Source organism: Melospiza georgiana, chromosome 1, assembly GCF_028018845.1.
Source record: "Melospiza georgiana isolate bMelGeo1 chromosome 1, bMelGeo1.pri, whole genome shotgun sequence".
In the NCBI taxonomy this organism is placed as follows: Eukaryota; Metazoa; Chordata; class Aves; order Passeriformes; family Passerellidae; genus Melospiza; species Melospiza georgiana.
The window spans coordinates 111294836-111366924 of record NC_080430.1 but is presented as its reverse complement, the minus strand read 5'-3'; the positions used below and the strand labels follow the sequence as shown (position 1 = coordinate 111366924).

Sequence of the window (72089 nt, the reverse complement as noted above, 5' to 3'; positions counted from 1 at the left end):
ATGGATAAGTTTTGGTGAATTTTCTTGCAGAGATGTAGAAAAAACATTGCTGCTATGTGCACTATTGAAAACTCCTGATGCTAATGGGAGAGGAAAAGGCCTTCCTTTACACTTGCTTACTGCTTTCTATCATGTCGAGATAGGGATCTGAAGCTCAAAATAACAGCCTGGGGCTGCATGGAAGGACAAAAGAAAGGATGCACATTGACTGACTCACTGGCAGCCCCTCTGGCTTTGGAGGAGCTAGAAGAAGCTGTTGTACCACACTGTAACCTTCAGTGTATCACAGACTTTTCCTCAGATACTTCTACTCAGTTGGCCATTTTAGAGCGAATCCACCTGTTTTCCCCGTTGCTAAAATGCTAATCTTTGCACCAGAGCTACTAAGGCAAGAGTCCACCTTGCTCCCACCAGCTCTGCAATGTAGAAGGCAGCTCCGGCAGCTCCGGCAGGGAGTGGGGTTGGATAATGATAATGTAAACCACTGTCAAACAACCTGCCAAGCTTGCCAGAGCACTCTGCAACAGCATTTCTAACATACTTAACAGCCTGAGATCGATCTACAGGAGCATTTCAGATGTAATCTCTTCTTTGGAAGCCACCATCATCCATAGCTCCACGGAGCCATATAAAATACAATCAAAGTCCAAGTCAGACAAAAGGTGGTATTTTGCAGTTATTTCACAGAAGTATAAATGATTGCACAAGGTGCAAATAGGGTACAGCAGAGACCCGACATGCTCCCTGTCCAAGGATAAACTCTGAATTGTTACACACTGTTTGCCCGCAGGCAGGTTTTAACTTAGATCATTCCTGTACTTTAGACAGGGTTGAAAAGGTTTCTTTGTTTCCCTGAGGAACAGATGAATCTTCTATAAATAACCCTGTACAAGGTTCACAAATGCTGTCTGAGAGCTTTCCCCTTTTAATGTAACAGAATATAAAATCAGATTACCCTTTGCCAGTTCGTTCACCCTCCCTCTAAAACTGTCAGTAGTAGGAAAAAAAGTTGATATAAAGGATTGGTGAAGAACAACTGCACTCGTGCATTATATGCAAATGGTCTTATGCTGTTAGCCAGTGATTTCTTACCTTGACTATAAAAGCAATTTGCAAAAAGTTCAGGTTCAGCCACAAAAACCCCTCCACCCTTAACTCAATTTATCACTTTGTTTTCTCAGACTGCACCTAAACACATAAAACAAACAAACAAAACTTAACCCGGTGCAGATAGATTAAATAACACCTAAGTATCTCAGGATATTGATTCTGAACACTGCTAAAGCCCTAACATTTTTCCCTTCCTGCCTGGCCTCCAAACAATTGCCATGAATCTCTAGCCAGGGGCTGCCTCACACCTCCCAAATCCCACAAAAGCTAATACATTACTTCATCTAGGAGATATTGAGGCTGCTCTAAACAGTTGTACTTTTAGACATGCATGCATATATTTGTGTATCTCAGCTCAGGAGCACCTGATTTTCCATAATCTGTCACCTGGCATAAACAGTGAAAACAAGCCCTGCCAGATTAATAGCGGAAAAGACTCAACTGCTTAGCTGGATCACTGTGGGGAAGGAACGCTGCAAAGCCGACTTAGCTTCTGAGGCCAACGAGTGATCCTGGAAACAAGGGAGCTCAGAAACATGCAAGGAAACCTTTCATCCTTTTTTCTCATTTTTCTCCCCCTGGAATAACTCCTGAACACTTGCTTAAGTGACACTTCTGCCTGCCATGAGCAGCAGAAGGAGGCCTGTGCCAAGTGCCAGGCTGGGAAAGGGAGCAACTGTTGAGCACAGATGTAACTGCCAAGGCATTTGAATAGTGGTAGGCAGAGGTGGGTTATCTCAAAGCTGATGATTCACTCATCGATTACTTTTAAAAATACATTTCCATTAGCACCGGAGAAGGTGTTTCCTCGGGTGTGGGCAGCTGTGGCCCACATTCCTTGTGCCAGCATGATGGACCATCAACTACCTCTGTCAAAGAAAATAGGGAAAGGCTTAATGGCTAAATGTTACAAACAATGACCACAGATATTTCAGAGAAATTTATTTTGCTCTATTTATAAAGGTTATGAAGGATTCTAATTTCTGTTTTCAGCCTGTTATTTCTTTACCCAGTACACTTATGATAGCTGTGATGGGGATGTCTGTGGCAAATGACAAGATAGGGCAACAAAACATATGAGACATGTCCTTGTGTTGGCTAACAAATGTAGGTTAATTTTAGCAGGAAGTTAAGGTGCTCAAGGAGCTGGGCTGTGGAAACAAAGCTGTGATTTTTCTTGTCATATTCTCTCACATCATTCATCCCTGTGCATGAAGCTTCTCTGCCAACAGTGGAAATGAGTGCTGAAGCCAAGCGAAAATCATGGAAGGAGTTGAACATGTACAAACATCACACAGTGACCTTAATGCAGCTGTCAAAGCAATCTACCAAAGCAAGTGTTGGGTTGGTTTTACCTGTAATGAAGCAAAAAAAGAGGCAGATTCCTTCTAGGTGTCCTCAGGCATGTGAACACTCAAAGAACAAAGTAGTGTTCTACTTATTTCGGCAGGCACTGGGATATATATGATACATTCAGTAATGCATTTAAGTCTTTAGGAATCTGTCTAGGTTCTTCTCATTTGGCTAAAAGTTGCATGTGCCCTATTAAATACAGTTGGAAAAGGTTGCAATATCTTTTGGGCAGTGTTTTTTGTCATGACAGAATATTATTTTTTCTTTGTTATTGGGAAAATTTGAATATAGAATCATAAAAAATAATATCTGGCAATTTATTATTATATTTTCCAGTATCCAATGTATTTTCCACAGTTTGATATTTTTACAGAAGCAAAGTCAAGTATGACCCACTTTTGAGTAAGAAATAAAAGGGGAAATGCAGTAGACTTGGCACCTCCAAGATGAAAGCATCAACACATTCAGTTATCTTTCAGTTTGCATCTGGCCTGCAGTAAAACTAGTAATCTCCTGTCAAAGTGATTTTCTTGGAAATTTCCATCACAGATTTGGTTTTGGAGAAGTTATCAGCATTTTCTGGACCCAAACTCTGCAGTGATTATTATCTCATATAAACAGCCTTTACAGTCATGTTATTAACTTGCTAAATCAAACATGTAATGACAGCAGAAAAACAGGAAATCCTGTCCTTGCTATTTACTCCTATGCTATCCCCCAATGAATAATAAAAGCAGATCTAAGAATTGTATGTCATCTTAGGTAAAACCCACAAAAACCAGGATAGCAGCATGCATTGTTATAGAAACTGCAACAAAGTATGTTCCAGCACATGTGCAATCTTGTCAGTCAGAATCAAGTTAATGAATTTCCTCTGACAGCTACTGGTTTCTTTTAGTATCCAATAAATCAGGAGGAAAGCAGTAATACCATGCCACTGGCTGAACTCTAATTTTGTCTATTAGTGCATTACATTTGGTGTCACTTGGTTAAGATTTAGATCTGAATTGCACCCAAATTCAATTTCTTTGCATATGACTGCATTAATAATCTAATGTGATAAAAGGTCATTAGCCACTCTAAGATAATTAAGTGCTAGGATTATTTAAAAAATCAATCAGGGACTAAATCTGTAGGGTTTTTCTTCTGGTAAATCACACACACATTTAAAATCTGACTTAATGTGAGAATGAATAATATATGGAAAGCATTAAATCAGGGAGGTTAAAAGTAAAGAGGTTAAAAAAAAAAAAGCAGAGTAACAAACCAACATTAAAATACCCAGCAAATAAGCCCTTAAGTGCCTGTCAATAATATGTGAAAACAGAAATGGCATTGTCATTGCTGATATGAAGAATGGAAGTCTCATGCAGACAGTGGTAAAACTGCATTTGAGATTTCAGGGATTACTGATGATATTTTTCCAGTTCTCAGTAGATGGCACACACGGAAACCTGACTGTGGTGAGAAGGGCTGAAATGAGCATCAGGCTGGAAGGCTGTGGTGGTCTGAAGAGAGACACAATGCTCACAACCAATTACATCAAGTGAGGTCACAGGGAGAACAGGCTCAGCCAAGCTCTGTTACATGTGCACGTGTTTATGGCTGAGTAGGCATTTACGGAGTGTTTGCATTTAATGTGGGGACACACACACAAAGAAATTCTACATATGCCTGGTTTTAAGTTTCCTAGAAAAAAATTAGTTATGAAAAAAGGAAAACAGAGAAGGTATTAGATGAGAAAATTAACAGTATTAATGAAAATTAGGATGTATGTCAGAAGACTTCATTACATGCTGTTAAGCAGTATTTGAAATATTAAAATGAACAATTTTATTTAAAACCTTTTCTGGAAAAGGAAAGAAAGATAATAGTTAGAAGTAGATAGCAAACATAAATATGTCAATAAAAATTACCACACAAATCCAAAGAAAATTCAAGCCTAGTAAAATGAGGGACAACAGAAGGAAATCTACAGTAGAAACAAGAGAAAGTAAAGCTGCAGGTAAGATCTGGTGCTAAATTAATAGGGGAGTGCTAATGTTAGCTACAGTATTTGGTAAGGTTTGAAAGGATGTATTTACATCTGATCAGGATTGTGGATAATTTGCTAGGCCAAAATGCAAATGTAAGTTTTAAACTGCATTAATAAAAATTCTTTAAAAAAATAAATATTCTAAAAGGAAGGGAGAGAAATAACCTCAGATAAACTAGCTGAAGAGTCTTCTATCTCGCTGTTAATCATTGTTAATAATTCTGAGCATGCAATGGAAGTCCTCCAGTGCTGGACTCAAACCACATGTTTGACCCCATCAGATATAAAATGTAAAATATGAAGCACCATCAATAGAAAAGAAATATATTGATGCTCACTAATTTGGTTTTAGAAACAGGACTTGGCAACCTCAATTCAGGCTGTACTCTGATGAACTTCAATTATAATTGGGTTTTGTAACTGTGCTGATGTAATACACTTCTATAAGGTATTTAAATTAGTCTTTCATGGCCTTCCAACTAATATAAAATAACATTACATAATATAAATGTGGTACTTGGGAAAGAATAAATGCTGTATGGCAGATCTTACAAAGAAGCATCAGAAACATACATACTTGACCTTACCATAGGTAATATTTTTATGGGCATTGTGGAAACAAATACACAACCACCCAGTGACTGTATTTGCAGATGCTGGAAGCAGAGATGAAGAGATAAATCATGATGGCAATGTAGATTGCACAGCACAATCTGCATTCCAGGATAAATTGGACCCATTCAGAGAAAGCAGATCCTGAAATGTCAAGTGCAATCTCTTATATCCAGGGGAAGAAAAAATGTGTGCTATATTTCTGGAAGATTAACTAGTGGCTGAACACAACCTGGCAGCAGGTTGGAGAAGCATCTTGCACTTCCCTGGTAGCTCTGCTATCAAAGAAGCCAAATTACTTCTGATGAGAAAAACAACAGTATAAACTGAAAAATAGGATATTTATTGCATTGGATTCACTGCTCTTAAATGGAGAGCAAGTGAAAGAAACTCCGCTAGTGCAACTTGACTAATTTATTTTTCTTATCCAAGGCATAACATATATCAAATAACCTGTGCCCACAAATAATCTGCACAAGGACAAGGGGATAATGGAAGGGGATGAGAAACAGGGCAATGTTTCCCAAGCACAGGATCAGGGATACATTCTTCTGGTGTAACCTGGGCATGCATATAATGAGCACTGCTGTTAAACCACAGGGCATTTTCCCACCCACACAGAAGCTGTGGTTTTACAGTTGAGGACACACGTTGAAGCACAGCAAGGGATGTTGACCCTGAAAAGAGCACACCAAGTTGCCTTTCCTCTTTGTTCCCTTGTCCTAGTTGAAAATGCTAAGATTGTAGAGGATTTCCTCATATGAGTTTCCTGTCATTTATGGAAGTCAGAAAGAGGCAAGGATTTCCTACTCCCAAAAAGGAGACATTACACCATGCACGTGTGTCAGGCAGCAGTGCTGTTGCCTTCAAATGTGAATTTTAATTTCAGCAAGCTTATTTACATCATGACCCTTCATCTATTTACCTGATTTTAATGACACTATTATATGAGAAAGTAATCTGTGACAAGTATGTTATTTGGTGTAACTTTCTAAAACCTTAATGTCTTAAACTTTGTTAGAGTGAGTCATACAATTAATTAATTGGGTAAGGTCAATTGAAGTAGACACACGGTGCCTGATGAAAGCATGCATTGATGTGAAGCTGGTTTTATAAAATCATGGTATAATCTCTAGCTTCTGCTTGTACCTTGAGAAACTATAGTTCCCCCAGGGAAAACCCTTGTGAATAAGAAAAGATGGCTGAAAAGATAAGCCATGTAAGTACTGATATCTTTAATGGCTAGGATTTTAAGAGAAGTGATTTCATAAATTAACAAAATCCTTTTGTTGATTTATGAAATCACTTTTCACAGCAATGTGGCAATACATTGCCCAAAATTTACTTTTTGGTATCAACATTTAGGAAAACTTCTGAAACTTCTTCGGTATTTTGATTTCCCCATTGCTCATATTTGCCTCAAGCTCTGATCCTATCTGTTGCTGTGGCTTCCACACAGATTCACTGACCACCCTCAAGAGGACCTTCCCTCCTGCCTGTCCTTCACTTACCTGCAGAGTATTGCCCTGTCATCCTCATCTAACTGTGATTTGAGTCCAATGCTTTTTCCTTGCACTATTGTCCTTCCAAATCCAGCTTTCTTCATCTGTGTGGTTTTTTCTCCATCCTGTGTTTCCTTACAAGTTAGTGACCCATGTCTGCTGGCTTAGCTTTCTAGATTTGTCTATTGTTTTGCCATGCAGCATTTATTGCCTGACTGGGGAGTGAAAGCACTCACTGCTTTCCTGATCTATTTGAAGTAGAAATTATTTGCAACGAGTAAATTATTTTCCTCCATGCGAGAATGCATGCTTGTCCAAATGTTCAATTTTTCTGTGTATCTTCCCTGCAATTTCCTCTGAAGAAACTTTTCCTGGGAAAGAACCAGCAGGCCTGAGCTGGTGCCTGGCTGAGGAATCTGGACAGTTTGATTGATTCACCAGGCTGGGCTTTTGGAAAGTGAACCAAGTGAGTGAAAAGAGGCCCTGGGGAATCATGAATAGGAGGGAAAGGGGAAGCAAGCTATTCCAAAACTTCAAATTGCCTTAGAAGGGCATGGTCACAGCAACCACACTCAGATTAGTGACATTACACCTCTTTGCCAGGCTCAGCTCAGGAGCATAAGATGACTTTGATGAAGTATAGTAGGTGTAGAACTAACAGTTAATTCCTGCTCCTTAAGAAATGACCTCATTAATTTTTTTTCCCCTCAAACTGGGACAAGAGTTGAAATTTTGAAATCTCCTACCAGCTGGGGTAGAAAAAGTCAGGAATGTGAAATACCTTTCTGAATTAAACAGAATTAATAAATGCAAAAAAATTAAGCAGGCTGTTTAGAAGTGATTGGAAAGTTTGGATTTTACCTTGCCATGTCTGGTATAGGACACAAGACATGGAAGAAAAAGTGATTATATCCTCATTCAGGGCTTTCTAATTTGGGAACCAGTATTGTCATGCTGAATCTATTGCACTCCTTTCCTTCCTCCATTACCCTTCCTTTCCAAACAGTAAAATAATAATTATGCATTCGATTCTACTTCTTAGGAGCGAGGATGGTTCTCTCATGCGTCTGCATTATGCATTGCTGGAAGTTGCTGGAGTGGAGTGCTCTGATTTTTTTTATCCAATTTGAGCCCATCTCTTCCCAAGCTGAAGCCTATATCCTTACAAAAATATAGGAGCAATCATGTCTTGCACACTAAATCCAGTGGCTTCTGATATAATTCAGATCAGAATTCATTCCTTTGTGCTTCAAATTATAATGCAGCAATTAAGATGTTGAATAATATCATAGACTAAAATATGCATGATGGCTCCTAAGATAAATAGTATTTATTTTTAATGCTGATCTTATTCAACAAGCACTATGGTTGAAATATATTAAAATGAGAAAACCTTATAGATTTTACAGGCTATTTGGACAGTTTCATATTTCACTAAACTTTCTAGGCACAGAGAATAAGAGGAATATGTAACTATAATGTTTCCCAAGAGCATTTTTGATAATGTCATTAGTAAAAAAATTATAACTCTCTTGAGTAGCATTTCTCATTTGCTTTTCTCTTCCACTTCAATCACTTTTTTTTTTGCAAAAAAAAAAAATTTATAGTGACAGAGAGTCTAAACAAGGCACTTTCTAGGAATACAGCAAATTCTATTAACTCGAACCCCAATAAAAATTACTTGTTTGGAAACACTACTTCTCACATCTTTAAGCATACAATTAAGACAGTTTAAAAAATTTCTGTCAATTCATTTCCCTTGTGATGGGACAGATGAATCACATCTACTTGACTATTGCAACTGGTAAACTCTGTCAAGCTCAAAATGGCCCTTCTATGCCTACCTGTTGTTTCCAATGTATTGAAATATATTTTGCAGTGAAAACCTGAACTGCTGATTCAAAGATGAAATTTTTTTAAATGACAAGGAAAAGTTTGTTTAGACTTTTTTATTTGTTGATCTCTTAAATGTAGTAAAAGAAGTATGTTTGTGGAAGGATAGAGAGGTGATTCTAATCATAGGAAAGACAGGAAATCTCAAATTGATTGTATTCCCTGGAGTAATATCTGGTGAACAATGGAAAACTGATATTATCATCTCACAGCATTTTATTATTATTTTATGACTTTGCTCTACATAGCACTGTATTTATGTATCGAAAATCCTCAGAAAAAATACTCTTTGTGAACCAGGAAAATACTGATTTCTAGGTGAGAATCTACTGTTTGGTTAATTTTCATCTTCTGTGTCCAAGAGTAATTACTTAAATATGTTGAACCTAGAAGGGAAAATCTGGTTGGATACAACAATAATGTGGTACAACTCTCTTTTAAGGAAAAAAGATGAGAAAAAAATGTAGTATTAAGATGCCTTGGTCAATTCCTCTCCATAAAGCACATTGCCATTTGACTTAAAAAAAAAAAAAAAAAAGAAAAAGAAAAAAAAAAGGATTCACCTCAGGTGAACAGATATAGTTTATTCATGAAATCACATATCCACTTGCATTTCCACATTCCCAGCTGTCATTTCTCTAATTATTGCTCCAGTGACGGTTTTTGCCTTTATCTTTCTACTGCTTAAATTTAACGTCACTCTGATAGCTAAGCTCAGTGAAAGCAGAGTGGAATCTGAGGAACCAGATTTAATTAATCAGTTTTAATTCATACTTTCAGTTATTTGTTTACATTTATCTATGCACACTGTAACCAGTGCTTGCCTCCCATCTAGTAAAACACACCTGCTTGCTTTGGATCACCTAAAATCAAAGCTGCACACTACACACATACACTAAGTCATAAATACTGCAGCAGACACCTTGTTCTAGGGACACATTACATGTAGGGCTTTTGCATGTGACTAGGACTGCAAAGATGGAACAGCTTTGGAGAAAGCAGTACAAATGTTGCCTACAAATGAAGAACCAGTTTGTTAGTCCTTTGTTAGTTTAGCGACTCAGTTTCAGGAAGTGGCCGGCAACAACCCCAGGAGTTTCCCTGAAAAAGGGACCCCCAGAAGACCATCTGACTACAGTATAAAAGAAATGAGCAGCTAGGATGACAGACTTTAGGTGGAAATATCTGAGATAATTAGGAAAAAAGAAGTATGAGAGTGTGTGAGAGAGTGCGCGTGAGAACTTCACTTTTTCTTACAAGGATAGTGGTAATATTTATAAATGTCCAAAGTTTTGTGGTGAATGGATCCAAAGACTGTGTTGCTGAGTTTCGATACACTTGTTTTACTTAATTTCTTCTTCTTTTCTACTTGTCTCTGTCTTTTGTTACCAGCAAAGAATAGAAGATTACTGCTAATCCTGGGCGGATTGGTGGGGGGGTGGTACATGGCTGGTTCTGGGGAACAAAAGAGAGGTTATATAGAACGATTACTTTGGAATTCCCAGCCAGAACAGGATCACCAGGAGCTACTCCTAGCTCTCTCTGAATACCCGGAGCTGTTCACTGTATTATCAAGAGCTGTATTATCATGCCTGGAAGGAGAACTGCATGATCACCGACTCCCATCCCGTGCCCATCAAGGGCATTGGGATCCCCAGTAGTCAGGGACAGTGTCCCATTGATGAAGGAGAGCAGGAGATTGATCCCTGCTACCACCTTGAAGCATGGCTGGGCAAACCTTTCCCATTAATCCTCGTAGATTCAGATCTGACCTTCTGCTTCAGCCAACAGACTGTCCAGAGGATCACCTGGACCGTGTCCCAGCCACCCTGGCCTTGATACACACTTGAGGCCCCTGGAGCAGTTCTTGCTGCTTTGCTGTCTAAAATCTTCCTTCAGAACTGGGTTTTGTCCTTGTCTTTTGGGAAAGGACAAGCTGTGTTGATTCAGCTTAGGAGGAGTTCCTCTTTCTTCTGTGCATGTGTTGTTTTTCCTTTGTCTTGCAAGCTGCAGAAGGGCATTTCATGAGCTTTTCCTCATTTGTGGAAGGCAGTGAAACTTAGAGGGCAGATGCAGGAACCACACTTCCCTCTGGCAGCAATTCGTCTTCCATACCAGTGTCTGCTGACACAGATGACCACATTGCTCACATTTGTGACGGTCATGACCAAATCCAAAAGTTGAAAAATCAGGGTCCCAGATTAACCTTGAGGAGTTACCACACAACAGCTAACTGGTTGTAAATCCATGTTGGTATCAAACTTGAAATTATTTGTATTGCTATGGTTTATTAAAGAAAAAAAAAACCTCAACCGACCAATTCCACCCCTCCAACAGATAGCTTCTTGTGTGATCTTAGCTAAATTTTAAAATTTTCATTTCAAGTTATGCTGCAGAGGATTGCTGTGAAAAACATTAATTCTGTAACTCAGAAATTTGAACTGAGCGTAAATTCAAATGTGCAGTTGAAGTTTGCAAGGAGCTGGGAATCCATGTTGTAAACTTTCAAGGACCTAGTTTAACCTGTAACTACCACAGGGAAACAGCTACATCCCATATTTAAATGACTACAAATGAAAGTATTGGATTCAGCCTGAGATCGCAGCTCTTGCAATTCTATATTCTTTTTCCTCTGTTTAAAATCTACATGGTAATACAAATATGCTATTAACAGATGCAAAAACCCTTTCAAATGAACTTCCTCAGCAGTAGCTGAGTTCAGCAGAAAGATCTAGCTGCATACAAGAATTGCAAAACTTACAAGTTCAGTAAGCTTCCAGCCCAAAGGAGTACAAGAGCACAACTGGCAGCAGGAAAGAAACAGCAAAGGGTAGAGGCTAAGCAGTTTCAGCTCCAAATTTTACAGTCATGTTCTGGTTATTCTTACAATTGAAGCAGTGGACATGCTCTCATCTATTATTGACTTGCTTACTATTTGTTCTTTTTTCTATTCCCTGATTAGGCCTCCCCTGTCACTTTCCATCCTATAATCTCTGACTTCTGTTCAGATACCATTTCCTTTCATCCACTGCTTTCTCTGCAATAACCAGAGAAACTGGTTTTCAGTTAAATAATTCAGATGGTTAAAGCATGTATTTGTGACATTGTATTATCCCTTTGTATTTCTGTCCACTGTCTTTCCTATCTATTTGTACATTGTCAGAATCTGGCAGCAAAATGTTGTGCACACATTGCCAGACTTAGGGTGCTACAAGTCACCTATTACATTCCTTCTAATGAATCTTCTGCCTTGTTAATAAAGGTATTTGAATCCTAATTGACGGCCCCAATTTTTAGTAACACATCTGGGATACAACACCCTGAGCTGCTGTGTTTATTGGAGATGGAGTTGTTCATCCCTCTGCAGTACTCCAGGCAAGTCCCAGGCTGCATCAAAAGGTTCTCAGTCACCACCCCTGGAGGTGTTCAAGAAGTGGCTGGCCATGGCTCTTGGTGCTGTGCTTTAATTGACAAGGTGTTGTTCTGTCAAAGACTGATGATCTCAGGGGTCTTTTCCAACCTAATTGATTCTGTGATTCTGTTACCTTGTCTTAGGAGAGCAGTCCATGAGATGTAGAGCAGCATTAAACTAGCGTGACAAAACTGGTCCTGTAGACAGTGTGCTACTGGGAGAGATCATCCAAAGACAGAGACATTCTGAGCACCACATTTTTAATACTGGGTAAAAAGAAAATGTGTACAACATGTCTGCATTCACAGAGAATAAATTCTGAGCACAAAAATATAAGTTTAGAGCTGCCATAATAAAAAATTCCTCCAACACAATTACAATTAAATGAATGATTTGTCGTTCTGTAGTGGCTACTGAAGATTGGTAATAGCCACATGAAATCTGAATCTCTGCCAGAAATTTAAATAAAAATTTGAATCTTTGACAGAGGGATGTGATGATGGTCAGAATTTTAAAATAATTTTTAACCTCAAGTCATGTGTGCATAAGATCAGGAGTTCTGACCCACTTCACTCTACTGGATATAACTCTAGTGTTCAGAAGTAATAAATCAAGAGGAATGGGAGACAAGCACCATTTTCACAAATTGTCTGGGTGGAGGTCCTAGTTTTAAGTATCTGTGAAAATATGATTTTTGAATAGCTCTGGGGAATTTCCAAATGTGGATAAGCCATAAATATTGTGGAAGTCTGCTTTCCTCTTGTTCTAATAACCTATGAAAGCAAAAAAACCCCTTTTTTCCTGCAATATTTAGTAGCTTTTAGATAACATTCCCAGGACCCAATCGTGAACAACAGCAACTTGTATGGACTATAACATTTTTTTTCCTTACTGCCTACATGAAAAACTACTTTTTCATTCACAGAGGATGGGTTATGGGTTTTTTTGTAATGTTTACAAGCCCTGTCCCTGGCAGGGTGTTAAAAATCAGCCCTACTACAATACTACTTGTTTGTAAACAACATGTTCAAAATCAATTATTTCGCCATGGATTATCACTGTTGTCTTCCAAACGACTTCCTTCCTCAGGTGACAAATGCAAAAGGACTTTGGGTGATAATCCTGCTTTAACATGCGAATCTCAAAAAAAAGGAAAAGGAGCTATTTAATCCCATTTGAATTTCATGCAAACAACTGAGCGGTGACAGGTCTGCCAGAGAACACCCCAAAACTCCTGAATTTTTAGCAGAGTCACCGAGTGGCTCAGGTTGGAAGGGACCACAGTGACCATCTGGTCCAACATCCCGGCTCAAGCAGGGTCAGCCTGGAGCACATGGCACAGGATTGCATCCACACAGTTCTCGAGTATCTCCCGTGAAGGAGACTGCAAACTTCTCTAGAAAATCAAAGCAGATTCACTCACACAGTAAAGAAGCTCTTCCTCATGTTCTAGTGGAGCCTCCTGTGCATAAGTTAACTATTCTGGGGGGGGGTTGTGTGGTTTTTTGGTCATTTTATTTGGGATAGTTTTTCTGTTTTTATTATTGTTGCTTTTTTGGGGTGGTTGCTGTTGTGGGGGTTTTGTTTCTTTCCTTTTTTTTTTTTTTTTTTTTTTTTTTTTTTTTTTTTTTTTAATAAAACTGACAGAACTGCTTTCCTTTGAAGGAGATTTTTGGGGCCAAATCCCAGCTCTTGTCCCACCACAAACCAGCGTTCTGGTGCCAGGAAATCCCCCAGGACAGCTGCCCACCACTCTGTGCACAAGGATTTTGTTTAATACCATGCTTTAATGGGCAAAGCTTTAAAAATGAAGCTATTTTGCCCAGTTTGAATGTCTTGCATACACTGACAGATCTGCCAGAGAACACCCCAGCAACTCTTTGCTTTTCAACAGAGCCTCAGAATTGTTAGGGTTGGAAGGGACCTCTGGAGATCATGTAATCCATCCCCCCTGCCAGTGCCAGGTTACCTGGAGCAGGTGACACTGGAATGTGTCCAGGTGGGTTTTCAATGTCCCCAGAAAGGGAAACTCCATGTCCTGCCTGGGCACCTGTTCCAGTGCTCTGCCACCCTCAATGGAAAGCACTTCCTCATGTTGAAGCAGAACTTGTGTTTTAGTTTATGGCTAACCATTCATGGGTTGGATGTGTGTAGTTTTAGTCATGTGTGGGGTTTTTGTTTTGGGGTTATTTTGGTGGGCTTCTTTCCCCTTTTTGGTGATTGTTTTTTATTTCTGTCTCTCGCCCCCCCATTTTTTTGGCGGGGGGGGGGAGGGTATAATTGTTTTGCTTTTTTGTTGCTATTTTGGATATTTTTCTTGTTTTGATTTGGGGTTATTTTGGTGGTTTTATGGTTGTTGCTTTGGGGTTTTCTTTGTTGTTTTGGTTTGGATTTTTGTTCTTGGTTTTCTTTTTAATTCCCCCCCCCCCCCCCCTTTATTTTTTGTTTTGGAGTCATTTTGGCAATTTTTTATTTTTTTTTTTTTAGTTTTTTTTTTTTGGTTTTTTTTCCCCAATTTCATTGTTTTGATTTGTTCCGTCGTTATTTTGACGCTTTTTTGTTGTTGCTTCGGGGCGCTTTTTCCCCTCTATTTTTCTTGTTTTGGAGTAATTTTGGCACTTTTTGTTGTTATTTTTGGGCTTTTTGTTTGTTGTTTTTTTGGGGTATTTTTTTTTTTTTTAATAAATCCTTCAGCGCTGTTTTTCCCGTTCCTTGGCCAAAGCCCCCTGGAGCATCCCATAGCCCCGCGCCGCCCGGACCGCACCAACTGCCCGCTCCGAGGGGGGGAGGACTTTGTTGTGCGTTCCCGGTCCCCCCCTCCGGCCGGCCACCGTCGCCTCCCCCTCCCGGCCCGGCGCCGCCCCTTTGGCCAATCACATGAGCGGGCGCGGGGGCCGCCGGGAGCGGGCGCTCCCCGAGGGGCTCGGCTGAGGCGCAACATGGCGGCGCTCGGCGGGCGCTGAGCGGGGCCCGGGCGGGAGCCGTGCACAGGCAGCGGCCAGGGAAGGAAGGAGAGAAAGAATAATCCGGAGAATTGCGGAGAAAGGTGGCGGGGCCGTCTCGGGCGGCCCCGAGCGGCGGCCATGGCCCAGTGCGTGCAGTCGGTGCAGGAGTTCATCCAGGACTCGTTCGTGCCCTTGGTGGCCGCGCTGTGCAGCGAGGAGGCGGAGCGGCTCACCCGCAGGAACAACCTCAGCTTCGCCGAGCTCGTCAGGCCCTTCTGCCGCCTCACCTCGGAAGGTCGGTGCCGGCAGCGGAGCGCGTTGTTTACACGGGGCGGGGGAGGCGGCGCCGCCGCTCCCTTCCGCCCGCGGCCTCCGGGGGTCCCGCACGGCTGTACCTGCCGGGGCTGTGCCCGCCGGGGCTGCGCCCGCCGGGGCTGTGCCCGCCGGGGCTGTGCCTGCCGGGGCTGCGCCCGACGCCCCTTCCCCTTCCCGGCCGCCCGGGCGGGTGTCACCGGGAGGGAGCCCTGACGGGCTTTGAGGAGACTCGCGTTTGCCGGGGTTGGCGCAGGTGACAGCTGTTAAGTCAGCTTAGTTTGATTCGGTCTGCGGAACCGGGGAAGTTTGGTTTCTCCTGGAGACATCCCACGGCTGAAGAGGAAAGTATCTGTAAATTCAGCTCTTCCAGACGGATTTTTGTGTTCCATTAAAAGCACTGTGCTGTTACCTCCCTAGTGCTCGTACCTGACTCTTGCTGTAGACTCTGCTGGGTTTCACACTTGCCGTAGCCAGGCGTTGAAAGTACGGCCAGTCTTTCAGAAACATTAATCGTGATTTTAGTTGCCGGGCTTTCGTTTCTCTTGCCTGTAGCTTTATCCTTTATGCTTTTTTTTTTTTTCTGTTTTTTTTTGTTGACGTTTCTGTAAGACCTGTGCAGAGAAGGAGTGGGAATCGAGCTGCTTATGTGGCAAAATGACCACGTGAAGCAGCAGGAAAACTGGAGCTTGACCACTTAAGAGAAACAACAGGGTTTTTTAGCTGTGATGCTTTAACTTACTATCCGGAATTTGTTTGTTTTTAATTTAGATAAGCTATGCATTTCAAGCTGCTGCTCATAACAGTAGTTTGGTGAGAACTGCTTGTCAGAATAGTTGCTGCAATGACATTTGTCAGATTTGGTTTCTGACAGACATGTAGCTCAGACTGCAGCCTCTATATGTCATATGTTGAGGAAAGAGTGCAAGAAAATGAAGCCTGTACTGTCATTCTTGTTGTATTTTTGCATTTCTCTCTTAAAAATGGCAGCAGCTTAAAAGCTACTTTGTGTTAAAAATCTGCCTTAGTTTTCAGGTGAGTCTTAGTAACTTATCAAGTGTAACTTGTTCATAAATGTTTTCATTTTGTTTAACAGTGCTTATGAATTATGTGAGAATGCAGCAGAGATAAAAACAATAAATTCAGATGCTCGCATCTTTAGAGTTCTGAAGTTAATTAGCCTTTTAGTGAAAGGCTCTCAAAATGCATCTAGCAAGCAAAACCAGGCAGAGTATTCTAAATGAAGCATTCACTTGGAAGGTTAATTAATTCACTTAGTTGCAACTATTTTGGTCCAATTATTGTGACAGTTAAGAAACTTGCAAACCTGAATTATCCTCAGTGTTCCCTGAGTGAAAGTTGGCACAGTGGGTTTTGTTGCACACTACTTTGTGTGTATTCTGATCCAGCAGGCCACAAGCCTGACTCCAGTTCCTCACTCCAGGAGTGACTTCCTCTTCCTACTGCCTGGAAAAAATGTTAGTGCATGCTGACTGTCAGTTCTTGTGTTAGAAGCAGCATGTGTGAGGGTAAGGGCAGAGAGGAAGAAAGGCATGGGTAAATGTTCTGATTGTGGTACAGCAGAATGTGTGTACATGACATGCTCTGTGTTTTACTGCTTCTTATAATGTTACTATTATTATTCTCATATTATTTATGGTTATGACATTGTGGTGATAACTATTCTGGGATTCTGTGAGGAGCAGTGGCCATAAGCTAAAATACAAGAAATTCTGCTTCAACATGAGGCAAAACTTCTTTCCATTGTGGGTGGCAGAGCACTGGAACAGGCTGCCTAGGGAGGCTGTGGAGTTTCCCTCTCTGGAGACATTCCAAACCACCCAGGCAGTTCCTGTTACCTGCTCCAGGTGATCCTGGCTGCCAGGGAGGTTGGGTTAGATGATGTCCAGTGGTTCCTTCCAACTCTAACACTTCTGTGATTCTTTAATTCTGTTTTGATGTCTTCATTTCTAAGTACAACGTTTCTTAAGGGGGTGTGAAATGCTGTCGATTTTAAACTAATTGGTCTCTCTTTACTTCATTGAATTTGTAACAGAAGATTGGATTGATTAGTATTTCATCCCTTCAGAAATAAGCTGTCCCTTGCTTATGCAGATGTTTAAAGTACATTAATAGCTTCTTGAGTTATTCTGTAATTTGAAAAGCTCAGTCATGGATTTGCTACTGCATTTTTAGAGTCCTGTTACAATACATGTTTTTGTCTGAAGTTAGGCATTATGTAGCTTATGAACCAGCTGAAGGCTGTGTGTTTGTCAGCCTTCTTGCTTAAGAAGCAGTGCAGGTAGGAAATTAATCTACTGATGTATGTGCAAAGCAATTCTGATAAACAGGAACTGAGCTGAGCTCTCTGCTGTGCATGTGTCAGTCATCCTTCACGTGCTAACAGAGATGAGAAGGACCAGAACACAGTGTAATCCTTCAGGTAGAGTGAAACCACACACTGTTGAGGTTGCTCAATTTAAGGAGGCCAGATTCTATCTAATTCCAAGTAGAACCCCACAAAGATATGTAACGTAGACACAACGGGAGCACCCTTTGCACAAGTCAGTATTTAATCTACTCATCAACTTTGGCCTATCAGTGACTTGCTAATATTGGTGTAGCCAAAAATACCCTTGCAATACTCAGCAAACTGTGATGGTAGAGTGTCCCAAGCACAGATTCAGGGTGCTCTGTCCTTTAAATTTCAGCCTCTTGACTTCTGTAAGAAAGTCACCTCCAGTTAGTGAAGGAGAAATGTTTAAAAAAGTAAAAGGACAGCTTCCCCAAATTTTCAAGTTCTTTTAGTAAGGAAACCAAATGTATACTGAGGATTTTATACCTTCATATTTATTCTCTAAGTGGCTGTCTTTCTTAACTGTTTTGTTAGTAACAACTGATGCCTGATTTAACAAGTGTTTGCACTGTATAGATTGTGTATATAGGAAGGTTTTCTTTAAAATAGGATCCTGTTTTTAAGACTCTAAAAATGCTTGTGAACTAATACTGTCTTGGTGGGAGGAGGATTGCAGTACACATGTCAATTAGCAAGTATCACTTTAAGATAGCATTGGTTACTCTTAAATCAAAGTGTTTGACCTTAACACACAGAAAAAGAGAGCTTCTGATAACTTTATCTGATTCTAAACCTTAAATATGTGCAAGATGTAAGGAGGTATAATGGGAACACTGTGCTTATTCAAGCTTAGTGTGGTGTTAGGAGTTCCTTGTCATGTGTATCTGAGCATCTTCAGCTTTTGATGAGAAAGATACTGTTCTAATACATGATACTGCTACCAGTTTTGGCAAAGTTCCTTTCGAAATTATCTTATAAACATTTGAAGAAAATGTATAACACAAGACACAAGACATGTCTTTTTTTTTTCTTTTGTATTAAAACTTTTTGGGGTTCTAAGTATGTCTGTTATTTCAGTCCTTGTCATTAAACATATGCCAGAGATGTCATGGAAGTGTGCTTGCTCTTCATTATTATGGCTGTTATGTTTAGGGCAGACAGCAAGGATGAGTTGTAGTGTTGCAGCTGTGCTGGTGAAGGCAAACTAGTTTCCTTGTTGTTTGTTCCTGCCACTTCCTTTACATCTGATAATTTCAAAATAGGGTTGATAATTTACCCATGTGATAAGATGAAAGAAGCCCCATCCAAAACAACTGCTTCAGCTTTCTGATAGAAATGCTGAACTAAGTAAAGTTTAGCCAGCGCAACTGCCTTTTCTGGTGTTGGTAAAGCCTTATGGTATGTGAGTTCAATCTGAAACTTATAGCTGAAAAAACCCATACAATTTTAGGTTGTTTTTGGCAGGATGAGTTTTCTAACCTGCTTTACTGTGTTTTCCCATGAGCTTGAGTGCTGGTAAAGCTTGGGAGTGAATATGTGCTTGAGGAAGGTAGAACTATGTGAGTCAAGATTTGAGCAACATTAGAAATCTGTTTTAACATTCAAAATGGATTGTGAACACATCTAATGTGATCTGACTTTAGCTATGTACTTGGTACTTCTGAAGAGGCTTGTGGAGAAGGTGTGGGGTGCTTTCCAGGCTGGAGCAGATTGAATACTCAGTTTTAGACCTTTATGGTGTGAATCCTGTAGTTAGTTGAAAGATGAAGAAAACACTAAGAAATTTCCTTTGTGCTACCTTTTCTATGCTCTACAGGAATTTGTGAAAAAGCATGCAGAGGAGTTGGGCTGTGCTGCGTGGCACATGGTGGCACCAGGTGGCTTAGGCAGCTGTAGTCAGTGTGTCCTGCCTGCACTCAGTCTGGCTTGCTTGGGGGGGTTGTAGTTTGAAATAGGGTGAAATTACATGAAAAATCACAGCAGGCCCAGAATTGTAATGAGTGTTGAAAATGTTGTGAACAGTTTTTTAAAACCAGATGGCTTTAGGAAGCAATTTTCACAAAGATTCTACAAAGGAAGCTATAGCTAAAAATCATAGAATGGTTTAGGTTTAAAGGGCCCTTCAAGAACATCTAGTTCTAAGTTTACCCTGCTGTGGTTAGAGTTACTTTCCATTAGAACAGGTTGCTCACATCCCTGTCCAGCCAGGCCTTGAACTGTTCCAGTGTTAGGGTATCACAGCTTTTTTGGGCAACCTGTTCCAATGCCTCACCATCCTCATGGGAAAGAATTTCTTCCCAATATCTGATCTAAATGTGCTTTCTTCTTTCAGTTTTAAACCATTCCCCCTTGTCTTGTCACTACATGCCCTTGTACCTCTCCAGCTCTCTTGGAAGCCCCCTGCGGGTACTGCTCTAAGGTCTCCCCTCTTCTCCAGGATGAGCAACCCCAACTTTCTCAGATTGTCTTTTAGGATATGTTAATTTTGGATGAATGAATACCATGTTTTCCCTGTCAAGTTACTTAAATGCTATTTATTTGTGTGTGTGAGATTTCTTGGATTGCTGATTCCTTGAAACATGATGTGTTGGGTGAAATCCATACATGTTTCCTATGGCTTTTCCATGAAAGTTGATATGTTCTACACAGGAGGGAGTGAGTGTATCAGTGTAGGATGTGCATGTACTATGTTGGATGGAGTGGATATTCTTACCAGCTAAGATCCTATGCTATTCATTAATCAGTCTGCCTAGATGAGCCTAATGTTGAACATCAAGTGATTTTTTGCTACCACCTTCCCCCCCTCCATTTTTGGTAGTCAAGCATTATGGACTGTGATCTAAAATTGATGATGGAGAAGTTTAATGGAGCAATCTTTAAAGAGAAAATGTGTTGGAAAAAGACTAATTTATGACAACTATTTTAACTGTCTGTCATACTCCTCAACAAATCATCTTCTTTTTCCTTTTTAGTTCACATGAGAGATCCTAATAATCAGCTTCACATCATTAAAAATTTGAAGATCGCTGTCAACAACATCATTACTCACCCACCTCAGCCCGGTGCTATTCGGAAACTTTTGCACGATGTTGTGTCTGTCAGTCAGCCTGCTGAAGGACTGGTGGCTAATGTGATCACAGCTGGAGATTATGATCTCAACATCAGTGGTATGTAATGCTATTGTGCTTTTCATAATGTAAACTGGAATTGGCTGAGAGGTTTCTAGCCTTCATTTCAGCTTTGTGGCATGTACTAAAATTATTCAGAGTTGCAGTTTTGAGACATTGCTTTTACTGAAACCTTGGATTTATCGAGTAGTTTTGGCTTTCTGTAATGCTGAAAGAGTGGTTGAACTGAATTAATAATTTTAATTTTCCTGGTATTTTAGTTCTTCTCAACTTCTGTGAAGTCATTATCTTAATGTAGCCATTAGCGATGCTTTCATTGTGTAATTTTCTTGTTACAAAACTGATACAGTGACTTGTTGCACTTGGCTGAATAAATGTCAGAACTTGATGTTGGTATTAATGTATGGCTTTATCTTGAAGTTAGTTATCCTAGCTTCTTTTATTTTTGATGATAAAGTCATAAAAAGTTTAAGGAAAAAGGACTGTGAGGAAAGGTGTGTGACTCCTTTGATTCTTCGTCTTTTTTTTTTTCTTCTGTGGAACTTGTGCTTCATATTTCACTGTCAGAATTACTAGGGTATGCTAAAAATGTTTTTCCTCAGATTTCCAAGTGATGAGGTATTGTGAATAATGCTAAATGACACCTGATCTTAGGAGCTGAGAAGATTGAACTCCTCCCAATTAAGACCCTAATCCATTAAAGCCTCTGAGCATGTACTTAATTCAAAGTATGTATGCACTGCCCTATTTAAACATGCGTAATTTATTGTATTTAAAGTTCATCCTGCAGTGAAGAGTTTAGCTCTGCTATAGCAATAGACTGATAAAACTTTGTGGGAATTAGTGACTGATTTTGCTGTAGTAAATTTTTTTTTAATGTTGATAATGGAAAAATGGCATAATCTCATGTCTTGGATACCTAATTTACAAGGTACGTCTTCAACTTGACGTCCCGTGTTGGTTATAAAGCAAAAGAACGTGAGCCTGGAATTTTCTTGTTTTTGAGATGTGTTGAAAATCCCACATTTTGTAAAATTTCTGTGTCCTTCTTTATAGATCACATTGGTGAATTGCTGTTTTGCTATGAATTTTTTTTTTTTGGATGGAAAGTTTGCTTCAATTTTAGAGATGGAAAGACCCTAAGAAAGCAGAATGATATCAGTGAGGAGACTTTTTCATGAGGTTTTTTCTGACCTTAGTTTAGAAGTGAAGTTTGTAGTTACAGAAGCAAATATCTCTCCTTTTGTTTTCCATATTTGCTGCTGGATCCTCAGATGTACAAATTACTGTGTTTGACTATCTTTTATCTCTCAGTGATTAGGTTCCTATTTCCATTCACACTGGCTATATGCTTATTTGACAGGAGGAGAGGTGTCCAAGCTGTTTAAGATCACAAAGAAGGACAAATTCATGTAGTAGCTTTGTCATTCAGTGGAGCTCTGTGTCACAAAATACTGACAGTGCTGTTGATGGAGGAGTTTGTATCCCATTACAGCGTAAGAGAATATGAAGAAGAACCAAGTAGGGTTTCTTTATGCTTAGATGGATATGAGTATTTACTAAGACATGTAGGGTATTTTTTTTCAACTTTCTTAGAGCATCTTATTCAAACCAAGGGATGCATTCATTCCTGACAGCAGAACATAATCATTTGGCATGGCAAATGGGAAATGTTCCCATCAGTTCTTAATTTGTTCTTTTTTGGGAGTGAATTAGTTTTCTAGGATAATGATATTAAAAGATATTTCCTTAATTTTAATGGTGATCAAGTGCAGTCTGTTTTGAAGAAAGATAAACACTGTTTAAGAAGCTGAGTTATGTTTCTGGCGCTGGGGTCATAATCCTGCTCTTTTTTTGATAAAAGTTTTGGAACTGGTGTGTTGTATTGATTTAATTGTTTGTAATCCTTCTTTGTTACAGTTTTGTTTAATATTCTTATAGTTCCATAATCTGGTGCTGGGAGACTCATTTGGTTGCTGTAAAGTTGCTTGTGTTCAGCCATGCCTGCTTCTCCCATGTACTGGTACATGTAGAAAGTGAAGAAAAATGATCCCATTAAAGAACTAAATTATTTGAAAGAAGGAAAGACTTTTTTTTTCCTACTAAATCAGTTCCCTGGCTGTGTTTGTTCAAGGCTGCATGCCATAAATGCTGGCATGAGGCATTGGAGGAATATGTTGAGTTGAGAGTGTTGGGGCAACCACTTTCAGCAGCTAATGTATTCAGGTACTTTTAACTAGTACTGAGGCTTGGAAATCTCACAAGTTAGTGCCCTAGATTTAGAGTGTCTTCCATCTGGTAAAATAGAAATAAAGTGTAGATACAACTTAAGTCTTTGCTACTTGATAGAATTTCCATTTTTGTTTGAGCCTAGAATTGGGCCTGAACTAGAAATTAATATTGATTTCCATTAAAGTACTCTGTCAAACGTTGAGAAGCTTGAAATATTCATGATTAAGGTTAGCTGGAGTCAAATCTCCTCCTTGCCTCTCATGGACGTGCATGGTGTAGATTTTTTTCTACTTCACGCTACCAGAGTGTAAAAGCCAAGAGTGTGTTTGCATCTGACCCTTTTTAGTATAATAATATCATGTTTTTTCTATCAGATCGCTCAGTTAAGGCTAGTGTTCCTTGGTACAGTAATTGGAAAGAGACACTGATGGAACTGAACACATCCACATTTTATTCAGGTATTTTTTTGTGGTTGGTGCTGATTTGCCAAATTGCCCTTTACTCCTTTTCCATGTGCCCCATCCACCTTTCCTTACCATCTGCTACAACTGTTCAGCACTTTTCCGGACGTAGATGTGTGTGTTCCTCCATTTTTTCCCCCTAACTGAAAAATCATTGGTGGTGGTTGTTTTAATTTGTCTTTTAATCACATTTCTACTCCTGTTAATCAAAATCATTTGGTCTTTCCATACAATCAATAAGGGTGGTGGTGCTAAATTACCTGATGCTGTTAAGAACACTGGATTGTTTGATCCTATGGAGCTGTATACTGTCACTGCTGTATTTCAAGTGTACTTTCTGCTTCTCTGGGGAACGCCTTTCTCAGGGGACAGTAACACTTTTTAAGTTGGAACTCAACTGCTGACTGTACTTAGAGCACGTATGTCTCTGCTATATTGACATCCTTTCTGGAGTATGATCCTTAAAAAAAGAAAAAGCTCTCTAATACATTTTTATGTAGTTTATGAGACTTATTGCTACCAAACCACATTGGTTATTGACCTCTCAAGGCTCTGCATTGTGGTCTATAAGAGCCAGGTTTTGATGTTTTTCATTTTTATATATTTATATAGTTTATGCCTTTGGTGAATAATATCCATTCATCCTTTCAGTAGTATCTGTTCAGATCCTGGTAAATGCCTAAAGGGTACAAAACTTCATTAAGTAGATTTTCCATTATTATGCTGTTATGTAGAAATACTACTTTTTTTTATTCTTAATAAATTCTCAATGTGTTAACAAGTTTGCCAAAACTTCAGTTCTGTTCCAGCATACTGGAAAAATGCAAAGTGTATAGATCTGGGTACCTGAATGGCAGTGCTGGTTTACACTGCTGTAACGTGTTATGAGGTGTCACAGTTGTGAAATTTTTTTCAAATATTGCTTTTGTTTTGAGTATGGTGTGTGTTTATCAGGTATCTACAATAAGTGATTACAGCCCTGTAAAAGGCTCAAGTGAATCCTGTTGATATTGCTGTGTAGAGGAAGTCCCAGTTTCCTTTGAGGCTGCTTCCAAGGTTTTTAAATAGGCCTAATGAAAAAAGAGGGCAAGGGAGCCAATCCACAAAACAAAGTAGTACTTCCCTGTTTGTAACTGTCAGATTTTAAAAAACATGTGATTTTTTTATTTTGCTGTGATTCAGCTGTAAAACAGAAGTGAAAATTTTTTGCCTTAGGTTGTTTAACAGTGTTTACTTTGAACCAGAGTTACAGCATGGCTTGTTATACTTGTGAAAAATGCGTATGAGTCACTTTCTTATGGCTTACTTTTAATAATAACAAGCTGTGTTTTCCTTAATTTAAATAGTTGGCATGTTTGTATGTAGGACTCAGTAAAGCCAAGAGCTTTTTATATCCTAGTTGAGTACTCAGAGAACAGTTTCTGGAAGGGCTGTAGCCAAAAGCTGGAAGTTTGTCTCCTATTATGCTTTTTTTAATGTAACGTGTGCTCACTGCTAGACTGAATTCAAGTGTGGCTGTGTCCGACTTCTGTGTGTCTGAAGCCAATCTAAGATGGCTTGACAATGTAGGATTAAAGAAAATGCATTAAATGAATGCCATACAAGATAATTCCAACATAAAAGTGAACCTGCCTCCAAAATTAGCTTAAGAAATCAAAGTGGTGGTTTTGCTTGGTTTTTATGAGGAGGTGCATGACAGCTTTACAAAGCATTAGATATTTTTATCTACTTTTATTTTATTTTTATTTACTAAAGTCTAGCAATGTGCATTTTTTAGGGTCATATAAAGAAAATACTTTCAGAATTTCTTAACAGATTTTTTTCTCTGATAGCTACTGTCTTCTAGTTTGCAGGTGAGATGACAGTGGATTCCAGTTACTTCAGTGTGAAATCAGATTATTGGAAGTGGATTGATTTTGCCCTGGAATCTGTTTCCCACTCAAGGGAAGAGTTGGAGAATAAAGATATAATAGAACAGGCTTAAAAGAAGAAATAATAGTTCATTGTTTGACCTATAGCTGGAGTGGAAAGAAATGGACAATATTAGGTTCACATTTTTTTGATGTCCCAGACATCCTTACTCTTAGGAAAATGAAATCCCTATTGTGAAAGGGCATTGAACTTGGCAGGTTAAAATTATTCAGCATTAATGGCACAACTTAGATCTGAGGTTTTATCTTCTTGGATCTTTGTCAGCTGAACTGTTTGTTTTAGCAAGGCATGGGAAGGGGACTGCTGTCAAGTCAAGTCAGCACTTGCAGAAAACAGGCAGTATAGGGTTTTGGTAATCCTTAGCTGCTCTATATACTCAAAAATGAATTTTGTTTCTTGGTCAATTCTTACATCCCTAGCCCAGAAATTCAATAACTGTTAGAAGAATTTATTTCTTTCTTTGCCAAGTGTTTGAGTGTTTAAAGGCATGGTAAAGAGTAGTGGTTTAAGGAGGACTCAATACATGTGAGCCTGAAGTGGTGAGGAATGTGGTGCTTATGGTGCTATTCAGTTTCACAGGATTTGATTGAAGTGTTACTGTTTCTCCTACTTGTGGTGCATCTAAAATACTTTCTCCTTGGACTGTTCCTCCTTCTTTCCCTTGCCATGCAAACTTTGTCAGAGTTTGCAAGCTTCACTTTCAGGTGTAGTCTTCCATACTTCCTTTTCATTAATGGGTGAACAAGTTTCACTGGATAGTCTAATTTGTCCTGTTTCATTGTGTATTTCAGCTACTACTCCTTGGTTTGAGTCTTACAGAGAGTGCTTTCTTCAGTCCATGCCTGCATCTGATCACGAATTCTTAAACCACTATGTTGCATGTATCCTTTGAATGTTGCAGACCGCTCCAGGGAAGGCTGTTACAAAATGCAATGTAGGAGACACTGAAAGTTTTGCAGTAACTCTTTCACAATTATGATTTGAAGCCTATATATTTTTCTTCTATGTCTGACTACACAGACTGATTTCATAAGGGTGTAAGGGTTTTCTTTGTGATTGTTTGGTCTGAGTTTTTTAATAGTGTTCTATTGGGTTTTTTTCCCCTTCTCCACACACTCTTTTTGTGTCAAAGTGAGCTCAAAGACAATACCTGTGAATGAAACTCCATCATCCTCAGACACTTTCTGCTGTAGCTATTTAAGTATCTCTTGTCCGTCCCTTATCTACAACAGAGGAATGTGTATTTGGGATGCATCTGCTGCTTTTTAGTAGCTTTTTGTAAGCAGATGGAGTGGTGGAGGTTGGGGAGATGGTGTTTTGGAAATTTGGTGAACTTTGAGCTATGCTGGATAAAAAGAAGTCTGGAAAGATGCCTGAATGCTGTCACATTTTTTTTTTTTTACCAAAGCTTAATTTGCTTGTCTACAGGGAAATTGAGAATAATCACTGTTTCATGATGTAGCTGGTGTTAAGCTTTACAGTAATTAGGATACTGCAGGTTTTATGACACTCCGTTCCTAATTCTGTACTGAGCATTATAATTTCAGTATAGTGGAAGGGTATTATAATGGCCACACCTGTGCAGAATTAACTTGGCAAAATACTGATTCTGGCTTCTGAATTTTAATAACATTTAAATTACAGCTTTGCTTTCTGGCTTCTCTGAAGTAATGTTTTTTGATTTGGTGAGTAGATGTAGCAAAGTGGGATGTTCCTTATTAATGATTGTGTCGTTGAGATAAAAATCTGACCACTTCTGCTTTTTACTCGGGTGGTGTTGCTGTGTTTATGAATGCTGGCGATTACTGTTGTTCAGGTGATAACTTAAAGCCCCAACTCTCCTTGGAGGTTGGAAGCTAAAATACGGTGGGATGAATTTCAGCTAAATGTTTGCTATGTGAACATCTGGTCTCTATCTAAAATCTTAAATTGGCTATCATGTAGCAGCTTAAACTTAGATTCACCGTCAGAATTGGAGCAAACTCCTGCATCTCATTTTACAGATGTTAGTTAACTGATTGTTTTTTATTGAGAGTAAGGCCAAATTCTGATTGCACATACTTTTGTGGCAGCATGTTTTACATACCTAAGTATTGTATCATCTATTCTATTTTATGTATTTCCTGTTTTATGCTATGATCAGTGGTGTCCCTGTGTTCTTTTGTATATGTCCTTAATGAATTCAGGTATGCTGGTAGTTTCTTCTAGTGAACCTGACCCTGTGGAGCAGTTCCTGAAGCTGTCCCAAGAACAGCATCGGATTCAGCACAGTAGTGAATACTCATATCCCAAGTGGTTTATACCAAACACGCTCAAATATTATGTGCTACTGCATGATGTAAGCACAGGAGAAGAGCAAAGGTGGGTCATCTGCCTTCAGTGAGCTTACAGATGAGCTCTTTGACCAAAATGTTTGTGTTGATAAATTCTGTTGAGATTAGACATGCAACAGGATCCATTAGCCAGTATGCTATTATCAAGACAGATATTTGAAAGTATTATTTTTAGATCTTCTTCTTGTGTTCATATAAAATGAAATTAATCAGTCCCAGCTTTTGGGGTAGGTGCTTTCTTTGGTAGCTTTCTGAACTAATTCTCAAAGATTTTCAGTTTACTCTTACATAATGGATTGTTTTAAAAATAGGAGAATATTCCTTTTAAGCACTATAGATAATAGTCTAAAATAGTTTGTTGCAGTACATGCTCTAAAGTTAGTTTGATATCAAGACAGGACTAATGTTGTTTTACTGTTTCAGAGCTGACTCCATTTATGAAGAGATGAAACAGAGATACGGAACTCAGGGTTGCTATTTGCTGAAAATAAATTCTCGGGTGTCTAACAGAGGAGCAGACGAACAGATACCAGATCCTTGGAGTCAGTACCTTCAGAAAAACACTATCCAGAACCAGGTAGTACAGTCTTCTAAAAACAGATATTACCATGCTTATGAAAGTCCATTGTAGTTGCATTAAGTTTCACCTTAGTGTTATGTGTTTCTACAGAATGGGTAGGCAGTCCAGACACTTCTGACACAGCTGTGGCTTTTTGTGAGGGCATAAGATGAGTCCTCAGCAGGAACTGTCCTTTGTGCTACTTAAGTTGACAGTAAGGAGCACTGAAATACTGGACTGTCTGAAATAGATTGACAGGAACAGAGAAATAATAGACAATAAATAAGAAAAAATAAGAGTTGTAAGAGGAAGTAACCTCAGAAATGTTGTGTTCATATCAGCTTTCTACCTTCATTTTTATTTGTCTTCCTCAGTCTTAAATTTTTTCCCTGGGTCTTCTGTACTTCACTAAATAGTCTGGGTGTGTTTTTTTGTGGGAGTATGTGTGGTTTTTGTGATAACTTCTTGTGGGTCTAGTCTGGTCTGTCATCTGCTAAGATTGCAAGGGATAGGGTGTTTTGAGTGTGCCATAAATATCTGTATTTTTGGCTTTAGAACCAAAAATACTCTTTTTTTGAGTTTGCTTTTGACTGACTTGCAGTTATAACTCCTTATGATTAAAAGGCTTCTGGAATCATATTTCTTTGCCAAATGTAGCTGTCTATTCTAGGTAGCCATTCTTGGCATCAGCTGCCACTGAAAAGTCAAAACATTCCATATTCTATAAGCTAAGAGGACCAGTGAATTACAGTCCATCATAAACTAATCAGATATTTTTCTTTTTTTCTGTCTTGTGTGAACTGTGCAATATAGATCTTTGTGTGTGTGAGCTTATTCAGGAACTGCTTTAGGGAATATATTTTTGCTGCTGTAGGCATTGCTGTGCAAGAGTTGGAGTTACTTTGATTGACAGGGAAGCCAGTTGAGCAAGTTAGAAGGTACTTGATTCATTTGGTGAATATAACTTTCATCTTTAAAATAAGACAGTTTATTAAAGCCTCAGAAACTACTTAGAGAAGTTAATACATATGAACAAACACGCTGCTGTAGTAATTCATTTAACTTACTGAAACTGACAACTATTGTTTAATGACTTTTGTATGTGGATGAGTAGTCTTAAAGTTCTGACTTTTTTCCCCTCTCTTTTCTGGCAGGATTCCTATGAAGATTATACTGTTTCAAACAAGAACTCTGATCACTTGATATCAGATGGCATAGACAGTGAATTTAAAGGTATTTTTGTAGCTTTATGAAAACCTTGATCTGACAGCGTTTACACAACTGTTTTTTGTCTTGGACAGTATTTAATTAGATGGTCTGTTAGGCAGCTCAGAGTAATGGCTTTTTAAATGCTCTAAGTGTCCTCAAGGAAAAATGCTGTGGTACTGACCTACTGGATTGGTGACATCTCCTTAATGAGGTGGTTAATGATGTATTGGGCTCATATTTTGTAAGTCTAAGCATATTGTCTGCAAACTCTGGTAATTAGTGAAAATAGCATAGGTTTAAATGGCCAATTTTCATAATTATGAAAGGTTTGGTTTGTATACTTTGCTGTAACTTGGAAGCTGAGGTTTTGGAGTTTGTCCTTGGTTTTGATATTAAATCTGTAAATGTTAGAGAATGTTTAGTTTCTAAGTTGATTGGAAGCATTTGCTTTGGAACTCGGCTTGTGGATGGGAGAGGATAGTAAATGAAATTGAGTGCAAATTATTGCACCCTTAAACACAATTAAGATAGCTGTGTAGGATTCAGGTGAGAGGCATCACCAAATAGGGAAAAAGTGAGGTACCCTGCATTGCCTGGCCTGCCTCAGCCCAGATCCTCCATGTCTCACCTGAAAGGCTTGTGGAGACCTAGCATGTGTAGGAGACCCTACAGTTGCCATCTTTGTAAGGCCTTGCAGCCCAGATGTAATCTAGGAGCTACCAATTGAACTTTAAAAGCTCAAAATTAGATTTCATGGGTAATATCCATTGAAGATTTGCTTTCACAGCTCAACTTTGCTTGGTGCCACATAGAGCAAGCTGGTTTTCTTATAAGTAAGAAAACTGCTTAAGTCTTGGAGTGAAGCAATGTCTCAGTCTGTTTCAGAGAGCTAAATGCAATAGTGATCAGCAGTCCTTCTCATTGAACAAAGAGGACTTTGGAGGAAATTGTTTTACATTATGATTGCTTGGAACAACATGGAAAATTAGATTTCTTTTGTTGGTTTTGTTTTTTTTTTTTTTTAACCTTAAAACATAAGCGGAAAAAAAGAGAATGGACCCAGTGGAGCCATTGTAGTAATTGCTGCAATCCCAACTTTGATGAATGCTTTATTTTGATTTTAATGTTTCCAGTTTTCCTTCAAAGTTGTTAATATTAGTCAGCATACTGGAAGATTTTTTTGCACTGTAGTTGAGGACCAAAACTGTGCATATTTAGTCATGTTGTAATTCTTGAGATTGCCTGAACTTTCTGAGAATTGCAGGAATGATACAATACTCAGTGCTCAGCTGCTGCCTGCTCAGCATTGATCTGTAGTGCAGAACAGTTGGTGAATTGCTTTGCTTTCCAGAGTTCTGAGTAAGGGAAGCTTTGAATTAGGTTAGTAAAAATGACCTTTAAAACCTGAAATATTTAAGTAGCTTTATACTTACTGGAACTTTTCTTTCAATCTTTCAACAGATGGCTTGTCAAATAACTTTAAGACTCACCCCCTTCAACTGGATCATCCCAGTGGCAGTTTGGATAGCGCTGATTACATGAAGGCTTCTACATCACTTCAAGACTCAAAGAAGTCAAATTCTGGGACACCTCATGGTGCTTGTTTAACTCTCACAGATCACGATCGAATTAGGCAGTTCATACAGGAATTCACATTTCGGGGACTTTTGCCACACATAGAGAAAACAATTCGACAGCTCAATGATCAGGTCTGTATACCCTTAAAAACACTTTGTGCTATAATAAGGAAAAATGGTTAGGGTATAAATCCAGTTATTCAGAAATCTGTTTTGACAGTATTACTTCTTTCTGCATCTAATGATTCAACAGTCTTGCTGAAAACTTGTAGTAGATTTAAGAGAAATAACTGAAATGTTCTCATTATTATTTAATTTATCTTTTATAAAGACAAGAACTAATTCGTATCAAAAACTCCAGTGCAAGGTGGCTTCTTGGTAGAAACCTGTGTGACTTGTTTCTGGGGAAATCTGTTGTACCTTAATATTCTGTGCTTTTGGATGAATCTGGCATGGGGAACAAAATAGACTTTGTGTTTCAACAGAATACACAACTAAATTTAAGAAATTTATTTAATCAATAGTTGTCTGCAAAAAAAGCTGTCCCCCTCAGTTGCTACTTGACATGGAGGAAATGCAGGGACACCCTGAATTGTGTAATTCTGTTGATTTCAGCAGTTTTTGCAGCTGAATATGCTTCTCTTAAACTGGCATTTTTTGGAAGTGAGATTAATATCATGTCCATGTTCAGTCAAGGTCATGCATTTAAGTTATTTGGATCACAGTGAAGTCCTTTATTTTACAAGTGTTTCACTCTTACATGGGCTTAAGCAGCTGAAGAGATGGATTGACTTAGATTGGTGCAATCAAATTACTGTATTCACATTAAGTTTTGGACCCAAATATCAGTCAGTTCTCTAAGTTGTGATTTTATTTTGATTGGATTGTCTATTCAAGTTATAGTTTTAAGTATGAGGGCTTTCCATATGAAGGGTCATGTTGTGTTAGGAATGCTCACTCCCTGAGTTGACTTTTGGGAGTTGGTACATGCTGACCATATTTACATTTAGTAAGTTTTATGGAGAAGCATTAAAAAGAAGTGGTTACGTAAAGTGTGGCAAACAGGAATGCAGTGATATATTCCTCCTAGTCCTGGTAAGAAAAGAAAGATGTTCTGCTTTTTAAAATTATCTTTAAAGAGTGATTATAGCTTGCCTTACAGGATGGGAGTGGTAATTCCCTGCAGAAGTTTCCTTCTAAGTGGAACTTATCTAAAAGAATGAAGTTGTGTAATGTTGCTTGCCTCATACCTTTGACACTTGAAATTGATGTTCGTGGTGTGATAATGCTTTATGTGCATGAGAGAGAAGGTTCTTTCTTGTATGCACTTAGTCTAGATTTTAGGTTGGACTACTACCCAAAATTAGATATTCTAATTATTTAGAATTTAGTTTTCAAACAGATGTAGCAAATATTCAAGTTCTTAAGATGTCTGTTTTACAGAAAGAATAAAAAAACTCAACTCTAAACCTCAACTGTCTCAGACAAAATAAACATATGAACTATGAATATATGAATATATAAAAATAAATACAAGAGCTTCTATCTCAATGTCAGATTAATTTTAAGAAAGAGGGTTCTTATCTATTTTACTCCTTTAATTATTTCTGGTTTATGGAAGAAAAATCAATTTACAAGTGAAGTTTGACTTTTTATATTAGTTTAACTTAGGCCTCTTGCAATATAGTCCTCTAATTCTCTAATTCAATGTCTTCCTCCAGTTAATATCCAGGAAAGGCTTGAGCCGATCACTGTTTTCTGCTACTAAAAAATGGTTTAGTGGCAGCAAGGTTCCAGAGAAAAGTATAAATGAGCTCAAGAATACTTCTGGTTTGCTGTAAGTAATCTCAGTCCTTATTTTTAGTTCTAAACTGCAAATGCAGCCTTTTTTAGGGGTGAGAGGGAAAGCATGTGTTTGTTTGATGGTGTTCTGCAAAGTGAACTAAACCAGCAGTGTTGTGAATGATTTCAGTTAGAAAAATCATGAAAAGTACTGTGCCTGAAGATGTACAATAAAGGAGTAGCAGAACTTAAAGAAGAAGGGGTAAAATAGACTGCAGAGTCATCTGCCTGCTCTGTTTACAATGAGGCTTTCTAAGTTAATATGAACACATGATGTTAAGAGTATTAGTCATAAAAAGAAGCTGTGGTTTGTCATGGGGGATTTTTCAAGAATTTGTTCAAGCTTTCCCACCTGTCGTTACAGCCAAACTCCATGTATAGGTGTTTTTGCTTATGTAACTATGCAATTTGCTCCAGCAGAGTATTGAGTATATTGCTTTTGCAATGTGTTCAAGAGCTAAACTAAAGGGAATTTCATACTTAGTGCACCTGTGTCTTAGTATACACCAAAACCAGGTTTTAAGTGTTAGCAAAATACAAATTCTGTATGATTTGGTAATTCCCTCTGCGAATTAGGATGTATAATCTTGAAAAACAACTGTCTTTACCACAGAAGTCTAAATAATTTTGGTCATTTTCTAGTCAAGGTTAATGTCCTTGACATGCACATACAGCTTCAAATGTCTGTGTTGTGTGTCTTTGGATTCTTAGTGAAAATGTTGCTAATTCCAGCTTTCTGTTTTGAACCTGTAAGCGTAGTTCACTTCCTACGGCATCTGACATACAAGTGTTTGTGAAAATGTATTTGATTATCGCTGAAGTGAATCATATATATTGGATTAACCTAAAATTAGATTGATGCCTGTAGAGAACAGGAACTTGTAGTGTTTTGGCATAAAGCATAGTTGTTAGTGGACTTATTTATTTCAGGAGAAATGTGGAGAAATAACAACTTGAAGCCAAGTAAACAATCAAAGTCTTATTTTTTTTCCTTCTCATACAGTTCTGCTTAGCTCTGATGGTTAATCTGACTGAGCAGCTTGAGTGGTAGTTATAAACTCCATTCAGTATTTCTTGGCTAAGAGGAGTGTGTGCTTTCAGTGATACTGAAACAATGAATCTTGCTAGTAAGAAAGTAAGATGTGAAGCCAAGTTACGTGTGGAAGGAAGGAAAGCGATTCACTTCTCTTGGCTATTTTGCGGCTAGGCTGAGAGAGGACAACTTTGAATTGAAATATTTGTATTTGTAGGTATCCACCAGAAGCGCCAGAACTTCAAATCCGAAAGATGGCAGACTTGTGCTTTTTGGTGCAACACTATGAACTTGCATATAGCTGTTACCATACAGCAAAGAAGGACTTCTTAAATGATCAGGCAATGCTTTATGCAGCTGGAGCACTGGTTGGTACTTCATGTAACATGAACATTCTGTGAACTTTTTCTAATAATCACTAATGTTTGTCTGAAGGCAACAAAATGCAATCTCTCTTCTCCACCTCCAAATTTGTAAGGGTCTCCTCAAATCTGCTGCCTATCTTTAGGAAACTCTAAGGTGTTGTAAAATCTGTTTTCTGCTGTTATATGAAGGGAATAAAGGTATGAATAAGAACTGGAGAGTTAATTCTTAAATTGTGGAAAGGAGGAAAACTAGAATGCCACCTCCAGAAAAATTGGTCTTTAAACTGATAACTCAAAGTCAGACATAAAATAGTTTTAGAGTATCTCTTTTAGACTTAAATAAAATACTTATTTGCCAGAAAGTCAAGACTCTGTCACTATAAAGATGGTATTGTACGTGTTTTTGGGTGACTTAAAACTTGAAGGCTAGACATTGAGTATGTCACTACTGAATTTCACTCTAAACATATACTCGTTCATAATTTCCTCCTAAGAATGATGATGTTTATGACTAAAATAATTTTAAACAAAATGAATGGGAGTACTGGGGGGAAATGAGTAATTTTATAAATTTTTAGAAGATATATATTTTAAACTTTAGTCTGGTTAACTTGCTAAAACTCAAAACTCTGCTTCATAGACCCATGGAAGCATTATTGTACACCTTTGCTTCTTGATTAAAACTTTTACTTAAACATCTGTTTTTACAGTTCAGAAAGTTGCTCTGCATTTGGATAATATGAATAAGCAGAATAATATTAAGAAATCTTAATTTCCAAATGAATGGAAGCAGTCTTAATTATGCATTTGTTGCAATTTACTAGTCTTAATGTTTACTTTCTGCAGAAAATCTTGGCTATAATATTTTCAATCTGTGAGAAAAGCAGTAAAATTTCAGACTCTGTGTTCACTAGAGTTTCCTTGCAAGCTCATAATGTAATTTCATTTAAGCAAAACTCAAAAAATAGACCTCATCTTAAAATACATGTTAGTGCTACTTTGCAGGAGCAATCTTCCTGATAATAGGAAGTTCTTTTGGATTTGTAAAACTGCACTGAATCAATGCTTCTGCACAATGTTGGGTGTACTGTCAACTGTGAACACTTCTGTGGGTAACTCTCTGGCTAATTACAAGCAGAGCCATAAATAGGCTGTTGTATTAAACCTTTTATCAGTTACAGTGTATTGGATACTTTTATATGCCAGTAACTGATCAGAGGGAGATCTTGAATCTAATAGCTATTGAAACACGTTCCTCAGTATTTTGAGGTTTGTGATTTGTTGAAAAACCTACATTGACTTTAATGGATTTCTCTTGTAGGAAATGGCAGCAGTGTCAGCTTTTCTTCAGCCTGGAGCTCCTAGGCCATATCCTGCTCATTATATGGAGACAGCAATTCAGACCTACCGAGATATCTGCAAGTATGTTGTTTACTTTTGTACTGATCTTTGTACAGTGAAAGTTGAAAGATTTGGTGGCTTAACTTCCTGACCCTGCACAGTAATAGTGCCAGTTGATCACAGAATGATGCTAACATTTTAAGGAGTAAGATAAACTGACATATCTAGGATAGCATGAAAGGAGATCTGGGCTCTTCTTAAGAGAGTGCTTATTGAACTTGTGTATTGAATTCACATGGTAGATTTTTAGGTAGTGGGATGGCTGCAAGGAGGGTTTCTGTGAGAAGACAGCAGGAGCTGCCTGTGGCAGAATCAGTTTTCACTCATCTCCAAAATGAGCCTGCTGCTGTCCAAGCTGGCAGTGCTGCTGATACCTCTGTGATAACACATTTAAGAAAGGGTAAAAATAGCTGTGCAGCAGCTGGGAGAAAGCAGTGAGAAAATGAGAGAAACAGCCCTGCTGATGCCAAGGTCAGGAGAAGGTGAGACTTCCCTGCAGCCTGTGGTGAAGACCATGCTGGATCAGATTTTCCCTTGTGGCCCATGGAGGTGCATGGGCAAGCAGGGATCTACCCTGTAGCCTGTCCCAATGCCAGAGCAGGTGGATGTACCTTGAAGGTGACTGTGGTCTGTACAGAGCCTATGCCACAGCAGGTGGCTGTCAGGATCTGTGACCTGTGGGGAAACCGCACTGAAACAGTTCCTGAAGGACCCTACACTGCAAAAACGATACATGCTGGAGCAATTCTTGAAGAACTGCATCTGAGGGAGGGACTCCACACTGAAACAGGGGAGGAGGATTTGGAGGAAGAAACAGCAAAGGAGAAATGTTATAAGTTAATGTTAAAAGACGACAGCTTCTTCTCCCTGTTCCTCTGCCTTGCTTGTGGGGAGGAGGAGGTAGAAGAATTTGGAGTGAACTTGAGCCTGGGAAGAAGGATTAGTCAGGAGAAGGTGTTTTATTTCTGCTATTATTGATCATTGTGCTATTCAGTTATCAATTGCCAATAAATTAATTTAATCTTCCCCAAAACAAGTCTGTATTGCCCATGACTAAATGGTGAGTGGTCTCCCTGTCTCTTTCTCGCCATGTGAGGTTTTTAGTCTGATCTTCTTCCCCTGTGTTGCTGAGCAGGGGGTGTGACAGAGCAGCTTGGTGGGCACCTGGTACTTGAGTACAACTTGCCAGTACAATCTGCTTCTAGCTTTTAGACTTCTTTTTTATCAGATAATTTTATTTGGTACTCTTACAAACACAATAATATTCTAAAAAAATGGTCTCCAGCTTTGACTTTCATAAAGCTCCTGTTATAGTAGAATTGGACACTTAATATGTATGTGGTTGTTTTGTGGGGAGTGAACTGTCATATATTTTGCTTTAAGAAGAATAAGCTACAGAACCTCAGTCTGATGTCATGTGTAGCAAATTAAAAGTTCTATGAGGTTTATTTTGATAAATATTTATTAATACATGCATGTTTTTACTTCAGGAACATGGTTCTGGCTGAACGCTGTGTACTGCTTAGTGCTGAAATCTTAAAAAGTCAAAGCAAATATTCAGAGGCAGCTGCTCTTCTGATTCGTTTGACCAGTGAGGTAAAACTTAGTAGCTTTTTCCATTTCTGCCCTCTCACTATTTGTTTTCTTACTCAAACACTTCTAGGTTGCCTTCTGATTCTTGTGCTCCAATATTTTCTAGCCAAAGGTAGCAAATGAACAGGTATAGAGCATGAAGTGAAGAAAACTGTGTACACTGTAAGTGAAGGAACTAGTACAGTTACTCTTTTTCTAGTCAAATGCTTGACTTCCTTAACAATGCAAAATATGTTATCTTTGGCTTTGTAACTAATTTTCTTTGACATCTGCCTAGCTCTTGGATGGTGTAGCTTACAAACTTGTGTTAAAAGTATTAGCATGGCTTGCTAGAGCCATAGTGGACACTATCCCATATATAATCAGAAGTTCTCTATAGTTTAGGCAATTAAGAGATTGCTGTAGTTCAGCTGGTATGAATCATTAGAACCTTGCTGTGTAAGTGAAACTCTACACTTCTGTGATGTTAATTGGTGGAAATTAGCATGGATCAGCTTCTAACCCAGCAAGTGTCTTGCTTTAAAAGGAATGAAGAAAATTGTTTTTCTAGTAATAGTGTAACATCTCTTCTAAAGTATGGAGGGAAGTTTAACTAGTAGTTCTGATTTCATGGCCAGCGGCACCAAATGTAGTGCTTCTGAGACCTTCCTTGGACTGCTTAAGCCCAGAATAATTTCTGTAATTTTCTTTCTCTAGTCTCTCTGTAGCTTCATTCTTTCCCTTTCAACTTAAGCTTTCTACCAGTGTTTACAAGAGCAGACTAAGATATTAAAGCAAAGAATTTAAATCCTGTTAGCTCTTCATGGTTATTTTACAGCTTAAAATTGCACATAATATGCCTGTGGAGCATTTTAGTAGTTGCAAGGAAAATCTTCACTGGGTACTATATTGGTGTCCCAGAGTATATTTGTAGTCAAGATACAGACTTGAGCATCACTGACAGTGTAGAGTTCAGCTGTGGTAAAATCAAGTAGATTATGTTCTCATTGGTTAAAGTAATATAGCTGTGTCTTGGCAGAAGAAAAGGATATAATAGTAAGAAATTGTACATTAAGAAATCAGTATGTTCAAAAAGTTCATGTGATAAAAATTCACCAAGTTTCATTGCTTCCTGTATTTTTCAGTCATCATGGTATTTTTTGTTTTTAGCCCTAATATCTGCAGGGGAAGGGGAGGGTAAAAGGTGGGAGAGTTCTTCAGAGGTAATGGTAAGTGTTTGAAACTGTAGCCTGAGTAACTGAAAAAGCAGAAAATACTTCTTTTGTTAGTCATACTGAAATAGGTTCAAATATACTTCACTAGAATAAGTAAGAACATGATGGCATTGAATAATATTGAAAAATACTTTTAGTCTTATTTTATGTACTCACATATGTATATAATGTTTGCATATGAAAGAATCTTTGGCTTCACAGAACTCTTAGAACTTACTGTCCCTCTTAGCATTAAAACAAGGCAACTGTTACCTCTGTGGTTTTATTCAACTCAGGCTAACTCTTCTTTTTTCCTTTTAAACAGGATTCAGATCTTCGCAGTGCACTCCTGTTGGAGCAGGCAGCCCATTGTTTTATAAACATGAAAAGTCCCATGGTTAGAAAGTTTGCATTTCATATGATATTGGCTGGCCACAGATTTAGTAAAGCAGGCCAGGTAAGTATTATCTTTCCACATGGAAATTATGCCTGGTATAAGTTACTTTGTGTGTCATTAGTCTGGAAAAAGATGCTTATCTTCTGACACTTCTGTGCTAGTCTGCAGTATTCTCTTTTGTAATCTTCTGAAAATGGTTTCTGGATTGATCACCTTAGCCTTTTACTTCTGTTTTTGAAGGAATGCTAAAGATTGCTGACTTGAAATTTAAGTGATGTGTGTTTTCATTTCTGGGTCTCATTTTATACACAGTAATTTTGCTTTTTTGGGCAAAATAATATTTTTACTCCTGAGATAAGAGTGAATTGCGGGAGATAATTATTTGTTAAACTCAGCTTATTAGAATAGTAGCAAAATTTAGGTATTTGTATTTCCTGGTGACTTAAATACATGTTCTGTATTGGAGATGCAGGTGTGTGAACAGTTACTCACAACAAACCAAAGCATCTCTGTGGCTGTTAGACTTAAGTGGCAGTTAAAGCAATACAGATCAGATTGTTTTTACTCCCATTCGCTTTACTTTGCAGGCAGTTCTAATGGTGGTAGATGAACTTCTTTGGATAGAACTTTTGTGCTTTGTTTCTGCATTAGTTGTGGGATATATTTTGTAAAGATGGCTTGTGCTTGATTCCTGCTGGGGTTCTTATTGCAAGACAATAATACAGGAGAATCAAGGTGTCAAATTTCTGTTTTAAACAAAGCCCTGTGGTCTTGGCTGGGGATTTTCTCCCATCCTACCCAATCTCAGTCTCACTGTCCTGATAAGGACTAGAAAAAGTAGTTTTGCATTGTTGGCTTCTGTGATGTAAGGAATAGTAGGAGTACTTCACCCCCTCTTTGGTTTTCTTCATGCAACAGTTTTCCTGTCTATTGTTACGACAGAACAGTAATGGCAGGAAGATATTGATCAGTTTTTCATGTTTTTATTCTTTTATATCCTGTTCCTTTGTCTGGGAAAGCAAATGCATTTTGTAAAGTTTTGACTTTGTGTAACAGCGCTCTTCACTGTTTGTGTCTAATATTTGTAGGGATTCTGGTATCCAATAAGTACTTTTACAGTGTTACAGGAAATGTAGCTATTTTATTTTTCCTTAAAGGTACAAGACTATAAAATGGTACTGAAGAGAAATCAGCCAGGCTGTTTAGCTGCAGACCATAATACCATATTTTAAAGTGTCACTAGTACATGCTGATGTTAAGGATTTACTGCTTGTACTCTGCCGTCATCACCATATCAGTGTGAGCGTATATTAGATTTTTTCCCCATTAGTGCTGTAAGTAAGGGAATGCTGTTGGGGTCCTGAGGTATGTGCAGGAAAGGAACTATGTAGCTGACTGGGATCAGTCCATCTATCTCCCAGTGGCTGATATGATGATTGGTAATTTTTCTTACATGTAGGGCTGTGTTTTGTTGGTTTTCTTGGCATGGGTTTTTGTCCCAGATACATATACTGAACAGCAGTTGGCTGAAAGTATCACACTGAAAGTTCAGTTTGGGTGGAATGAAATGTATTGAATCTAGCTTATGTCCTGAGGCTTGGCAATAGAGCTCTGTAGACTTTAGCAGTCAGTCCTAAAGGAACTTCAAACACTGTTTTAAAAGTAATCTTTTCTTATTTGCTTTTCTAACTTACTACCTGTTACTATAGTCTTTGAAAATGTGAACTTAACCCGGAGGCCAGACTCTGTACTGTAGGAACAAGCACTTCTGTGCTTAGATTAGTATTGACCAGATTCTATGAGGCACAGTTCTGAAACATTACAGTTTGCACAGTGGCAGGGATGTGGTAAAAAATACTTTGCTGACTTACTATTCAGTCTTCCTAATGTTATAATTTCAGTCAGTGGATAACAGGAAAATTTGACAAATGACCTTTTTTCTTGCAGAAGAAACATGCCTTACGTTGCTACTGTCAAGCCATGCAGGTTTACAAAGGGAAGGGCTGGTCTCTTGCAGAAGACCACATTAACTTCACCATCGGTCGTCAGTCCTTCACACTTCGACAGCTGGACAACGCTGTGTCTGCCTTCAGACATATTTTGATCAATGACAGTAAACAACCTCCAGCTCAGCAAGGAGCTTTTTTAAGAGAATATCTTTATGTCTATAAGGTAAATTACTTCAGTGTCTCTGTTTCTTTTGTAATAAGTAATTTTATTACCACCAATTCTCTGTTAAATCATTAAATGATTTTCTGTTTTATCTGCTTCGTTCCAGAGTTTTTTGGGTTTTTTTTAATCTATTTGATATGTTCAGTTTTTTACTTCAGACTTCAGAAAACCCGCACATGCTGCATTTCATGTGTGTAGTGCTTTCACAGATCGGTATAAGTATGGGTTATTATCACAGTAGTGTATGTGTTTTTATTAAAATAAAGTTGTCTTTTGGAGGGTCATAGCTGGATTGTGGTTGTGATAAGTTTCATGGTCTTTTAGAGGAAATGGGTCTGTTCTGTTTTGACCAATTTATAATGATTTTGAGGGCTTTTGATAATACATGTTTAATAAAGACTAGATAGCTCTGTCCTATAGTGAATTTCATTTTTTATTAAGGATAGAATTTGTTGGATCAAGTGACTCATTGAGTTGTGTTTAAGTTCATGGGTGATTCTGGATTGCAGTATACTATATACATCATGGGGTGTGTAGTGCTGATATTGCTACACAATATGCAGCCATGTAGATACTGCCTTTTAAAGCTTATGAACAGAATTTTTGTGGTGTTTAAGTTATGGCAGACCTTACTCAAAAGCTGGTAGTTGAATCCACAGCTCAGCTTGGTGAGAGTCTTGTTTAATGGTGTTGGGATAAATATAGTTTATCAAATTCTGAGTTAGAGAGTCAAGCTTTGCATCAAATAAAGCTCATAACAGCAATGCAATCATGGTAGTGATTAGATTTCAGGGTTAAAATAATTATTCTCCTTTTCCCATAAGGATTTCACAAACTTGAAACACCTATTAAGGAAAATAAAAACAATGTCAGACAGTTAATTGAAATTATTTATTCCATCTTAAAAGTACTCCTTGTTCAAACATTGAGTGTTTTTAACTTGACTTTCTTATCATTCAACCACTGGTAGTATACATAACACTCTGTTTTCTTGCTCCTTTGCTCCAGAATGCAACTCAGCTGTCACCTGATGGTCCCTTACCACAGCTTCCTTTACCATATATTAACAGCTCAGCAACTCGTGTTTTCTTTGGCCATGATCGACGACCAGCAGAAGGTTAGAAAATTTTAAGTAAACAGTTTCAAGTACCTTTTTAAAAAAACCAAAATACGTGCAGGAGTTGGTGCCATTTAAAAGAAGTCTGTCATTATGTAAAACTAAAGTGACTAGGTAACTTAAAAATATTTCAAAAGAAAAGCTTAAGCTTGATATCTACTGGCTGGATGTTTTCAGACTTTCTGTGTAAACATGAAATCTGTGTGTGTGGTTGTGCGGACTGTCACTGTTTTTCACACCTGGAAAGCTTCAATGCAAGTCTGTAATGAACTTCATGAAAGGGATTATTATTGCTGTAGCAAATACTGGACGCTAGTGACAATGTTACAAATTAGCTTTACAGTTAACTTCCTCTAGGATGAAATATTTGGAGCACTCTGATTCCTGAGTGTGAAGAAAGCTGAGTGGAAATTCTTATATAATCCAAGGATGTACTGTGGAGTTGTAGTCCGTTATAAAGCAGAAATTATTTGTAGCCTGGGTATACTATGTAGCGTGCTAAAATCTTGGAATGCTGTGGTATCCAAATTGAACTATATTCAAATGAATCTCAATGTTGTCTTCCATGTGTGCGTTTCAAGCTGCTCTGCAATTCACTTTTAAAAACAAATTGTAGTATAAGAATTATAGTGACCTAGCACTTAAATATTTTAAGAATAGTTACCAAACTGCCAGTGCAGGCCTCTGATGCAGCTGTTGCACGTCACTGTTCTCACCTTTCTCTCTCTCCAGGTGAGAAGCAGGCAGCTACTCACGTAAGCCTGGATCAGGAGTATGACTCGGAATCATCCCAACAGTGGAAGGAGCTCGAGGAGCAGGTGGTGTCTGTGATAAATAAAGGAACAATACCTTCAAACTTTCAACCAACACAGTTCTGTTTAAATCGCTACTCAGATAACTCCAAGTTTCCGCTTGCTGTGATAGAAGGTACAGTTAAGATTTTTACACTTATGAAACAAACTGTGTTAGAGAAATTTGTATGGATATTTCCTGTCTTATTAGAGATTTGAGCCAGCGTTCTTGTGCAACTTGTTTGTATGTGAATACTCTGAGATAGCCGTCAGATTGTGATGGGGAAAGCCTGTTGTCATTATTTTCTTGCACTTTTTTGATAGAACCAATAACTGTAGAAGTGTCCTTCCGAAACCCTCTGAAAGTTCCGCTTCTTTTGACTGACCTTTCATTGCTGTGGAAGTTTCAACCTAAAGACTTCAGTGCAAAGCATGATGGAGAAACAAAAGAGCAGGTAAAGAAAACTTCATCCTTTTCCAACCCAAACAGCTGCAGGTATGGAGTATATATTGAGTATTCAAAATTCCAGAGTATGAAAACATTTAAGCATAAGCATTAAACATGAAGGTTTAAATGTAAACTGAAAAAAAAAGGGAAGAAAAACAGTAGCTACTTAAACAATTTTCATACTATCTAGATTTTCCTAGATCTGTAGGGCACAAAGCAGCCAAGTTAGCAAAAAATTCTAATGTGCATAGTAAAGCTGGATGCAAAACAAAATACTTCTAAGATTTCATTATATATGTACCACATCTATTTTGAGTCACACTAGCCTTGACTTGCAAATATGAGTGTCAGTAGGTGGATTACCAAATACCTTTTTCTTATTTGAGTTGTTGTACGTAGTGAAATGTGTGTTCTGAAAAACTGTGCTCGTATAACATAGAAATATCTTAGTATCTCGATTAGAAGAGAAATTAGAAAACTTATTGAATTAAAAATTAATGTTTTGAATACTTTAGATGAGCTGTTGGGCTACCGTTTGACTTAATACTTCAACTAATGCTGCCAAAAGCCCTGATGGACTCTTGTCATATCCAGGTTTTAAAGGTTTTAATATATTCTAATATTGAGTAGTACAGTAAATTCCTAAATAATTTGTTTTCCTGGCCAAAACTTTGAGAACACAGTGATCTCTAAAGTTACTGTAAGTATTTACCAGAGTTATAAACATGGTTCTACATAGTTTAAGTCTCAAGGCTTACCATACACTTTCCCTTCTGTTCTGATCTGAACTGCTACTTTAATGATGTGATAAATACTTCTGTGAATATCCGTGAAACAGGCTGGGAATGGTTCCAATTTATAGTGCTAAATCTTAAATTTCTCCTAAATAAATGTTTACTGAGCTCTCAAGCTGCTTTTTTAATTCATAAATGCTGAGAAGCTGAGCATGTAGCACTTGCTTTTCCAAACTGTTTGGAAATTTGTGTGATTTTTTTTTCCCTTGAAGAAGAGGAAGGGTATTGGAAATATTATTTATGGCAGTTTCTCTGCTTAGAAGTAATAGTATCTAAAGAGCTGTTTCTTCTTTTCAGGGTACTTGTGATGAAGATATGGTAGGAACTGAAGCAATAGCAGAATTTTTAATTAATAGTGAGGAGACAAAAGTGGTAAGTACTGTACTTTGTTTTAAAAAGTCTTTTCAGCATTGAACTTTAGTATGCATTTCAGACTTATCATCTGAACTTAACACTAAACTGACAGAACACATGACTGAATCAGAAATTCCAGTACCTCATGTATCTTATCACTTTGTATAAATGTGGCAGGACCAGAGACAGTGGGCACAAGAGGCTGCTCCTGAACATGAGGGAATGTTTATAACTTAATTTATAACACTTACTTGTTTTGTAAATGTGATGGTGCATGAGCACTTGGCACAGACTGCCCAGAGAGATTGTAGAATATCCATCCTTGGAGATGTTCAGGGCCCTTTGGATGTGATTCTTGGCAGCTGGCTCTAGATGGCCCTGCTTGAGCAGGCAAGTTGGGCAAGAAGTCCATTCCAGCTTCAGTCATTCTGTGATTCTGTTAGTCACAGTGAAAGTTAACTTTAAGGAATTTTTGCTAATGTAACAAGCATTTCTCAGCTCTGAAGTGGTTTGGTAAATTCTGTGTATATGAAACTTTCAGTCTAGTAAATGATCTATATTTACAGTTGCAGTTATAGCTGACACAGCTATAAAGTGAATGTAGCCATGAGTGTGTTTAGCAATTGGACATTTAACTGTAATACTTCTTTCTAGTAGCAACAACAACAAAAATTTAACGTATCTCCACAGGCAAGACTAAAGCTCTTTCCCCATCAAACAGGGGAGCTACATATTCTGGGAGTCGTTTATAATCTTGGCAGTGTTCAAGGTGCTGTGTCATTAGATGGGATAGATCCTTCTATTGGATTACAGACAGGTAAGTTTATTATTGCTTTAAATTGTGTGTTTCTGGAAGGAGGAGACATGGCTTCTGCACAGTAGAGCTAAATTCTAGTGTTTAACTATCCTGATACAAGGCCTTCCGTCAGGTAGGGATGTAGAAATAAGAGAAACAACTGAAATGGAGAAAGAACAAATTGACTCTTGTAGGAATCCACAAGGAAGGATGCCAGATCCATACTTTACTTCTCCTTTTAAATTTGCTAAATTTTTGAATGTAAAAAAATCAAAATGTAAGTATTCCATCTATGCCGTGTTGAATCTATAACAACTTCCATTTACTTTCTTGCTGTTAATTTTTCTTCTGCATCTTCTTGCGTTGTTAACTTTCAACTTTTTGTCTAAATGTTGCACTGAAGTCCTTTTTATAGATTCCTAAATTTAAATTTGGCTGATAGCTTTTTTTTTTAGCATCTTGAATTCTCTTTCCTTTACATTACTATATAAATTGACAATTAACTGCATGTTACTTGATCTGTTTTGTTGAATCATTCATCTGAAATTGTCTCTCTCATGTGGTGAATTTAGTTGTTAGATGAAATGGAAATTAAAACATGTTTGAAAGAAATAGAAGCTTGTTTAGAGGCTGGAAACCTTTTGAATAAAAACCATTTGGAGAGTGGTAGCTGCCTTTAAAGGAAATAATCATCTAAGTGACTTTTCCAGCCTGGCAGAAATTGGGAAAGGAAATAAATGCCATCAGCTTCATGTACTGTCTGCCGCTTCCCTTCCAGTTGTAGTCAAACTATGGAAGGGCAGAGTAAGCCCACAGCAATGGATAACTGGCTGTTGGAACTTGAGCCAGCCATGTGTTACGTGGCTGTAAGCTTTGAATAGTTCTTTGTTGGTGATGCTGCTTAATCAATGAAAACCGCATTGCGTGATAAAAAATTAACTTTTGAGATTGGATTGGGAGCTTTGGATCATTTCTTAGAGACAAAGTCAGGAATTACTTAAAAAAACCCAACTAAACAAAAGTTTAAAAACCTCTTTTTCAGGAAAGTTTGTTTCCAATGGGTTATCTGTACGAGGAAGACAAGATTTAGAAATCCAAGGACCTCGACTTAATAACACAAAAGAGGAAAAAACATCGATTAAATATGGACCCGATCGACGTTTAGATCCCATTATTACAGAAGAAATGCCTTTGTTAGAGGTATGTAGCTACTTCCTCTTGGCAGTTCTGAGAAAATAGCTAAATGCAGTTTATAAATTCAATTCTAACAATGGTGGCTTGGATTTTGGTAATGCCTAATCTTTCCAGGTAATTTCTGATCTGTCGGTGGCAAACTTGTGTGGGTTTTTTTTAATTGAAACTTGAAGCCTCAAAATTAGTATCCTTCTGAAATTGCTATATTCCCTTTAGAATTTTAGTTGGCAACACCTTTGGTAGCCAGATTTTAAAGTAAACAGGGAACAGTCAAAGAAGCTTTTTTCTGTTTGCTTGCCATTCATCCAGAAAAGTTACTCCAGCTGGTTAATTAAAATACAGTGCTTTTTCTTTGCAGGGTTATTAAAATGGTAACTGGTTAATGATAGGGGCCTATAGAGTGGGATGGATCAGCTAGAAGAGACTGCAGTGATCATCCAGTCCAGCTGTCTGACCCAGTTACAGTATGTTAATGGCTTTATCTAAATGCCTCTTGAACAGTGTCAGGCTTGGGGCGTCAACCACCTCTCTGGAAAGCTATTCCACGCTTTTGGCCACCTTCGCCATACGGAAATGCATCTTAAGGTCCAGTCTAAACATCCCCTGGTGCAGCTTTGAGCCATTCACACATGTCTGATCACTGGATTTCAGGGTAGAGAGAACGTCCCTCTTCACTTCCCCTCAGGAAGCTCTAGGCAGCAGTAGAGTTTGTGTTAATGGTTGTTTTCATGACATTCCGAACTTGGCTCAGTGTTCAGGTTTTTATTTTTTCCTTTTCTTTCCCATACAGGTGTTCTTTATAAATTTTCCTACTGGGCTTCTCTGTGGAGAAATCAGAAAAGCATATGTAGAATTTGTGAACGTAAGCAAGTGTCCTCTTACTGCACTGAAGGTCGTGTCCAAGCATCCAGAATTTTTCACTTTTGGTGGAAATACTGCTGCTTTAACACCACTAAGTCCTTCAGCCTCAGAGAACTGTAGTGCTTACAAGACTGTTGTGACAGACCCTACCTCTGTGCGAACAGCACTGCTGTCTTCAGCTTCTTCTGCAGACTTTGGGCTTGGCACGGGAGGTTCACCTGAAGTAATACAGGTTCCACTTCCTGATGCTGTTCTTCTTCCTGGGGCTTCAGTGCAGCTGCCAATGTGGTTACGGGGACCAGATGAAGAAGGTGTTCATGAAATTAACTTCTTGTTTTACTATGAAAGTATTAAAAAGCACTCAAAAATGTGGTAAGTTCTTCTAAGCTACCTTCTCTGTCATGCTTATTAGATTCTGTGATTTTGTGATTGTAATGGTAAAAGTAAATATTACTGACTTTCTCTCAGTCTCTCTGATGATGTGAAAATGCCCCGTTATCTGCTATTCTAAGCAATATTTTTTCTACTATATGATCTAATTTCCGTAGGAAATTGTGTAGCCTATGCTGCTTTTATTGAAGTAGTAAATACTAAGTTATTAAAATAAATTAAAGGCGGGTTAATGGAATTCTGTTATAACAACCTTTATTTGTATTTAGTTCCTCTGGAACCACATTGTTCTGAGGTACAGGGTGAAAAATCATAACCTAATTGGTTTCTCATTTTATAAAACAAAATCTTGTCTGCATTGAATGAAAGGTTTTGTTGTTAAAATTTGGTTAGTAATTGTATTGTGATGAAGGATATTCTCTTTCCAGAGGTTAAATACTAAGTTTGATTTGCATACTGTTGTATAGTTCCTTTTTGGACCATCTTGAGAGAGTCCACAGTCAAGTTTGACACAACAAGCTAAAACAGCCCCAAGAAATTCATTCACCACTTCCTGTGGGCAGGCAGGTTTTCAGAAAAGGGAGGTTCCGTCACATTTAATGATTACTTGGCAAGTAATCATCAGGCCCTGCTTTCTCCTTTTCCCTGTTTTTGTTGCTGAGTATAACACCATATGGTATGGAATATCCTGTTGGTCAGCTGGGGGTCAGCCATCCCAGTGTGTCCCCTCCCAGCCTTTTATGCAGCCCCAGCCTGCTTGCTAGTGGGGTGAGGTGAGAAGAGAAAAGGCCTTGATACTGTGCAAGCCCTTCTCAGCAACAACAAAAACATTCCTGTGTCAACACTATTTCTAGCACAAATCCAAAACATGGCCACTTACTGGCTTCTGTGAAGAAAATTAACTGTCCCAGCCTAAAGCTGCACACTTGGTGTCTGCACCAGGGTTACTTCAGATAAACTCTAGTAAGATGGACCGAATGTCTTCTTGTGGCTGAAGCTTGTTTTCTAGGCTTGTTCCAAGAGAGAAACAAAGTTCGTGTACTGTGAAACTGGTTTGGGGTGTAAACCAAAGCAGAGTAAGTTCAAGATGGTTGAGAGAGTAGCATATTCTCAAAACTGAAGTCCTGTAAATGCACCCTTGGTTTAGATTTTTCTGTAGCTTCTGAAATATCAAAGTTACTATTTAATTTGACTCTAAGCTAGTCTCTAGGAATAGGGAATTTGTCCCCTTACAACTCATAGGATTCAGAAACAGGTGCTTGAGAGATGGAAGAGGGGTGTTTGAGTAATGTACTTGTTCCTTACAGTACTGAAGTGTTGAGGGGAACTTAAGGGAACTGCTCTGGTTTGAGTCCTATTTTGTAGATGGAGCATAGCTTTTAAGTGTTGAAAAAATTATGTGATTTGTACCACTTGAAAGCTATACAGGTATCTGTATATCTGAACATTAACTGCAAAACTCAAAAGTTTCTTCTGTAATTGTGACATTGTGAAGCAGGGTTTAGGAAGCCACTGATTTTTCCCTCCCAAAACCAAGTGTCACATGATGTTTTAATATATTCAGTGGGTAATGTGTAGCAAACTTCTACATGCCTCTAAAGTGTTTTCAAGTGGAAGTTATGGTAGCCAAAAGCTTCTACATTGGAAAAGCTCAAGTGTTTTGATGGCAGCTACAAATGGAATTGTAACAATTAATTCATCCTTAGAAAAGCAGAAAGATAACTTTCACAAAGGGACGGGACTGCTCTCCTGGAAGTTGAGCATACCTGGAAATAGGCAGGGTAGCTGTGGTTTGATTCTCTGTTTTAAAATTCTCTTTTCAGGAAAATTTATTGAATGCAGTGGTATTCTAAGTGCTTTTTAGCCAATATTTATGGCAAGACATGTGACTAAGTAGTGGTCTTTCTCTCACTTATTTACTCAGAAACTGTTTTCCAGAGCATTTGGTGGCATTAAATAGCCTAATGATATCTGTGTGCCAATACATGTCTGTTTGCTTTCACTCTGCCAGTTGTCTTACATCTGAAACATTTCTGAAATGCTTTTCCTCATGGTAACACCTGAACCTTTTTCTCCAATGTTTCACATTGGCTTAGACTGCGTGTTCAAAGAGCCCCTACCCATGCCGCAAGATGGTTAAAAATAAAGTAGGTTTGATAGAGTATCTTTGGTACTTGGAATGAACAAATTGTCTAATGGCCTTAATACTGACAAACATAAAAGCTAAATTTCTTCATGTCGTGTTCTGGGCTGTCCTGGTTGTTCAAAATGTTGTCTTTTTTTTTCTTTTCTGTTCACTCCTCCCTTTCCTAGTCACAGAGTGTTAAGGCACACTGCAGTTATTTGTACCAGTCGGTCTCTGCACATTCGGGCTACTGTCTGCAGGAGTAATGCACTTGGGGATGAAGAAGGCAGAGGGGACAACATGTTGCTCTTTGTGGATGTAGAAAATATCAATACTGTAAGTTCCTATTTGTGTTAATAATAATAGTACTGTCCTGAAGCTCAGCAGATATGAACCAAGACTCAAGTTTTTCTACAGTAACTTTGCAAACAAAAAAACCCCAAAACCTTGCATATTTGATCATTCAGTTACTGTTGGAAAAAGTATTAATGTGAAGTTATATCCTAACTCTCTGGAAGTCTCCTATACTAATCATATTGCAAGATTCATATTCATAGTGTTTTGAGGAAGATTTATTCCAAATTGATGAGTGTTCTTGGTCTCAACTTCCAAAGTTGTCTTATTCAGAACTGTGTCCCCTTTCTGTGGAAACACTGGTAGAATTAGTGGTAATGTTAAAGTCAGAATTTAAGCTCCAATTTGAAGGAAGTTTCTGTCTTTACATTTATCACCAAACTATAAAGACATTTTTACTAATATAATCCAAATACAGATATGTCTGTTGACTTAAAGCAGATTAAAATACTCAGTTTTTCAAACATGCTAATTTAAATTTACTCATTTTTTTGGCAAAGCTGCTCCCATTTTTTCAATCACAAAGCAAGGTAACTGAATTGTCTGTTCATAGAATTCATAGACACTTAGTTGGTAATGGAACCACTGAGCTGATTTGTCATTTTCTTTTAAAGGTGTGTATGCTCTGGTTTTTTTCTTCATTTACTGAATATTGTCCACTCCTTTAAGGAGAGCAAAATGTTTTTATAAAGGGCGTACCAAGTTAACAGTGTGAATCTTATTTTTCTACCACCACCTCACTCTTTACAAGAAAGGAAGCCAACTCCAAAAGCTACATTTTATTGTATATATATGTAAACTCAAAATAGATCTTGAGTTTCTAGGATTTATGATATAGCAATGCTCCTAAAGTAATCCTAGAAACTAGGCAGCCTTGTGGACAGTGTTCTGCATTGGAGTTAAAAAGCCTAGTTTTTGTTAAAGTTGTTCTTAATCTAAAATACTAGCTTGTGAGTCTTTTTCTGGGGAATCCTTATTTCCTCTTCGTGTGGCTTTGTTTACTGGAATTGGAAGTTGCTGTGATTTGGGACTTTACAATGGGTCTTACATCTCTCCTTGTCTCTAAGTACTGTGTGTTATGAGTGGTGTGAATAATGAGTTAAATTAAGATTCTAACAGTGCCACCTTGCAGTGAACACTTACTGTGCAATGTAGCACATCACAGTTGTGACTGGTTTTCTTTGACATAGCTTTTGTCTGTTCCATAGAGTGAGACGGGTGTTAAGGAATTTCATATAGTGCAAGTTTCAAGCAATAGCAAGCACTGGAAGCTTCAAAAATCTGTTAACATCTCTGGAGACAAAGGTGTGTATCTTTATCAAAATGATGGCGTGTCTGGCTTCTGGCTGATAAAAATAGTTAAAAGAATCTTACAAGGAACTGAATTTGGTTTTTAGAATAATTTGTTTGTAATAACTTCATCCATTCCAAAAATAGTAAAGCCCTTCTTTTGTTATATTTCAAGAAATATATATACACAGATAACTTATTCAGACTTAATGAATTTTAAAAACAAACTTAATTTACAGGTAAATTATTTCTGTGATGTAGAGAAATTCATGTGTGGGGTGGCTGGCAACTTTCCTCACAAGAAATATGGTTGTGTTGTGTGCCATTGCTATGCCTGATTAGCTGTGCTTGTAGGGTGTCATCTGTTTGTTTCCTGTTTGTGAATGTTCAAGACTTTTGTCTAAGGGACTCTGATTATGCTGAGAGTGAATAAAAAAAATCTTGCCACCTTTTTCTTTCAGATACTAAACTGGCTAGCAGAGAGCGAGCGAAGTTGTGTTTTAAAGCAGTGAGGTGCAAAAACTCAGAAGGTAGGTATTTTCCTGAATGTGGTAACTTTTTGAAACAAGATACTCTTTTGGATACTGTATGCTGAAGTTGTGACTTCCCATGATGCTAAAACAGTGCTTTCTCTTTTTATCCCTTAGAAAATTACACATTTGCAGATATTGTCTTTGGAAATGAGCAGGTAGGTGGATGGGTACAACTGCGTATTTTGTCTTTTGTAAGGTGTCCCTATCATGTGACAGGACAAAGAGGTGGTAAGGTAACTTAGGCTGGCTTGTAGTCAGGAATATTAGGATCCCAGCTCCATAGCTGAACTACTTTGGAATTACATTACAATGCTGGCTTTTTTGCTAATACTTTTCCTTCCTTTTCAGCTCTTTGGAGTAGTTATTTTAAATGTGTCCCAGGCCTCTAGTTTTCTAGTAGAGGCCTGCAGATATTAGATTCTTGTTCTTAATTATACTTTTACTAAGACAGGCTAAAAGTTCTAGTTACAACTTATTTGAAAAACTGGAAAACTAATGGATCTTGGTTCCAGAATTTCAAAACTACTACAGGAGGTTGCAGTGAATTCAAGGAGTCTGGTTTTCTAGAAGTTTAGGATCCTAGACTACCATGCTCTTCTAATCTTTTTTAAACACACAGATAGTGAATAATCCTCTCAGTAAATGATCTTGATACAACAAATGCTTTCTCAAAACCTGAGGAAAGTAGGCCTCTTGCATTAGATCATAAATTTGCATAGTGGATTTAGTCAGTTGAATGACAGATTGCTTATTTTATGCTGAGCATACATTTTTCCTGTATTGAGCTTTTAAAGCCAAAGAAAACCTATTCACTGCCATTTCATTTCATAGGCATATAAATTGAAGTCAGGACTAAAAATCTGAGGTAGATGATACTTCTGTGCATTTTAGAGTTGGAATCTGAGCTACAGGAGCTTGAGCTTTCCTTGAGAACATTTTATTACAGTGGAAAGATGGGGAGGGAGTGAGTCCTCCCTTCTGAACAGTGTCTCCAAAGGTGGATTTTCTCCCTGGGTATCAGCATTCTGCTGGTGCAATAATTATCAGCTTTGCAACAGCATATTCTGGAAAAGCTAGCAATTTTGAAAGGAAGGGGTTGCAAAGCCAAGTTCCTTACTTACCTTGTTGCATCCAACAGGACACAGTATCATTGCTCTTAGAAACCAGTTTCTTTGCCAGGCTTTTGGTGTTGGAAGAGCTTGGTACACATGACAGCACAGTGTTTCTGTTTGTGCCATGTACCTGTGGGGATGTGCTGTGCACATCTATTATCTCTGCTATTGCTAGCAAAATGTATGTTTCTAACTTAGGTAAATAATTCTAGCTAAGCTGAGGAAAATATTAGTAAGCAAAAATTACTTTTGTGTGACTTAGTTGGATGCTGCAGCTCTCTTTAATAGATTTGATATATCACAGTAGACTGCTTTGTGGTAATAATCAAAGCTCCTATTTCCAAGTTTGATATTTGTATTTCTAAACTAGCAAGTTATAGCACTGTGTTCCCTATATTACCTTTAGCAGCCCTTTAGCTATTCTGATCTCTAACAGGTCAGGCACAGAAACCAAGGTGTCTGGCATCCTGTAGCTTTGCAAAGGGAAGCCCACTGGGATAATGGAACTGAAATGCTACAATGATGAGCTAGCTCTGTTAGAGCAACTTGAGTCAGCTCACATCCTGTTCTCAACACTTTCTTATCTTTTTTCTCTTGTAGATAATAAGTTCAGCCAGTCCTTGTGCAGACTTTTTTTTCCAAAGCTTATCCTCTGAATTTAAAAGAACACATGTGCAATCTCATACTCATGCATCTCAAAGGGCAGTGAAACAATCGTTTGATGAAACAGTGAGATTGATACAAAAATGCAGTGAAGTTGATTTGAACATTGTGGTACTGTGGAAGGTAAGTATGGTTGTGGCCTTTGTGGTAATTTGGGCATGAAACATTACAGTTAGAAAATAATTTCATGTGGTATCCTGAATTGTCAGGCATATACATATGGAATTTATGGGTGAATTTTTTTTCCTGAAAACAATCAAACAAGCTATAACGATGCCAGCAGCAAAGATAGTCTTAGTATCTATTACTATAATAAGTGTCCCTACATTACTCTGGATGCACCCAGTTCTTCTAATCTCTCTTTCAAAAGAGAAAATTACAAAATCTTAAACTAAGAGACTTATTAATGCTTGATCTTACAGAACTGTAAGAGCAACCCAGTCTGTTTTGAAGAAGAGTCTCATTTGAAGCAGTGGAAATTAGCAGAAATATGTCATGCTAGCCTATTAGTTTTGATCAGTACAGCATGTTCCACCTAAGTTAGGGAGCGGTCAGTAATTCTGTGTTATGACTCCTATGATAGTTTCTGGTCTGCAAATGTCTTTGTATTATGTTCTGTAGGCATATGTTGTGGAAGACAGCAAGCAGCTTATTTTGGAGGGCCAGCATCATGTTACCCTTAACACTGTTGGGAAGGAGGCCTTTTCATTTCCTCAGAAGCAGGTAATCTGCTGTGAAGTTTTCCTTTACAATTGCTTCTTGCTGTAAACAGACGTAATGAATTCCCTAGTATGTAAGTGGAAGCTTTTGTAGAATCTTAACATCAGATATGTGTTATTACTAAATAATTCAGACTGACAAACTCCAGGTTTGCTTAGTCCTCTGTATTGAACTAGCCAGGCCCAGTTGAAACATGAGAAAAGCAATATGCAGGTAAGCATGTTGATGAGCTGTTGTTGAGGTAAAGTCGTCTTTGGTGTTTCAGGTAGAACTAGAAACTTGTTAATGGCACGAAAGGTAATGATTATTACATAAAAAAGTTAATAGTAAAATGGTGAAGTTTGTAGTTGTTTTGCTTGATGAAAGAAAGCATCATCTGTAAGAAACTGTGGGTGGGTGTCTTCTGGTACATGAATTGATAACAACTAACGAAGTTACAGATAAGGTTCTGTAAAAATGTCTGTACTAAATGCAGTTTATGTGGATGAAGAAGACTAATGTTCAGAATAAGAGGAAATACGTATTGTGCTTGTTTAGATTTCTCCTGAGCAGCATATTGCTGTTCCCTCTTGTTTTGGTGCCATGCTTAATATTTTTACCAATATTGCAGACATAATATTTAGCTTTTAGTGAGCTCCTAAAGTTGCAGCAAAGAGTACTATGTACTAATTTTGTCAAGAAAACAATACAGAACAAATGTCTTCCTATAAATGCCATGCTATAATGCAGGTAGTGAATTACTCTGAAGCTGTGCATTCGGCTTTGGTTCGTCAGCCTTTAAGTGTTTGTACATTGCTAAGGTAATTTTTTCCACTTAGTTATTTGTGCTATGAAATAAATGGTAATTGGCACACGTGCTCTAGCTATGCTGAGGTGTACAAGAGGCTGTATTAATCTAATGACAACTGCCCCTCAGGTATTCCTTTCCCTGTCTTAATGTATATGTAGAACTGTAGATCACACTGTAGACATCTAAGGTTAGGAGACACAATACTGTGAGCTTCTGATCTCATCAAGTTCTGATTCTCAAATGAATAGGAAGAGAAAATAGAAATTAATCACATCTGCATCCTAAAATAAACAAATGACTGAATAGTATGGGTAGAAATTCACATTTCTTGTAGACTGGAACTCTGTCTGTATCACAATCAATTTCAAATTAAAGAAATTGATCCTGCCGCTAGCATCAAGGAGGATCTATATGTACTCTCAATGCTTTTTGAATATATGCTACTGTATTAGCATTCTCTGTCTAAAATCTATTTCCAATCAGGTTTTATTACATCTATCTTCGTATAGACTGTACATTGATTATTGTATTCATTTCCTTAAACATGAGGAGCGCACTTCTTTTGAAGCATTCTGTAATTTGGTTGGGAACAAGAAGGCATCTGCATTGTCATGCAGTTGAAATCTGCTATAAGAGTAATTGATTGTTGAGGTTTTTTTAATAAAGGTGTAAATTCTGTGTCCTCATGATAACCAAAGCCCAGAGTTAGCATAAATTTTAAGAATCTATGATCTCAGGATTGCTAAGAATTGAGAAATTGCATATCCTCACATACTACTTAATTTAATTGGCTCATAATAGTGTGGGGAGAGCAGATAGACTGCTTTGAGGTGGGAGGTGAGGTGTAACAATTAATTGATTTGAGACTTTGCAGCAGTTTGCTTCATTCAGTCCACATTTCAGAATTAAAAGACTCCCCAAAACAGAATTAAATTAAGCTAGATATAGAAAATAATGTACTTAATCTCTTAAGAGGTGTATATTGTCTTTGAATTATTTTGCTCTTTTAAAGTAACACAAGCAGTGAAAAGCTGTGGTGGGCAGTGGTAGAAAATCCCAAACTCAAACACTACCTCTAATTTAGTATTTTCAGTGTATAATTTTGTCTTATAAGCCTGTATTTATTCTCTTAAGTCATGAACAGGGTTGGAAACTACTCTAGATTGTTTCTGATTTGCCTTGTGCCGACAGTATTGAAGTTGGTTGTTTTCTGAGGACTGAACAGCAGAGGGAGATGGAGGTTCATGCTTTTTACCAGCACATATGGGTTACCAGTTCATAAATGATAGAGGGCTGCTCTGATCTGGGGGGAAAAAAAAAATAATTCCTGACTCTGAACAGAGTGTCACCTAGGATGCAAGAGTCCACTGTCTGCATTTATTGCTGAGTTTTGTTTGTTGCTTCTCTACAGTGACTTTCTTCTTGACTTCCTTAGTTTCATGCTGTTGTATGCAGCAAAGGAATTTTTGTCTGTCTGTCAGACACAGACAATTATCCCCAGCCCAAAAACAGTCATACAGTGGACACTGACGAAACATGAACAAAATTCCTCTCTGACCCCCCCCCTTTATTTCTTTTAGTCCTCTGAGAAATGGCTCAGATCTTAGCCACATTAATCAAACAACTCTGTTGAAAAAAATGTGATCACTTACTTTATATTTTGGTCAAATTCTCTGTACTGGTTAGCTTCTGCTACATTGTCATTTGTGGCATATCTTAGATTAACTCTTTGCCAGCTTCTAAATATGTAGTTTGGATTCACAGAAGCTTCTACTACTGTTCAGGGAAACAGTAGAAACAAAGCTTCAGTAAAGCACTGTAGTGAAGAACAGGAGATAGATATTTTTCAGCACTGTTATGTTTAAGTTGTTCCAGCAGTTGCTGCTAGATTGGTAGTTGGGTGAACTGACATAAATTCATCCTCATATGTCTGTAAGATGTTAGACTGCTGACTGAGCCATGGTCATGGGTGGTTACTTCTGCTTGGATCCTTGTGGGACGTTTAATGCACAACAGGGATGTGGAACAGGCAGCAGGGTGCAATTATTCCTGTACCACAGTAGCATAACTTGCTATAGTATTTGATAAAACCAAGATATAACTTCTGGTTACAGTGGGGCTTGGGGAAAGGCTGAAACGTTTTTCTGGGTAAAATTTCTATATGTACCAACATATTAAAAAGGTAAGCAGCAGTAAAATTCTGTACAAGTTTTTTAATGCTCAAATTCATGTGCTCCCTTTTCTTCCATGTTTGTTCAAAATATAATTAGAGATACTAATCCTTTTTCATTCCAACCACTACAATAGCTATAACTTTAAAGCTGGTTTTCTGTCACTAAATAGAGATGTTTTTTGTTCCTGTTTGCACTAGAGTTTTTTTGTATAACAAAATAGCACTACTTTTGAGCATAGGCTACTGGACAGCATAGACCTACCAGGAGATGTGACAATCTACTTACAATCTTACTTAGAACTTTTGTGTTCTAGAAGTTTGGAGTCATAACGTGCAGTGTGCTGAAGGAACACTTGCAGAATATTGACTTCGTTAAAGTGTTTATGTGTTTCATATAGAAATCTCTCTGGATTATATGGAAAACATTTATCTTCTTATCCTTCCTCTCATTTGTATTTTTGAAAAAAATGTGCTTTGGCTAAAAGTAGGGGAAAAAATGCTAAATATAGTTTTTTGCCTTGAATCAGAAGGTGCCACAAAGTGATATGTTAATAGTCACAGGCAACAATATACGAAGAAAAAAAAAATCACATAAGGTGTAAATAAAGTGAATTGCTTTGAATAGATTCATTTCAGGCCAAGTAATAAAAACCTCACTTATAAATTCAGTTAAGAATTTGTAAATTAGGGCTGTTTTTTTCAACTATGGTACTGCTGTAGGTTTTGTTTCTCTTCTGAAACATGCTTTTTGGAATCAAGTAGTTTTAACTGAAAGTCACCTTAAAATTGCACTTGAAATACAGCTACTCTGTCTCTTCTTCTTGACCTCTCTGCCTTAAATTAGTGAAAGGACAAAAACTTAAATGCGTTAAACATCCAGTCACAGTTAGGGCTGTTGATTAATATTATTTCTTACTGCTCTCTTCCCTGTTTTTCTAATCTGGTGAATTCAATCCAAAAGATTCTGAAAGTTCAGTGTAATATGGTGGGATAGAAGTAGTAGTGGAAGTAATAGGACATCTGACACACTTCTGGTTTGCAATGACTTCTCACCAAAGGAAGGTGAGAAGCAGCCTAGAGGTTTGTCATTTGAATGTTGGCATGTTGGGAATAGCATCTGTCCTTTCCAGGTGTGCTTCAGGACTGCACATGATGTTCTGGGCTGCATGTTTAGTCCTGTGAATTAGACCAGTGGTAGTCCAAAGTAAAATCCATAGAGAGAATAATTTTAGGTAAGACAGCTTCTTGAAATATATGCAGCTTAGTGAGTCAGCAACAGTTTGATTGGAAGCAGAAATTCTTGAAATGTAGGAGAGGGGTAGGGTTTAAGTAACTGTTTTTTCCTATTACTGGAAGTGACATCTTTTGCTAGTTCAGGACTTTTTTTACAGAATATGTGGGAGGAGATGCTTGAATAAAACAAGATTATTGGAAGGATTTAAGACTTTCCTTAAACCACCTCAGTAGAGGAAAAGCAAAGTTCTTAAGGGTAAATGAACATCAAGAGGTGAAATACACATTTTTCACTCTGTTGTATCAATTAATAGAGCAGATACAGTACCAGTTTGGGAGATCTGGCTTATATTATTGTCATGAATGAAATATTACAGGTAGTTGCAATATTTGATCTGCTGTTTTACCCATTATGGACTGCAGAGCTGAAGGAATCTGTTTTCAAATGCACTATTTTTTTCTTTATATCAGTAAAATACTGTTCCTGGAGTTCTCATTTCTGTAAGTTGAGAGCTACAATGAATATGGATGAGTCACATGTTGAAGGAAGCAACTTAAAACTGGGGTTTTAAAATAGAAATTCTCAGATCTAAAATGGGAAAGGGAAAAAAAGCACATAATTTAGATGTCTCACTACTGCTTTTGTATATTCTGCTTTTACTTATGCTTAGTTCCATTCAAGAGTTTCCTGTTTAGGTTTTCTTCTGTGCTGTGCATACTGGTCCCTTGTATTTGACTGAGCACATCAATCCTTTTGGCTACTTATGACTTGTGGTTTATGGTGCACATACACTGATCTTCTGTACAACTTGGAAGTCAAATTACAGTGCTTAACTTTTCTTGGTGTGCTTAAGGGCACATTGACCCAGTCTCTAAGAATATTGTTTATGAAATGGAAAACTTTAGGTTGTGTAATATTTGGTATAAAAAACTTCAAAAGTGACTGTGTGTGAAGATACCATCACTTCTGTCTGTCTGATGGAAAGGAAGAACTTCTCAATTTGAAAGTGCATTCTAAGATATTAAGGAATGTGTAATGGGTAGATCTGTCTGTTACATCTATTTAAAGAGGCTTTGAATTGTTAAAATGTTGCTTTTTCAACTTTTAGCTAAACATAATTGTAGGAGAGATCTGAAACTGGTGTGAATGACTAAAGCACCATTTCAGAAGTGTATATAGAGATGATTGATAGCTTTTTCAAACTACCAAAATACCAGACTCTAATGGTTGGGACTTTCTTGTAACACAAATGAGCAAAGATGTGGAGATTATTCTACTTGAATTAGAAATCTTCTGTCTAGTTTTGAGTGTATTTGTTTGAAGCTGGCCTGTGTAAATGGCTTTGGGCACCAAGAAGCTTTCTAAAAACAGAAAACAACTTTCTAAGCACCAGTTGTGCAGTTTGTAGCTCTAGGAACATGGCGGAGTTCTGGTGCTAATGCTTGTTGTGTATTTTTAGGCAAAACCAAAAAAGCTTTAAAATGCAGCTATAAAATGTAAAACAGAAACACACACCCCTCTTCCAACCTCTTCAAGTCAAGCCTCTCTACCAGTATGTATAGATAAGACACTCAAGTTGCACTATAACTGTTTTTTGAAAGGGACAATCCTAACTATTGATGTGACTTTCTTGTATGCAGCCTATGCTGGTTACTGGAGCTTGTGACACTTCCGGAGGCTTTGCAAAGAACCACACTGAGTCAGCAAGCTGATTTTAGGGGTCTGATTTTTTTTTTTCCCTTTTAAAAGGCAGTACTTCACTTGGGCTGATAATCAAGGTGTTCAGCAATAAAATATCACCTGTTCAGTTCTTGATTTTTCTTTTGCTTTGTGAGTATAAGGCTGTTACTGCTTGGTGTGTATTCTTGAAGGGAAGGCACAGGTGCCAAGTAGATGTGGGCTTTTGGTTTGGTTTTTTTAAGCCTTGATCCAATTTCACAAGCTCCAAAGTAGGGCAGGAGTTTAATGCATTCTTAAACTTAGCATTTTTTAGCAGTCTCTAGGTAGCTTTCTGATCTGTATGCACATCTTCTTGGTTATTGTTTGGAAGTCATTAATTCTTTCCTGAACCATTCATTAGGTAAGAGAAAAATGGGCTGAATGTTGTATCTTAGCCTTTGTTCTAGGTACACAATCACAAAAAGCATAGAGTCTGAGCAGCTAAACTTGGAGAGACAGACATCTTTTCTGACTCTCACACCAGAAGGTAGCTGAAATTAAGGTTTAGTTCTGCTGGAAAATGATTAATTTTGCTGCTTTGCAATCCTTCATCAGAGGTGTAATATTAGAACTAAAGGTTGGAAGTATTAATAGCACTCTGCACTTTCACCAGTAAATGTTTCTGCTGCATTTCATGATGTTCTTGTCTACTTGTAGAGGTAAATATTCGTATTTGTCTTTTGTAGGGTTTTAAAAAAATACTCGGGAATTCTGATTGGGAGGACTTGGAACAGGTAATTGACTCTAGGGCAAACTACAGTATGTAGGGTATTGCTGTGTGGTTGAAGGCAGCCTTGAAAATTGGTTGGACTGTTATTTGAGGGGAGAGAATAATTTAAATGAAAACCTGTAATCTCTGCTGTGTTTTGTGCTGTCAGTTTGCAGTGTTAGGGTGGGATGGAAACACCAAATTTATTCAACACTTAAAATATATTTTATTGTTACTATAGAATATCTTTTTTTCTTCTCAAATTACTTTTGGAAAAAGCTACTCTTCCTTTCAAAGGGAAGACTTACAAGCCTGTGAAAACATTTGGTGTCTTCCTGGTGTTATCAGCACAGTGACTAAGGTGTTCACACACATTTCCAGATGCCCCAGTGTGTTTGGTTTTTAAATCAGGTTTCATTGCCTGTACTGTTTCTTTTCAACTTGGAAGGTACAATTTATCACCTTTTAATGAAAAGTATTAACTTTATTATACTGTACCAACTTACTGGTGGCTTTTTAAAAATCTAGTTTCATGTGTTTTTGGTAGGCAGTGACATTTACTGCTGCAAATTATTTTTTTCCTTTAAAGATAGATTTTCTGCAGAATAGGTTCATAAGGAAGTACTAAAGGGCAGCCCCTTCCTGAATAAATCCTGCTCACAAACCAGATTAGATGATGTTGGACAGAAACGCTGCACCAAATGCAGGCTGGTTGCAGCTTTCTGTATCACTTAATTTCTGCTTCAGGGACTCATTCCATCCAAAGGATTAGGGGGAATCCCAAGTAGTGTGTTAGAGCTTGTCTTGGGCTTTCAGCTCGGGACAAAAGGGTAACTTTCATATCTGCAACTGCTTGTTATGCAATTTCAAAGAAACTCTGTTATTCAGTCCTTCTGTCAGTGTTCACACATTCCTGTAAATTTCTGTTTGCTTTACTTTGGATCTGTTCTGGGTAACTTGTGCATTGGCTTTCCTGTTTTGAACTTCCTAGGGCAGGTGATGAATTTTTTTGTTGTTAGTTATAGCTGCTGAACAGGGAGCAGTGTAAATGCTGTCCCTTTTCTCTAGAAGGCAAACCCAAGCACTAGCAAACCACTGCAACAATAGTGTGCTTTTGTGAAACTTGCACAGATAGTGTTTTCATAAGCAGCTGTGAAATCTGTCTGAAAAGAGGGTAATAGATAAATCATACCAGTTCCTCGTCCGGCATGCTTAAATTGAAACCACCTTGGAAAAAAATGTGAGCATTCATAATGCTGCAGATTTGTTTCCCTTATGAGTTATAGTTCATAATGGAGAATTGTAACTTCTGTGATTAGATTTCTCATACCTTATGTTACTATTTTCAACGCTATCCTAAATTTGTTTCAGGAACTACCAGAAACAGTTCTCTTGAAGTTTTTTCGACCAGAGAACACGCCGGTACCTGCAAGACCAACACCGGAGCAGCTTTCTAATCTTATTAAGACAAGTCTTCATTATCCAGAATCTTTTAATCATTCTTTTCATCAAAAAAGGTTAGTGAAACATTACCTTTAGAAACTTTAAAAATATTGTTAATTAGACATAAATCCTTTTGAGACTTGCTGTGTGCGTTATGGTATTAAAGTCTGGTATGCAAGTGTGAAATGTTGTTAACTTTTTAAACTCACTGCTTCAGAAGTTTATAGATAAAATGAAAGTTTCCTGTAAAAAAGGATAGACTGTAACACCATAGCTCACAGTTTTAATGTAATGTTACCAAACTTACTGAAAAAAAAGAAATAGTCTGCTCCCTTTGTGTTTATTTTTGTTGTCAGAGCAGACAGTGTGATTTCTTTGAGCAGCCAGACAGAAAGAAAGATGCACTTTTAGCTAAAAGGAGCTGTTAATGTCTATAACATCTCACTTGCCAAGATTAGCTGCACGTGGTTCCGACTTACGTCAGAAGGAAAAGTGGTAACAGTTCAGATCACTGGGGCTTGTGCCCTGGAAGAATATCAGTATTAACCTTTCAAAAAGCCTGCTGCTAGAGTGAATTGGTTGGAGCCTGTAAAATCTACGAGTCTTTCAAAATTGTAATGATATGAACAAACACCCTGGCTTAAGTTCTGAACATTCAATGGGTTGTACTTGAAACATGAAGGTACCTATTTAGGCCTGAGTTGTTGTATCTGAAAGCTCTACTGTGCTACAGTTTTTTATAACAATTCATGTAAGTTGTCTAAAGAAAGGGATTTGTTTCTAAAATCTAATGTTTAAATGTTCTATAAGGTGGTATATTTTAATGACAGTGATTTAATGACTTGCATTATTCTTGTAGGACATTGACCCTTTATTGATTAGAGTCTCTAATTGTTCTTTTCTTACAATTCAAGTTTAGAATATTTAAAGTGTTTAGGCAATGGCAAGGAATTCCAGTGACACAAATCACTTGCTGAATACATAGAGCTGTTTTACCTGCAGTAGTTTGTGTTTCTGCCTGTTGATATCTTGGGGTCTTTCTTGCTCCAGCATTATTTACAAAAACAATAATAGTAATTGTGAACAAGCAGAATATCAATTAACTGTATTAGTTTTATTTAGTATAAAGGCCTGCATTAAATCCAGGTATACATGTGCTATCTGTTCTGGTTGAGCACTGTTCAGGTTATAACTTATGGCCCAGTGTCAGCAATTCCTCTATGGGAGGCAGTGCAGAAGAAAAGTATCCAGTCAAAGTGTGCTGACCAGAAATTCAGAATATAGTGTACTGGACCATGTTATCCCATTCTGGTATGTCTCATGTCAAACAAGCAGATTTCCTGTAAACTGAGATGGTATTTATGCTTTTTGTCTCCTTTCTCAGCTGGATGAAGGGAGGTAGTAACTTAATTTGGCCTAAATGAGCCAATCCAGTTTGCCTTAATTGACAGCTTTTATTATAAGTAGCTCTATTCAGTATAAATGATTATATTTCTATCTACATTGGCATAATTGATAACTACATATAAATTCTGTGTTATGGAAATAATTTTAACTATTTAAGAGTATAATTAAGACTATCCAAAATTAGATTTTTTTGTCTTTAATGTAGAACTGTTTCTCTTTGCAGCCTCTGTCTGGTACCTGTCACTCTCCTACTTTCCAATTGCTCCCAGGCTGTTGTAGATGTGATGATTGATTTGCGGCATAAACCAACAAGGTAGTGTGCAAATGTTAATCAACCAATATTTTTAAGAACTCTTCCTAGCTTGGAGAGTCTTGTAATATTTTAACTATATTGAATATCTAGAATAGGATTTTTTTCTACGGTGGCTTCTTTGAAAGAATTGAAGTTGATAAAGGTCTTATGCAATTAACTGTGAGTCTTCAGTCTCTGCTAAGACAGGGCCTTTAATTGTGGCTCTTGAGTTAAAACTTGGCAGATCTTTTCTAGAGAAAGATCTTTTCCACCAGTGAAATAGGAGCTTCATCAGCCTTTTTTAAACAAAAGTTGTTAGGTTTTTATTTTTTAAATTCTGAATAATTCGTAGACCTCCCACAATTTGGCCTTGTGTAAAATTTTGTAGAACCTTGGATATTTTTAAGACTTCATCTGGGTTTAGCAGCTGATTCTTATGACTGCCTTTTTGCTCAGTACTGTAGTAGTATGTGGGAAAATATTATCATTGAGGAAGTGTTCATGAGTTACTTCTAAAAGTTTCACTGAAGATTTTTTGTGGGATAGAGAATTCATTACCATGATATCTATACCATTGTAATTCTACCACTTCTGTTTAAACAAGGCAACTTCAATTCATGATTAATGCAGGTCACAGCTCCCCTTCTGCCCTCTTAGGTATAATACTACCTAGTCTGTTTGCCACCAGGAAGGGGAAGAAAGATTGTGAAGACATTGCAGGGGCTTAGTCATGGGGGAGCAGTGGCTTCTTGCCAACAGTCCATGGAGCCAAGTAAGATTTTAAAAGCCCAGAGCCCAGAAATGGAAGACAGAAAACTTAAGTGTAGTTTACTTTTCAGGTACAGTTAGGCAGCCAGTCACTGATCTGTTTTTTCACAAGGTAGTCATATTGTGTTACACTGGGAGGCGTGTCCTAAGACAGTGTACTCCTCATGTACCTTGAAACTGCTTTAAAAGAAAGCTCCCTCATGCTCTCTCCTAATGTGTCAGTGCGATGTCTCTAAAGCAGTGTATGTCCATTTTGACTATTCCTGTGTGACATGCAGTCTGATTTAACTCTAGCTCATGGGACAGACCTAAGAATGCCTGAAACAGGAATTCCTTAAACTATGAAAATTTGAATATTGTTACTACATTTAGTGTTAGTGTTATGTGCCAGTTATGTAGAAAGCTGAGAATACACTGAGTTCTTCATTATATACATCTGTGTGTAATTAATGTCCTGTGTATAGTGTACAGTACATTAGGAACCAAAGAAATGCATTAAATGTTTGTAATGATTCATCTGAGCTAAGGGGAGAGCCACTCTAAGGATTTTTAAGTGAGACAGAGAATATTAAAAAATATTTGGTAAGACTCAGAGTTCAATTGAGCTGATTGAAAGACATAAACATCCCGAAATTTACCCAAGGGTATCCTAGATACTCTGAGTCTGCATGTGTTTATGTATTTGTGGGAATGAGTGTGAGTGGATAGGGATGTAGTAGGAAAGAAGACAGACACAGGTGATTTTTTTTTTTAAGTTGTATTACAGTATCTCGATAAAATGCTAAGTGGAGTTCTGTCTGTAGCTATGATGTCAGCTGCTAATCCTTACAAAGTCCAGCTTTGTCTTGCTAGAAAACATGCTCTTAAAGATAAGGAGGGTTTGCAGAACAAAGACAGCCGTATGCATTTGGGGAAGGCAGTGATTTAAGGGTAGTGATTGTAGGCAGGCAGTCAAAAAGACTCAGCAGCATCAAAGACAAATGGCAGTTGGCACTCATCCAAGGAGAACCAGAATAGTAACATAAGTTCCCTACTGACTTCTGAAAAATTTCTAGAAAGTATCAGTCTTTGTAAGGGCCTGGTGAGGGGGGAACAGTGCATTCTGCAATCTTAGAAAAACTTGGAGGGAGTCCTGTAAATAGATAATACATACTTCAAGTGCAGAGAATTAACATTTTTATCCTTTTTTTTTTTTCAGCTCCGAAGCACTAGAAATACATGGATCTTTTACGTGGCTTGGGCAAACACAGTACAAGCTTCAACTTAAAGGCCAGGAGGTCTATAGCTTGCAGCTCAAAGCTTGCTTTGTTCATACAGGTGTCTATAACCTTGGAACCCCCAGAGTATTTGCCAAGCTCGTGGACCAAGTTACTTTGTTTGAAACAAGTCAGCAGAACTCCATGCCTGCACTGATCATTATCAATAATATCTGACCACTTCCTGAAAAAAAGCACTAAAAGAAAAAATAAATGGGATTCTTTTCTTACATTGCTGGTTGACATTTTGCTGCAGTTTTTTTGGAATAGCACCTCAAACATCTAACTTGTTACTAAAGATCGTGTAGAAAAGAAAATAGCAAAATATTCAGATGACTTGTCAGTTTGTTTCTCGATGCAATGCACGTTGGACTGAACATATGTTTATCCTTTTATAATGTATTTCTTCTCTGGTAATTAAGATACTCATAAAATACTCTAACTGAAGATCTGAACATACTTGTATGTCCAATGCCCTGTCAAAAATGCAGCTTGACTGCTGTTACAACTTCCAGCATGGTGTGTTTAATATTTGTGGCTGTATTAGGATATGATTCAGGAAGAAAACCTCATTGGCTTTTTCCTGTCTGAAGCCATTAGTCATGGTAAATCCCAACCTTACTGTGAAGTTCAATAAGGTCTCTCAATTCCATTTCTGATTCTCGGTTCTTTAGTTTAAGACTTTGGTTTCATATTTATAGAAACTGGTGAAGTTTCAAGGTTTACATAAAAGTCCACCTAGGATGTTTAAAAAAAAATTTGAACCAGTTTGAGTATTTTCTCATTCATCTCAAAACAGAAGGCACTATTTCACAACCATGAGATTGTCATTTAAATTGTCACTTACTTTATTATGTAACTATAACAACTGATCTGTTTAAAAAAAATCTACTCAAGATTTTCAAGAAATGTATTATATTTATAACAAATGTACTGTAAATAGAATAAAGCATACACCATATTCACTGTATGGACTGGTGGCCTTTTTGCTTTCCTTTGCATACAGCTGTAGCAATCCACAGGTGCTGCTGCTGTCACAGAACAGTGCTGGTGCATGAGACAGTGCATCTACTTCTGATGCATTTTATTCTTACTAGGTAAGGCTTCCAGTTTTACTCGTGTTGGGTACTACTGCATGACTGTCTCCAGGACTTTAAACTTTCTGAAAGTCTTGGAGCCCATTCACAGCACATAACCTTTCACAGTCAAACTTAATAGGGCTGTGGATCATTTTGCTAAATCAATAGAATACTGAAATATTCTCTGTCCATGAATATGTTGCTTCACGCCTCAGGTCCTTTTCTTTTGATGTACAGGTTGAAAGAATAATCTGAAAGGTTTTCAACATTGTAGCCTTAAGCTGTGTCATCATTGCTTTTTCTGTCTTACACCCATTTAGGGGAAGAAAAGTCATTATTGATGCCATTCAGCTGTGCTCTGTAGGCCACAGTGTTATAAGTCACAGTTGGTGTATATTTTAGGACAGCCTGTCCAAAGTGGGTTATCAAGAGCATGATGTTTAGAAACTGGATGAAATAAGAGAGACCCTGTAGAAGGAGTTGGACTTCTCTGATGGAGGCTGGAGGTGGTACAAATGGCAACTCACAGTCAGATCCAGTTGTTGAGCAGTGGCTGACAGGTAAAAAGCAGGTGAGAATTGGAGAATCTCTGAATGACAGAGCAGTGAGATGAGATGAGATAATGCAGGGCAGAGCAGCTCCTGGAGTCTCAGCACTGCAGACCCAAATGCGTAAGCTCTGACGCTCACCTGCGCATCTGAGCCGTCCGTGATTCATCAGTCTGAGACTCAGCAGGAGCTGTGGGTGTCTGGGGGAGGAGGGTCCTTGGTAACCTGCTTTTCTGGATTTCAAATGTAACGGTGGAGCTTTTCCTTTCTTGGAATTGCAGTAGCAATGGTTAGCTGGAGACATGCTTTGTCTCTCCTGGTGTGTCATTAGAAATTCTAAGTGTGTCTTTGGGAGCTCTAAAATCAGTATGATTGCTTAGGAGAGGAACTAGCATGGAAGTAGGGCTAAGCATGCCTCCTTAGTGGATTCTCACACGGGAAACTCTGTGTCCATGTTGTGGCCTTCCAGTGATGATGGAATGTCGCAGACATCTTTTTATGAAAATCCTTTCTTGGGAATTTTTCTTCCTGAAAAGCTGAGAGGCTGCAGGAACAAAATGTAAACAATGATTATCTGCTGCTGTGGAATGCAGCAGGTGGATCTGTGATTGGTCTCGTGCGGATGTTTGGATTTAGTGACCAGTCATGGCAGAGCTGGCTCTCTCTCTCTGTCCAAGCCAGCTGCCTTTGTTATCATTCCTTTCCAGTCTAAGCTTAGCTAGCCTTCTGAGATGAAACTTAGCCTTCTATTCTTTTTACTATAGTTATAATGTAATATATATATCATAAAATAATAAATCAAGCCTTCTGAAATATGGAGTCGAATCCTTGTCTCTTCCCTCATCCAAAGACCACTGTGACCACTGCCACAATGGAAAACAATTCTATTGAAATGATTTGTCTTGCTATTGAGTAAATAAGTAATTTGCAAAGGCATGCTTGTACTTCTGTCATGGCAATGTTGTGGCTCACAATAGATCATAATATCACATCTTACTTTTGAGATAGCTAGAAAAAGCTCTCAAAGACAATGAGTTCTAAGGGTTCTTTTTTGTACTAGGAATCTACTTTCTTGCTACCTTTGTAACATAAAACCATGAAACTTGCCAAGCCGGAGGTTTTGGTAAAAAATAAAATGGCCTGTTTCAATCTGGGGAATATGGGAACAATTCTATCTTGTATTACTTAAAATACAGAAATAATTCCATATACTAATATACATAAAATTAGGCTTTTTTTTGAGCTGAGTAACAACAAACCTGTTCCTGAGATGAGGTGAATTCTGCCATCTCTTCCATACTTCATGGCATGTGTTGCTCCATCCTTTGCTAGGGGAATTCAGGTGGTTTTAAGCTGCTTTGCCAAAAATTGCTGAAATGCTGCATTGACAGGTTACTATTTTGTGGAATGCAAATCTGGAGTGATAGGGTTTTACAGAGTCAGAGTGTCTGAATCTTGTAGGAGATGACTATGATAACATAGGGTCTTGTTCTTTTACTTGTCTCAAGCAGCAATCCCCATCTGCTTCCTCAAAAATAGTAGAAATCATTCTAAATGGAGTATTCATCATCTTTTTAATATTGTGCACCTGTCTTAGCTGAAACTAGGACGGTATTCTATTCTAAAATTGTTTTGAAGGTTATGCTGACAAAGCTGTGGAGTTTTCTGAATTTGTTGCCTTGTCTTGTAACCTAAACTTTTCTATGCTTCAAAACAGGAAAAACAATCATAACTTTAATACTTAAATTACTTATGGACACAAACTCGCTTTGTTTCTATCTGAAATGACATTTTTAAAATCCTGTCTAAATATTGAGTAATGGAATAATGACTTAACTAGCAATAAATATCTAAAAGTTTGTAGCAAAAGCAGTATTAATTGCTTACCTTGTAAACAAAATGGCCATTTACTTACTCTTGTGGTTGGTGTAGTTTCAATTTATTATTGCTGTGTTACTAGAAAAGTGTCTGGCAAATTACATAAGTCATAAACCTCATGGTTTAAGACAGGTAATATTCTCCTGATCCTCAGCATGTGTGAAAACCTGTGCTCCCTAGGAGCTGGTTACAATTCCAGGTTTGGAAGTATGAAAATAATTGGTCTTTGCCACACAACGTGACTTGATGCCAATTAATACAAAATCCACTGAAGCCCCCTTCATTTAAATACAGTTTTGGGAAATTTAAAATCTGCCAGGTTTCTGAAATCGTTCACTTGTCCTGGAAAGACTGTCTGTACAGTGAAACAAGTAGGACTAGACACATAGGGTCAGTGAAAAATTTAGAATGAAAAATGAGGAGAAAAATAAGTACAATTATCTTTTTTATTTAAAATAATAAAACATTAACTTTTTAAGTAGAAAAAGGGCACCGAACCAGTTTATCAATTGCATTTTTATAATACTTTTTTCCTAAATAAAAGGAAATTTTTCTTAATAGATTTCCCAGAGACTTCTAAAAATTCCAGTCAAAACAACTTTTTCATCCTGTTTTTTTTTTTTTTTTACAGTGATAAATGGGGTGGAGAGTATGTAAAAAAAATCAAAAGCAAAATCAGAAACACTGACTGTGATGCCCAAAAATGTTGGTAGTTTGGATAAATTGCAAAAACTGAGATGTACCCACTACAATGGCTTTTAAGATATGACCATTATAGGGAGGGAAGATAAACTTATTATTCTCTCTATCAAGAACTTGATACTTGACTGAGGACAGATTCAGCAACTCAACCTTTTGGTATCATTCAAAGATTCAGGTAAAAATAGCAGGAGGGAAAAATAATGTAAGGAGAGGTTAGTTCTCTGTTTAGAAGCTTCTCAATAGAAGATTTGAAGATCTGTTTCTCTCCCACTGAGTCCTTACACAGAAAGCCAAATAGTGTTCCTTATTATCCCTCATGTCATAGGTCATTGGTAATTATTACTGTCTCTCAGGATCCAAGACTTGAAGCTAACAAAGGAAATGAGCACCAATTTATTTCTAGCTTTGATAGAAACTAGTTTTTGCTCAGGTACAAATGCTCTAGTGGCCTGTGCCTTGAAACATCAGCTTTCCCCCCATAAAAACTTTAGTTTCATTTACTAAATAATTTCATTATGTTTTTGAACAATTTCTAAGTATTAGGAAATTCTACTGTTTCTGGAAGCATAAACTTAGCTGCACTTTAATTTCATTTTTGTGCTAGGATTCTGCCAAGTCCAGTAGCAGAATAGAGAGGTTCAAAGTAAGTGTTCTTTGACAGTCACTCAAATTGTGTGCTGCTCCAGAATAAAGACATAAGATTCCAAGATAAAAACAGAAGAATTTCAAGTTTGGATTCACTGACATAATGAATTTCAGCAGAAATAATACTTGATACCCAAGGTCAGTGTGGGTCCCACTGCATGGGCTGTATTTTGAGCTGTTGCCTAATTTCATTCCCTGTGTAACAGCAAGGCATACATGTGTAGCATGTTTGTTAAGATAAAAAGATAATATAATTAAGTTGTGAGAAAAATTCTGTCAAAGTGCTAGAGTGACTGGAACATGCCTGTGCCCTGGGAAAGAGGATAGTGTATAATAAGAGTAATGAAAATGAAAAATAAAAAAAAGTTGGTTTTCATTATTTCAACCCAGGATCACAATAACCACACAATGTAAAGAATCTTGGTACTATACCAAAGCTTTCTTACTGATCTAATGAGAAAATTTCCCTGCTCTGACTAAATCACAGAATCAACATTTTCATTATTTTTCAGCTGTAAAGGTAAGTACAGCTGTCTTACTGAAAAGCCATCACCCTGTCTGTGAGACTGCCTGGAGAATGCAGCCATGTGGTGCAATGACAGCCACAGTCAGATTAATGGGGGCAGGACTTCAGTATTAAAGATTGCCTTTAATTCAGAATCTGCTGTGACACAGAGCTGTCTACACCAAAGGTGTCACCCAGCCCAGGTGTATCAGAAGTCAGGTCACTGAATTGCAATGAATACAGTAGAGACTTCTGGGTGTTCTTCACTTACTACACTCTTGCTCCAGTGAGATGAGGGATTATTTCTGAGTGAATTAAAATATAAAGATGCCTGCAGTAATGGAAGTCCACTGAGGGAACTTCAGTCTTTCTTCATATGCACATTGCCTTTTCTTCAGTCCCTTGAACAATTTCATGGAAAAAATTACTCTTGTAGAGTAAA

At 37.8% G+C, this 72089-nt stretch overlaps 1 protein-coding gene across 4 annotated transcripts; it reads left to right on the top strand.

The window, feature by feature from the left end:
• Positions 1 to 14838: 14838 nt before the first annotated feature.
• On the top strand, positions 14839 to 67260 carry TRAPPC8 (trafficking protein particle complex subunit 8). Of its 4 annotated transcripts, XM_058029704.1 has the most exons (31): positions 14839 to 15157; positions 20503 to 20697; positions 23265 to 23348; positions 26075 to 26164; positions 27470 to 27644; positions 28040 to 28193; positions 29330 to 29408; positions 30846 to 31093; positions 32683 to 32798; positions 34054 to 34204; positions 35523 to 35623; positions 37093 to 37198; positions 38714 to 38845; positions 40733 to 40957; positions 41966 to 42074; positions 42807 to 43001; positions 43190 to 43320; positions 44405 to 44479; positions 45152 to 45278; positions 46300 to 46457; positions 47242 to 47684; positions 50016 to 50163; positions 51390 to 51486; positions 51933 to 52001; positions 52119 to 52159; positions 53717 to 53902; positions 54401 to 54502; positions 61102 to 61149; positions 62496 to 62641; positions 64198 to 64287; positions 66233 to 67260. In XM_058029704.1, the coding sequence occupies exons 1-31, from the start codon at positions 15001 to 15003 to the stop codon at positions 66465 to 66467; spliced, it is 4413 nt and encodes a 1470-aa protein (XP_057885687.1). In that variant the 5' UTR covers positions 14839 to 15000; the 3' UTR covers positions 66468 to 67260. The 4 variants fall into 4 exon arrangements, with proteins under 4 accessions (XP_057885687.1, XP_057885702.1, XP_057885695.1 ...); XM_058029719.1 differs by lacking the exon at positions 23265 to 23348; XM_058029712.1 differs by lacking the exon at positions 61102 to 61149.
• The last annotated feature ends 4829 nt before the right edge of the window (positions 67261 to 72089 follow it).

What these genes read in the sequence shown, in the direction of transcription:
- TRAPPC8 (XM_058029704.1), top strand. Translation starts at nt 15,001, where the DNA reads ATGGCCCAGTGCGTGCAGTCGGTGCAGGAGTTCATCCAGGACTCGTTC. An exon ending in CACATCCACATTTTATTCAG is followed by an intron (nt 23,349 to 26,074) that starts GTATTTTTTTGT and finishes TGTGTATTTCAG; the next exon opens with CTACTACTCCTTGGTTTGAG. An exon ending in CATTCTTTTCATCAAAAAAG is followed by an intron (nt 62,642 to 64,197) that starts GTTAGTGAAACA and finishes TTCTCTTTGCAG; the next exon opens with CCTCTGTCTGGTACCTGTCA.